General features: G+C 38.0%; 2 protein-coding genes across 2 annotated transcripts; one reads left to right on the forward strand and one right to left on the reverse strand.

The window, feature by feature from the left end:
* Positions 1-108: 108 nt before the first annotated feature.
* Positions 109-4,793, reverse strand: LOC140139500 (uncharacterized). Its single transcript, XM_072161230.1, has 2 exons — positions 4,601-4,793; positions 109-1,529 (listed from the first exon to the last, which is right to left on the reverse strand). The coding sequence occupies exons 1-2, from the start codon at positions 4,636-4,638 to the stop codon at positions 608-610; spliced, it is 960 nt and encodes a 319-aa protein (XP_072017331.1). The 5' UTR covers positions 4,639-4,793; the 3' UTR covers positions 109-607.
* A 26,584-nt stretch (positions 4,794-31,377) lies between these two features.
* Positions 31,378-59,046, forward strand: LOC140138778 (alkaline phosphatase-like). The gene is made up of 10 exons (XM_072160546.1): positions 31,378-31,480; positions 35,736-36,008; positions 44,764-44,990; positions 46,976-47,153; positions 49,182-49,348; positions 49,782-49,983; positions 50,587-50,727; positions 51,978-52,184; positions 52,851-52,982; positions 58,821-59,046. The coding sequence occupies exons 1-10, from the start codon at positions 31,402-31,404 to the stop codon at positions 59,042-59,044; spliced, it is 1,830 nt and encodes a 609-aa protein (XP_072016647.1). The 5' UTR covers positions 31,378-31,401; the 3' UTR covers positions 59,045-59,046.
* Positions 59,047-60,948: the final 1,902 nt, after the last annotated feature.

Raw genomic sequence — 60,948 nt, forward strand, 5'->3', positions numbered from 1 at the left:
ACCCATTTTTTATTTGGAATTTTTTTATTCCACCCTGTATAACTTCAAGGTCACCCTGTACAATGAGTTGAAATGTGTATATTTAAATTGCTTTCCTTCAGCTTTCCAAAATGTGTACTTTTGCTAGTTTAGGGTTGATAGTTGTGGAGATATTCTAATTTGAAACTTGATTGGTGTAAAAATTCATAATATTTGTGATGTAACGCTAAGGGTGGCGAGTTCAAAACACATGGCCATATGAGAAACTCTTTCCACAATATTTACATTGGTATTACTTCTGTTTGGTGTGAATCCTTTCATGTACAGTCCTGTTATTTGCCTGTGAGAAACTCTTTTCACAATATTTACATTGGTATGGTTTCACTTTGGTGTGAATCCTTTCATGTATAATCTTGCTACTTACATCTGAGAAACTCTTTTCACAATATTCACATTGGTATGGCTTCTCTTTGGTGTGAATCCTTTCATGTCGAGTCTTGCTACATCCATCTGAGAAACTCTTTTCACAATATTTACATTGGTATGGTTTGTGTTTGGTGTGAATCCTTTCATGTACAGTCCTGTTATTTGCCTGTGAGAAACTCTTTTCACAATATTTACATTGGTATTACTTCTGTTTGGTGTGAATCCTTTCATGTATAGTCCTGTTATTTGCCTGTGAGAAACTCTTTTCACAATATTTACATTGGTATGGTTTCACTTTGGTGTGAATCCTTTCATGTATAATCTTGCTACTTACATCTGAGAAACTCTTTTCACAATATTCACATTGGTATGGCTTCTCTTTGGTGTGAATCCTTTCATGTCGAGTCTTGCTACATCCATCTGAGAAACTCTTTTCACAATATTTACATTGGTATGGTTTGTGTTTGGTGTGAATCCTTTCATGTACAGTCCTGTTATTTGCCTGTGAGAAACTCTTTTCACAATATTTACATTGGTATGGCTTCTCTTTGGTGTGAATCCTTTCATGTCTAGTCTTGCTACATCCATCTGAGAAACTCTTTTCACAATATTCACATTGGTATCCGTATGGCTTCTCTTTGGTGTGAATCTTTTCATGTCTGATCTTGTTGCCTGAATGTGAGAAACTCTTTTCACAATATTTACATTGGTATGGTTTCTCTTTGGTGTGAATCCTTTCATGTCTAATCTTGTTACATGACCGTGAGAAACTTTTTCCACAATATTTACATTGGTATGGTTTCTCTTTGGTATGAATCCTTTCATGTGTATTCTGTGTACTAGGGCAGGAGAAACTCTTGGTGCAATATTTACATCTGTATGATTTCACTATACAAATCCCTTTATGAGGCTGTTTACATCTGTACCAGTACCTGTGTAATTTTGCTCTATGCCTTATCACATGTTTCACATAATACGACAAATTACTGTAAAATCGTCTGCAGTAGATACATCTGTATGGTTGAAAACTGTTTGCATAATTTGACTGAATTTGTACTTGATATGTCTTGGTGTCCTGTGTCTTGCCCCATAAATGCTGTATTTGGGGTCTAGTGTTCATGGTTCTGAAATGAGAAAGAAAAGATATGAATCGGTAAAATAAATTGTTGCATGGATCTGAAGCTACTTTTAAGCAGCTAGTAGCTAAATGTACGTACTAGGGCCTTTAAAAAGAGCCCTTGTACATTATGGTTACGGATATAACATTTTGGCATGTTAAATGGATCTTGTTATCACAAATACCTTTCAGACTCATGCTGGGTTTACAATCACAATTATACCTTTTTTGGCATTACAGACACAGCCAGTGAGTGACATTCACCAAGAGCGTCACAACTGATTCAGGTCAGAACAAAATTTGGACCACTTAAATTCCCATTTTTGGTCAAGGTCATAAAACTTTGACCCGCCATGCAATTAAAAAAAAGAGAGAAATTTCTAGACCCTGCATACAGAAATGTAGGGCCCCCTTAAGTAGTTCAGCTCTCGGCATCAAAAATTTAATTTCATAAAATTGGTTTTCTTCAAAAAGCTCAAAGTTTTGTGACGGTATATGACGTGAAATGCAGGACATTGTTGACATAAAGAGTGAACTATTTCAGGTTCCATGCTTTGAAAGATGTGTTACAATATTTTTTCCACAAGAGACAACAAATTATTGTTTTTTATGCTGCTGAATTTATCCACTAATAGATATCGGCATCTAAATTTACAATTTAATAACATACAATCAGGACATGAAGGGATTTTTTTTGGGGGGGAGGGAGGTCACATCATGACACACTGTAAAAGCAATTTACTCGGAAATAAGAACTTCTTCACAAAATTTTGAGTTTGGTGTTAAATGTCAATTTTCAACAACTGAGAACAGAACAAAAAACTGAAAGTCACAGGACTGGAAAAGCACATTTACCGAAGAACGACCCGGCCCTATACCATATTTCACACACTAATACCTGTATGTACAAAGAGATATTGGGCCTGTATGACATTGCTGAAGAAGTCTAGCCACGAATTTGCTCACCAATGAGCTTTACATTTGGGGCTAGACACTGTTGCATTCAAAATCTAGTTGGATTCACTGAAGCATGACACCATGTATTAAGCAATGGAAGTAAACACAGCTGATCACAACTGGCGATCGCATCAAAAATGTTGCTAAAGCCCAAAATGTATGGCTGTTTTCGAGTAGAATTTACATTGTTGACAATCGTCAAATTTCAAGACCCGATGTTGACAAGTTGTCGACAAAGCTACAGCAATAAAGTCAAAATAGTAAGGTCAGAAACCATATTGTGCGTCATTTATTTACACCAAAAATATTATCATATACCACATACTGGTACTAGTTTTTTGTCAACAAATGTTCCTAATGTCGACAATCAGAAAATTGCAAGTTCTATAACTTCTCATAACATTACAACAATGTTAGTCCGAGGTGCTCAACACTCCGATCGCCATGCAATCTACGTTGTATTAGGCCAGTGGGACAACGGAACCGCTACGTGAACGAGCTACAACAATGTCCACAATAGCGTGATTCACGTAACATGAATAGGGATTAAAAAGCTGTGCTTCCTTTGTCCAATTTGCCATCAAGATTTCAAACAGACCCAGAACACGATCATGCCAGAAATTAATATTTTTCTTCTGGGACTGATTATTCGGACTAAGTATACGTTATACTGTATTTATTTTAAGCATGTTTAACTTCAGACATAGACCGTAAGGTACTAATTTCGAGGAGTATATCAAACACCAAATTGGTGTCATAACAAACACCAAATTGGGAAATTGGTGTCGTGTGTCTTTCAATTTGTGCCGAGTGTCCTTGGCAGACTTGACTATGCTTCAGTGGTCATGAAAGGATTCAATAGATAACCTCTGCCCCACTAATCCCCAGCTATTGTCTGAAATTGCTCCTCGGAAAATATATTATAACAGCTCAGTCCTCAAATGATAGTCATATAACGACCAAAAGACAGGGGCGTAAATCCATTTTTGAAAGTGGGGGGGACACAATGAAAATTATTAGTCCTTGATACTTGGCGCCGACGTAGGGGGGTGTCTGAGGGGATGTGCCCCCTGAGAAGTAAGAAACTTTTGCAAAATGAAGACCTAATTGAAGCCATTTGGTGGACCATTTTGGCACTATTATTGTGTAAAATTTTAGCTTGAAACAGCTGAAAAATTGTGAAATGACGGCCTAAAAAGCCATTCGTGGACAAGTCTTCACTAAAACAAGCGAAAGCGACCACTTGTTTATGTTGCCTATACATGGGGGGTGTCTGAGGGGATGTTCCCCCCTCAGAAGTATTTAGCCTTTTGCAAAATGAAAACCTAATTGGAGCCATTTGGTGTACCATTTTGGCACTATTATTGTGTAAAATTGTAGCTTGAAACAGCTGAAAAATTGTGAAATGACGGCCTAACTTGTGGACAAGTCTTCACTAAACTAGCGACCACTTGTTTATGTATACGCAGGGGGGGGTGTTCTGCCCTCAGACGTTGCGGGAAAATTTTGCAAAATGAAGGTCCAATTGAAGTCATTTGGTGCATAATTTTTTAATACACTGTTATCATAAAAAAAAAAAAAAAGGGACTTAACTCAATTTGCAAAATTTTACTTGAGATTTGAGATTCGGAATTATTACTAAAGCATGCATGGATTGATGTTGAAGTCAGCATTGAGTCCGTCTTAAAACTGACTTTGGTGATAAAATGTGATGGGCCCTGCATATCGACGGGCCCGCAGTACAGGCTTCAAGCAATGCCCAATATAATCACAGGCCTATAATATATTATACTTACGATCGACCCAGCTGTGCGGATTTTTAGGTATGGGCCTACTCAATTACGTGCAATTTAACATTTTTTCTTCTATTTTTCTCCCTTTTCTCTTCACTTTTTCTCCCTTTCTCTTCTCTTTTTCTCCCTTTCTCTTCTCTCCTTTCCCTTTTTTTTGGGGGGTGAGGACCAAAATGTGGGGGGGACATTTGATATTATGTCCCCCCACTTTGAAAAGTGAGGGGGACGTGTCCCCCTGTCCCCCACCCGATTTACGCCCTTGCCAAAAGATAAATGACTGACTATCATTGAGGACTGAGTTCCGCAGTCTAGTTTAACTTAAGCTTACCTGTTTGGCCAACTGAGTGAGGTTGCAGCGCCAGCCATTTACGATTCTGAATTAGAAATATAATACGGTTTCTGAAAAATAAACACTCACACAAGGGGAACTAGAAATAGTACAAGGGCTGTGACTGAGTATGACAACGGTAGAATGTGTACTGAAATACATAAAATTGTGACAAATTCGACAATAATTTCTTTAATTGGGTTACGAGCTGTCTGTGCAGTTAGTTGAAATGAAGGGCGCATACCACCAAACAATTCAAACAATTCACGGTAATAATTAATTAGGGAGTGTTCATTATACTTTGGTGGGGGGGGGGAAACATTTGAACCTCCGAACTCATTTTTGTTTTAGATTCCCGTTGATAAAGGGTGGATTTTTTGATCCCCTTTTGTGGTCTAAAATGTTTTTGATCCACCCCTTCATGTCCTTAAAAAGAAACCAGGCCTATACCAGTAACTCATTAAAAATGACCATTTTGGAGTCTACTAATTGGACATAGGCCTATAGTGTTAGGCCTACATCCAAATTGTAAAGTGCGAAAGTTTAACAGTGTATTTTAAACCGTTGCGATTTGGTAGTTCATAGCATCTTGCGAATGGTAGTGAGCTTTGGCAAAAATTCCATTGATCATTTCATAGCGAGTGTGTAGGTGAATTCAAATATCACAGATATACTTTTGTAGTTCATGTGGTTCTTGAGTTATGTTACAAGTATTACTAGTGGCAAATGGTGGTCATAGACCACAAACCTAGCTGGGCCTGTTGGTGTTGTGGAGGTATCTGACCCCTGCAAAATGTTCCAGAAATGTTTTCCTGGTCATGAGGTTTGTTGTCACCGAGTTTGAGTCCCGTACTCCTTACAGATGTCCAGAAAATGCAATTTTAAGATTTGACCTAAGATGACCTTTGACCTGACCCCTGCAAAATGTTCCCTGGTCACAAGTTTGTTGTCACCGAGTTTGAGCCCTGTACCCCTTACATATGTCCAGAAAATATATATCTAAGATTTGACCTCTACATGACCTTTGACCTGACCCCTGCAAAATATTCCCCTGGTCATGAGATTTGTTGTCACTGAGTTTGAGCCACATACCCCTTACAGATGTCCAGATAATGCAATTGTAAGATTTTACCCCCTTAATGACCTTTGACCCCAATTCTGTATGCAAGTTATAGGCGTATGGTATAGCCGATGCATATATGCAAATGACACCATTGTACTATATAATATGTGGCAGAAGAAGCATTTTGAAGGTATTTGGTTAAATGCCGGAAATGCCCCCTTAATGACCATTGACCCCAATTCTGTTTAGACACCATTGTCACTGGATATAGCCGATACATATGTGCAAGTTACGTAATTGTAGGGTGTAACATGTAGGAGAAGCATTTAAAAGTTTGTTGACAGAAGAAGAAAGAAAGAAGAATCGGATAGAAAAACAGGACCTAGCTCGGGGGGTTGTAAACCCCCCAGCTAGGTAAAAAAGAGGGCAGAAACAACAACACTTTTGTAAAATAGAATTCAAATATCATAGATATGCTTTTGTAGGTCCTGTGGCTCATGAGTTACGTTGTAAAGGGGGCTGAAACAACAACACTTTTGTAAAACGTACATAACTCATTAATGGAGTGTTCATAAATACTTCGGTGGGTGGGGGGGGGTGGGTGGAAAATGGGTCCTTAAAAAGGGGGATAAACAAATTCATTCCTTAATGGGGGGGGGGGGGGGCAAAAAAATTTGAGGGTAACATTCCGGAGTAAAATGTACGAGAAGGCATATACATTCCAAAAATTTTGCGCGCATGAATGTTATTTATTCAATTTTGTAATCTCAAGCTACAAATCAACAAAATGTGCGCACTTAGCAATTTGGGCGTAACACTATGACTCCAATGAGTAATAACTCCAAACGGTAATTTTTAGCTAATGAGTTAATGATCATAGGGTAGATCCCGGGGGATGGGGGCGGGGGATAAATCCCCAATATATTGTTAGGGGGGATGATCTAATCATCCCCCCAATGTTGACACCTGTATATGGGTTTCTAACCAAAATTAACCCCATATTTGGTCATTTTAAAATAAAAAGTGCCAATTTTCAGTTTTGTACCGTACTATATTTCACCAGTTTAGCTTCAATATGGCAAATTGTATTGCGCGCTTCGCGCGCATTTGTACCATATACTTATTCTGTCAGCAAAAGGTGCTGGATTCTCTGGATTTTAAGAAATGTTCACCAACTCATATGTCAAAAAGAAATCTATGCCACTGTTAATGATGTATATTTTTGGTTTCTTTTTTAGGACATGAAGGGGGGATCAAAAAAATTTTAGACCATAAACACAGGGATTGATGTACATAGACCGCTCGATCACTTGTTCAAAAAAGTTCAAAAAAAAAAAGATAACTAAGTCGAAGCCAACCAATTTGCATGTACTATATGAACGATAATTGTACAAGGATTACTTGGCGACTTCAAAATTTGAAGAAAAAAATCACCTTCGGCTTAAAAATCCGGTAAAACTTGAAAATTTATGAAAATTCAGCTCAAAATCCAAGATAGCGGCCGTAAAGTGAAAATTGTTAGAAGAAGAAAACTAAATCGAAGCCAAGCCATTAACATGTCTCACATGATAGGTAATTGCATACAGATTAACTGGGGACTTTAAAAAATGAAGAAAAAATTGGTCTTTGGTTTCAAAATGCACAAAATGGCAAAAATCCAAAATGGCGGATACGAATAAATGATCAGGGCCAACACCTGTGTAAAAAGGGGGATCAAAAAACCCCACCCTTTTTAGGGGGATCAAAAAAAATGTTCCAACTTTTCCATCCCCCCACCAAAGTATTTATGAACACTCCCTAACAACAGTAAATCAAGCAAGTTTTCAAAGTATATGATTTGGAGAATTAGTTGGGTGATCTAGAGCAATTCCGTGACCGTGGAGAGCGAAGGTTCGTCTCTCAGTGGATTTGTCTTCTATGAAGGTTAATAAAAATATTTAGCGGGGGTGCCCCTCGCGAATATGTGGGCGGAATCCGTGAGAGCCCGAAATCCAAAATGGCCGCCGTCGGCCATTTAAAAAAATATTTTTTCAATGGTATGGCCTACAATGCTGTTCAGTATATGTTTTCTGAGGTTTTTTGGGTCGAGGAATTCATATCTGATGTCGATTTTATGATATGACCAACTTTTGACCTTCAAATCCAAGATGGCCGCCGATTTACAGCTCAGAAAGGTTAAATTGTCACATTTGTCCTATAGCCTTCATAATAGGATCTAATTAAAGTTCTCATCATGCCAACTCGAGTGATTGTCTCTAAAAACTACCAGTGATAATGATTTGACCTATTTTTGACCTTCAAATCCAAGATGGCCGCCGATTTTTAGCTCAGAAAGATCAATTTTCACATTTGTCGTAGAGCCTTCATAATAGGCTCTAATTCAAGCTCTCAAAATGCCGAGTTGAGTGATATGGACACTAAAAACTACAAGTAATAATGATTTGACCTGTTTTTGACCTTCAAATCCAAGATGGCCGCCGATTTTCAGCTGAGAAAGGTAAAAATTTCAAATTCGTCATATAGCCTTCATAATATACTCTAATTAGAGCTCTGAGTAGTCGTAGAGTCTTCATCATAGCCTCTAATGAATACCCCATTCTGGCACACACACACACACACCCCCATACATATATTCACATTATTTGAATGAGTTTAGTCTATATTGGTTTCCGGTCTATGTGTGTTTTGCTCTGCACCCTATCAATAATGAATGAATGCAGCATCAAAGATATTTATTAATATTTAGAAAGAAACATATTGTATGAGACTTGTGCATAGATCACCTACAACACTGCTTGCTTGTTACCTACAGCAAAATCATCCCCTAACAATGTCTACTGAAATGTGGCAAGGGCCTAAGTCGTCTGATACTATCGTCCAAGGTAAACATCGTAAATGGGAGAGTTTACAAACAAAAACGAAGAACTAGACAAATATGGTGATTTTTACAACATCTCTTCAAGGTAATATGGGTCTAGAAGTCATTACATGCATCACATGTTACATTATATCTCAATAGCATCTTCAGACAAGCTTGTAAACGCTCAGGGTTCAAGTAAACCACCAAGTTATGAAATTGATGATGAGACAGGGATTGGCACCCAAGCGCCCGCGTTCATCTGTGCGTGGAACTCTCCACGAAAAAACTAGATGTGTATGGTGCATGCAGGGTGTGGATCTGAAGCACCCGAATAGACCACGGGTAAGCTGTTCATAATCAACATACACTCAGCATGGCGCTCCTTTAAGAGCCACACAGTCCTCGTAAAAGATGGGGAGTTGAGGAATCGTTTCGCAGAGGTAAAGAATGTGTTCTTTCTGCAGCCCCTCTTTATAGCAGACTACAAACGCATGACTATGCTATGCATAGTGACTATGGCTATGCAGTGGGTGCTGTAAAATCGTCCAATCTCAAGGACCTACTCAATGCTTATTAATGAGTATCAAGAGACAAGAGAAGAACAACAAGAGTGAGTGGGTCTATGATATTGGGGGAAGAGGTGATGAAACTGAGGCTGCCATTTCATCACTTGGTATCAGTAATGAGCAGCTGTCACGGCGGCTGTCTCAGAAGATCAAAGACAGATCTACTGTCGCCTGGCCACTTCATATCGATCATCTTGAAGAAGACGAAGAGCTCTGTGAGTTGTGAGTAAAGCTGTCGACTTGGCTAAAACAGCCTAAGAGAAAACTGCCGATCTCAACCATTCATGATCACAGCACTGAATAGATCACCACCAGTGTTATCAACCTGGGCATCAATGTCCCTTGTATGACGAGGAGTAAAGATCTGTTGGAATTCTACACAAGAGTCGTGTCTGCATCAACTATGCTGACTTCAAGATCACTGGACTCTAATGATCTTTGAAGCATCAGCAACCTGCCCGCAGGAGATTGCAGACAGCAAGCCAGCCATTGTTATCGTCTACACTGACGACGTCAAGATCGATACTATGACAGGCAATGTAACAGGAGTAACAGAGGGAATAAGAGGGCCTCGTGAACGGATCTCGTGCTCGGTGAAGGATCGAATCCATCCACATGTCTAAAGAACAAATTTCTTGGCTCTGCGAGACACACATTCTGAAGATGCATTACACCATCTAACTAATCTAATCACAATTGTGTGTGATTTGACGTGCTTCAAGCAACAGGCTTGTTGGTACATGATATCATTTGCAAAAGGATCCGACAGTGCTGACTCGAGAGGCTGTGTAAGACGATCCCTTAGCTCCCCATCTTCTATGAGGAATGTGTGGCGCTTAAAGGAGCGTGTGTTGATTCTGAACAGCTTATACCCCGCGCTTTAGTCGGTTGCTTCGTGTCCACACCCTGAATGCGCCATACACATTTCGTTTTGTAGCGCAGTGCCCTGGAGCACTCTGTATATCTTATACAACGAGGCATCACAAAATGGTTCTCAGAGCGGAGGATATTCAGTATATATATAATTGTACGGAGTTAAAACAAACAAAAACCAAATACTAGTCAGGACTTAACAACTTTGGTTATGTTTACAACACTACTTCATGTGGGACTAGAAGTCATTGCATGCTTATCAGACATGTTATTCTTCAGACGAGCTTGAAAAGACCTGACAGTGCGCGCAAAATCAAAAAAAGTGATATTGCTCAGTGTCCAAGTCAACCACCAGGGGACAGAGGGACCATTGGCAACCAAGTACCTGCGTTCATCTGTGTGTGGGCCTCTCCACGACAAAACGAAATGTGTATGGCGCATTCAGGTCATGGTGTGGACGCGAAGCAGGCATGGTAGTACATGATATCAATTTGCGAAAGCATCTGACATGCAGTGCTGACGTGGACTCAACAAGCTGTAATATACGATCCTTCAGCTCCCCATCTTTTACGAGGACTGTGTGGCTCTTAAAAGAGCGCTATGCTGAGTGTGTGTTGATTATGAACAGCTTACTCCGTGGTCCACACCCTGCATGCGCCATACACATTTAGTTTTTTTTTTGTGGAGAGGTCCACGCACAGATGAACGCGGGCGCTTGGGTGCCAATGGCCCCTCTGTCTCATCATCACTTTCAGAACTTGGTGGTTTACTTGAACATTGAGCCTTTTCAAGCTTGTCTAAAGATGAGATTGAGATATAATGTAACATGTGATGCATGTAATGACTTCTAGACCCATATTACCTTGACGAAATGTTGTAAAAATCACCATATTATGTCAAGTCCTGACCAGTTTTTCGTTTTTGTTTGTAAAAGTCTCCTATTTACCATGTTTACCTTGGACGATAGTATCAGGCGACTTATAGATACGGCTTGCCCCACATCTCAGTAGACATTGTTAGGGGATGATTTTGCTGTAGGTAACAAGCAAGCAGTGTTATAGGTGATCTATGCACTAGTCTCATATGATAATGTTTCTTTCTAATATATATAAATATCTTTGATGCTGTATTCATTCATTGTTGATAGGGTGCAGAGCAAAACACACGTAGACCTGAAACCAATATAGACTAAACTCATTCAAATATGAATATATATGTATATGTAGGTGTTCAGGGGTGTATGTGTGTGCCAGAATGGGTATTCATTAGAGGCTATTATGAATACTCTACGACTACTCAGAGCCCTAATTAGAGTATAATTATTATGAAGGCTATACGACGAATTTGAAATTTTTACCTTTCTCAGCTGAAAATCGGCGGCCATCTTGGATAAAAAAGGTAAAAAACAGGTCAAGTCATTATTACTTGTAGTATTTAGTGTCCATCACTCAACTCGGCATGTTGAGAGCTTGAATTAGAGCCTATTATGAAGGCTCTACGACAAATGTGAAAATTTGACCTTTCTGAGCTGAAAATCGGCGGCCATCTTGGATTTGAAGGTCAAAAATAGGTCAAATCATTATTACTGGGAGTTATTAGAGTAAATCACTCAACTTGGCATGATGAGAACTTTAATTAAAGCCTATTATAAGGGCTATACGATTTCGATAGCTATTTCTGAGCTGTAAATCGGCGGCCATATTGGATTTGACGATCAAAAGTTAGTCAAATCATAAAATCGACATCAGATATGAATTCCTCGACCCAAAAAACCCCAGAAAACATATACTGAACAGCATTGTAGGCCAAACCATTGAAAAAATAATTTTTTAAATGGCCGACGGCGGCCATTTTGGATTTCGGGCTCTCACGGATTCCGCCCACACTTTCGCGAGGGGCACCCCCGCTAAATTTTTTTATTAACCTTCATAGAAGACAAATCCACTGAGAAACGAACCTTCGCTCTCCACGGTCACGGAATTGCTCTAGATCACCCAACTAAATGACCTTTTCCAAAACTTCAAAGTGTTATTTTGCGATAATATATTGATTTAGATAATGAAACTCGATTTCTTTTTGGCTGTTTCGACCAACAATGCCGAGTCTACCCTTAACAACGCCGACCAGATGGTTCATGATTCAATTCAATTCAGTCACTGACTTTTGCTACATAGACACGAAAGTGGCCCAAGCTGTTTTAGGGCTACTTTACACAATTGGCCATATCTTTGCTTGTCGACCACCGATTTTATTGAAACAAAGCTTATGTCAGTGAGAATTAATAGGTAAATTTTCACGGGAAAATTTTCTGGACACGTGACACCCATGGGTGCAGACATATTAGCATTATGGAATGTGACCCCGAGCACAGCGGGTGGTCTATACCAATGTATTTGAATAGGAAGAATTCCTCATTTGATGCAAAATAAGTAACTTGTCGCAAGTTAATAATGTTATGGTTAGAGTTTCCGTAGCTAATTATTTTTTTCCCAGATAGATATTTTTGAAATTACGTTTTGATGATATTGTGAAGAAATTAAGATTGCATGATATTCAATAAATTTGCAATACACGAATTTCTATCGAAATTGCAGCCAAGAATACTATTCTAATTCAAAATTACTAAGACATGAATAGCGAGGTCACCGCCAGGGGTCGAGGTCACACATTGATACGCATTGGTCACGTGTCCAGAAAATTTTCCCGTGAAAATATACCCATTAATGTTGACTGTATGTAGTAGTTTAAGAAATTACCTTGACGACATTCAATAAGTGACATGATTGCCTAATACCATTTTCTAAATTGTATAAGTTGTTTTGTTAGGGACCGTTCATAAATACTTTGGTGGGGGGCTGGGCACTGGGAAATTTTTGTAGTCAAACTTTTTTGACCCCCCTCCAGAGCACCTAAAACTTTTTTGACCCCCCTCTTTATACATACAAAACTTTGTTGACCCCCCCCCCCCATTTCCAAGAGGTTAAAATACAGTCTGGGTAGGGGGCTACTCCATTTGTGCAAACTCTTACAATCATAGTTACAATTATAGGCCTACATGTTTGTTCATACATTTAAAAAAAAAAATAGGCCTGTTTCCTAAAAACATGAGTTGAAGGTGTTTTTCACATGCTGTGACTTGTATGAAGTTTAATTTCAATTTATGCATTCTAATTTTTTGAAAATACATGTTTCATTCGTATAACCAATAAGCAAATCAATAAATAAAAGTAACACAAAAAAGGGAAATTGACAGTGGCATAGCTAGGGCTTGTGGCACCCAGGGCTAAGGATAGATGTCGTTCCTGATTCTTGAAAGAATTATTGCGCGCGGAGCACAAATAGGGCCTACCACTAATTGATTTTGGTTATAATGAAGCTGAATATCTGTCTTAAATTAATCTTTCAAATGATTTTTTCCTGAAATGCGCGCGAAGCGCGCAAAATTTTTTACTTTCATCCCTTAGAGGGGCGCAGAATCGATGCTGAATTGGTCAATTCGGCGCCCCCTAAGAGTGGCACCCAGGGCACATGTCCCCACCTTCCCCCTGTCGCTATGGCTATGCCACTGGAAATTGAGAGCAACATCTGGGCACATACTCAAGATTTTTAATAGTTAAGACTTGTTTATCAGGGGCGTAGCCAGCTTTCTTGGACAGGGGGGAAAAATATAAATTTCGGGGCAATGCGCAAAGACAAAAAAAATGCTGGTTGCATCATTTTGACCCGGTATTATCAGTGGGATACATACATATAGGCCTACCCTTTTCTTATAGCGACTGTAGAATACATGTAGTCTTTCAGATTCCAAAACGGCTTTAATGAGATACCGGTAATGAGCGCGCGTAACGCGGCAAAAATGTATTTTACATTATTTTTGGTCATAATTGGGGTAAAAAAGGGGTTTATTGGTACATATGCGCGCGTAGCGCGCAAAAATTTTGTATGCTCTTATTCTTTTGGTATTTTCTTGTTTAAACTTTTTGACCCCCCTCCTTTAGTAACCAAAACTTTTTGGTACCCCCCTTTGTGCAACTCAAAACTTTTTGTGTCCCCCCACACTTTGCCCAGTCCCCCCACCAAGTATTTATGAACGGTCCCTTAGGACCTGTGTTATGTTTTAATGTTCGAGTTGGCTATAAATGGGCTATTCCAGAAAATAAGTGCACACCCCCTATAGAGGAGTAACTTTTCAATCGAAGAAATGTCTGGATTTCCAGGTCTGCTTTCTGAAAACGACTGGAATTCCAGTTGCAAATGTTACTTGAAAAAGCCTGGAAATCCGATTAAATGAAGGAAAAATCACGGAAATGTCCAAAATGAGCTCTAAAATTGAGCATTTCTGATTTTGAACAATTTTTCTGCTGGATTTTTTCGTCTTTGAACACTTTAAAAGTCTGGATTTCCAACAGTCACGACTGGACAAAAAGTTTGGAAATCCGAACTCCTCTATAGCGGGTGTGCATCTATTTTCTGAAATAGTCCAATGCCTTAGTCAACAATGGTGGTCACGCGTGCGTGCGGACCTTTAACCAAAGTTAACATACCTGTTTATTATGTGAAAAAAAAACTCATGTGAAATATCTGGAAAAAAAATCAAGTTTATTTTTAAAAATGGAAATAAATATAAGCTTAGTGCAGTCGACATTGTTCTTTCATACATTGAAACAAAATAAAGTATTTCTTCTATTATGCACCAGAAATATAAATACACCGACTTGACTAACTAGGCCCTACTCCCCATTCCAGAAAAATGAATACAGCACTAAAATTTTTGGATTAATCCTTTAGTTTGTCCTAACTGGCAATGATAGTAAAATTTTAATATTTGGTAAATTTTGGGAAATAAGGGCTAAATTCATGCATTTTTAGAGCTATGACAATCAAGCCCAAAGACTTGAACAAAGACTAATTTCAAAATATGAATTCTAATTTTTGGAAAACACATTTTCCAATCTTTCTCATTACCAGTTAGCAAAAAAAACCTCTTACCCTATACTCAAGATGCTTAGACTTGTGCCAAGTCTTACAATTTTGTGACTACAATACAATTGTCATGCAAAATTGCATGTTTTTGGACCATATTCCTCAAATTGAAAAAATATTAAAATTTTATTGCCAGGTAGAACTAAAAATAAGGTTAGGATTTAGCTATGTTTCCTTTGGCAAAACAGGATAATATTTTTTAATCAGAAAAAAAAACCCAAAAAACCCCCGAAAACTAGTGCTGTATTTTTCTGGAATGAGGAGTAATTAAAATAGGTATAAATACATTTCTAAAATATGATTCACTATATGCAGTTGCCATCTTGTTATTTTTGGTTTGAGTTTGTTTTTCTCACATTTCCTCCTAAATACCTGCCAGGTCACCAAGGTGTTTTGTCATGATAATAATATAGTTAATAACGATCTATAGGCAAGAAGAAATGGTATTTTGCACTTACCCAGGAAGGATAATTGAAAGAATGTAGGTTGTGACACCAAAGACTTTAAAAAACATACAGAATTGGTATTTTCAAATCAGATCACGGTCAATAAAGCCCTATAGGTCCGATTTCTCAAAACTTGGCTAGTGGCCAGGCTTCCTATAGACCAGCAGGCTAGCCCTACCAATGTGGATCCATTTTATTGATTGTAAGCACTGGTACAGTATATAGGACTAATTACTGGGATGGCTATTAGGAAGCCTGACCACTAGTCATGCTTCGAGAAACCAGCCCATACATGCTAAATGCCCCGATATCTTCATGGCAGAAATCGCCATGGTACGTTGAATCCACCGCCACGCATGGCCAGTTTAATAGTTTCGAAACGCATAATGGGCCGAAGGACATCTGACTAAGGCTACTGACATTTGCCAGGTGACTGACCTCGCTGTGTGTCATTCGAGCATGGTACGACATAGGTCATATGCATGCTTTTAGGCTACCCACGTAGGCCTATGGCCTATACACTGCGCTATATAATTCGGCACATATAAAATCAGAATTATTGTCAGTTTTTGAGTTCAAGACGCAAGCTAACGACTATCATATCTGTTCAACACATATATTCAAGTGCAAGGAACCACATCTGGTTTCTTTAGACGAAATCATTTACGGGAGACATTCATCATTTTCTACCCCGGTATCCAAAGATTTTCGTCTGAATATCAAAATCGTGCATAGCACACTCACGTGTAGGCCTATCGATCCCGGGTATTGATTTTAGTATATCTGGTGTACCAAGTAATTATTAGCCAGGCGATATCGGTGTGCGGCATTGAGCAGCACCTTTTGTTAAAAGCATGTGTGAGAGCTTGCAATATAAACGAGCCCGTAAAATCGTTCACTTAGCGAAGAAGTCACGCAAAATACAACTTTTCCAAGAAATAATCGTGTTTTGTATCTTAAAAGTGAGGTACAGACTTGATAATTTTTGTCAGACAAGTAGAACAAAAGTAAACTTTATTATTATATTTTTCTATAATTTGTCGCTTAATTGTTGATCATCAATGAATCATGATCATCAATGAATTTCTCAATATTTTATGATTTAGGTAGAATTATTTATTTATAGGTACCGTAATCATGCATATAAAACGAATTATTTAATAAAATATTTAATCATGGACCCTGGAAGAATCCCAGGGTCTGTGATTTAATTAGATCACAGAGTTGACTAGGTTGACAAGAGAACGACCTAACATTCCTGAAATATCTGTCTCAAAGGTGTTTATGACACACGTTTATGACACCTGACTGACCGAACCAAATTGAAGAAAAAAAAGCATAGAAATTGAACTTATTTGTACTTAAGATTTTTTTTAAATCTTAAAAAGCATGATACAATAATATACCGTAAACGTTCGCCTAATGGCGCTATGGAGTTCATGGAAATAAGAGAGCGCCATCCCTGTAGAAGCCGACTATTATCACTGATCATTAAGGGTACGTGTAGTAGTTAAAGGGTGAAACCTATCGACACATACAATTATGAACAAGATCGAACAAACTTGTTCATGATAATGCGGTAATCATTCACCTGATACGTTGTGGCCCAATGAGCAGAGCATTAGACTATAGTGCGAGGATAAAGAGAACTTGTGGAGAAGATTGATGGTTCGAATCTCATGCAGTAATTTCTGACAGATTATGATGTCTGTCAATGTTTTTTCTGATTTGAGGAAATTTTATTCTCTATTTTCTTGATTTTATCTTTAACATTGTTTATATAATTTTATTATTTTATCTTGTATGTGTCTTTTTTCATGATTCTTTGTTTTTATCGTTTCATTTTAGAGTAACTCAATCCATTCAATCAAATGTTGTAATGAACCTATTTGATTGTATAGGCATTTGTTATGTGTGTGAGACGAACTGTCGCGTGCGACAAGTCTTTCAATTCGCGCGAGTGTCCTTGCCTATGCATCAGTGGTCATAAGAGGTATATCATTTTATTCGAAAGGGGGTCATAAAGTCTTGGAAAGAATAATAGGAGGGGGTCATAAAATGTTTTATGACCAAAATGTAGGGATGACCACAGAAAGTGTGTTATTTTATTCAAAAAGACTGATTTCAATACAATTTTGGGGTTTGGGATCATAAATTTTTTGTTGCCGAAATAGGGGGTGCGCAATTTTATTCACGCAGACTTTTTGTAAATTTGGGACCCCCCTTCCGAAAAAAATGATAGCCCTCTAGAGGATTCAAAAGATAACCTCTGCCCCAATAATCCCTAGCTATATTTGTTTGAAACTGTTCCACGGAGGATGTATCATAATAGTAGGGATGACCAATGAACCATCAACTTGATTAGAACACTCCCATAGACATGCAGGGAGCTCAACTGTGCACTGCTTGCACAGACATTTCTAAATTGAGCTCATTCTTTTATTTTTCATAATTTTTCTGTAAAAATTGGGGATGTTAATGCCAATTATGTTTTGTAACTATCTTGCAAATTACAGCAACAATACTTATTTCATTTTCCTGTAAGTGCGAGTCAAAATTGGTCCATCGCCACAGTGCGCGTAATTGCCAGTGGCTGAGTTCAGCACTGCTCAAGAATGGCACAAAATATTCATGTCAATAAGATCAGGTGAACAACGTGGCCTACTGAGCTGTAATTTGGCCGAGTTGCCAGTAATACCTCTATCATACCCTCTGTAAAAAAGAAAAAAAATTGAACAAGTAGATCTCGAGTTACAAATTAAATCACCAGCTTCCCTTGGGAATTTCCATACTCCTTTCGAATCATGCTAAGAAGACACCTTTCTAAACATAAATGTGAAGTTTCGTGCTCATTCGATGTATTGTTCACCTGATTTCAACCCTAAACGTTTTCTTATATTTAGGCCTATAACATCTACAACTTGCTGCTGGCTATACCTTGTTTAGAACTTTCAAAAGAAGTACCTGAATGTGCAACCATAATTCAAAATAGCCCGCGAAAGTCATGCAGCTAACTTCGAGGTCATGATTGTGGATAACCTCTATTCAAAGTATGCTCTATTGTTGTGAATGAGTCAATGACCTTCAATGACACTTAAGATTTTCTTTGCATACACCTACTAATTGGTCATATTAAACCCAATAACATTGACATTTTTGGTTGTGAAAAAAAGTTCACCTGTACTTAGTGCAATTTTGATTTTGTGCCATATCGGCCATCTTGGATGATTTTTGCCAAATGTTCTCTAAATGCATGATTTCAATGCCTCGGTTTGAAAAAATAATTTATGCCATTGACTAGTAAAGTGCCATTTCATAAGAAACCCCTTTGATGCTTTCACAATATGTTGTTTCATGTTTGCATATATGTTAAAATAAAGAAATATATAAAGGTAAATATATGCTTATGCCAATTTTGCTCCCAATTGCTATTTTTGGACCTTGTCATTTCATTTCGTTCCAATGACCGGTCAGAATGGGAAAATTCATAATGCGAAAAGTTTTTGACCGATTTTGACCATTTAACCACCAAAATACTTCTATTGATGAGTTCTATCCAGAAAACGATCTTTTGTAGCAATAGGGGCATTATGAAATTTTGATGGTTATCCCTAATAATAGGCTCAGTCTTCAAATGATATAAATAAAATTTGAATGAGTGAACGAACAAAATCATACAACGACCAACTGAATAGAGGCTGTGCATATGACGTATTATCCCATAACTATATGGCGGACTACTCAAATGCATTCAACAAAAGCATGATTGCATCTACCGCGACAGTTCGTCTCACACACATAACAAAATGCACTACGATCAAATAGGTTGATGACAACATTTGATAGAATGGATGCACTGCGCCATGATTACGGGGAAGAAACCGGTTCAAATCCTTTGTTTGGAGCCAATCGATAAACGCAAGGCCTCTATAGCTATCATTGAATACTGGATAGGATTCCACAACACAATGAGAACATGTTATAAGGCGCTTTGGAAGGCACACAATACCCCAATGGCTTTCCATATTATGTGCACTCAACAACTATTCAGTATCGAAGCCCGGTGTCGAAGTTACGTAATGTTACTATGTCAACGGGATCACGCGCTTAAGTAATGAACCACGATCGAAACAATCAGTACACAAAAAAGGCATACCAAAATAGCGTGATCGTAATGATCGCCATACAAACAGTGCTTGGTTCCGATACCATCACGGAGTTACGTAACTACTTCGTGGTCTGATAGTTATATGATCAATGGTCTGATCTACTTGGGTTCGATCCTTTTAAGAAAAGAAAAAATAGCTGATCATTTATAATGCATAAATGAATAAAGTAATGTAGTTACACAATTTGAAACATTGAGGCCGTTCTATTTTTCAAAGGTCATTTAACTGTTAAATGTAGTGGAATATATCACGCATTGATAGGTAGCAGGTGGAGCCAATTTTGGCAGCGGTGTTTGTTGCCGTTTGTTCGCAGTGCCTATTTATCTAAAAAAAAATAAGAAAATTAAAATTAAATTTAAAAAAATTCACAGGGGACAAATGGGGACAAAATCCAAAAACATTTCTTGACCCTTCTTCACATAAAAGTGGGTGCAGAAATCAAGATTCGAACAAGTACCATTCACCATTCAAGGCGCACCCTCTACCGACTGAGCTAACGGGACAGACAATAGAAGGGTGTAATTTTGAACTGAAGAATATTAAAAAATATGAAGAAATTATAATGTTATAAAAAGATTTATCAAAATGAGTTAGGTATAACCAGAGAAGATGATAAAAGAGGAGGTCGCTCGCTGCCCACATCAAATAAATAATGTGTGCATCCGCCTATTGATGGAAACAATGATCTAATCCGATTGATCAACTAATACGATAAGTGGCTTTGCGAGTCACGACTGTCTAGCTCTAAACGACGCATGCCCGGATATCAATTTGTTACGTCAGTTGACCGCGAAATATAATTTCTGTATTGTTTGGCATGACTGGCTGCTAAGTTTGACCCGAGATCCCTGTGAAAAAGACCCGCATTTTGGATCCAAATAGCATTTTTCGACATGTTTGGACACAAAACGGGAGTATATGGAGAAACTGACACGAGTTTGAATTACTGATTACACTAGTTTTAAGTTTCCGTAAACTGCCGCAAATATTCAAATAGTTATCATTTAAATTTCTTTTCCTTTGACCTTATATTAATTTGACTGGAAAATTAATTATGCTTGACTTTCCATAACTTAAAAATTTTTTGATTTTTTTTAAATGGGAGTTGCGATTATATATAATGCTTTTTCACTCGTTTAAAAATCATGGTCACCCTGGTTAGTATTATTTTTTTAAAGAAAAAAAATCATGATTTGACTGCAAAATTAGGACTTTAACGATGTACTTCCGTGTGTGGAATATTTTCTCCACTGGAGAGAACTACCAAATCAGACGAGCGTGTGGCGGATGAACAGATTACCACAAAGAAAGTTTCAAGTGGTGTTTTAAGTACCCCAAACAAAGAAAAGTGAATAGAGGTTAACTGTGGGTAATCGGATTATATGTTCGAGCGATCTCCTCTTTTCTCATCTTCTCTGGTATAACGTATGAATCGATTTACAAATTGAGTCCAATGGCACTTTGAGAAAGAATACCTGAAGAAACCCCAAAACATTTGCTGCTCTAGCAACTGACCTAGTGACCTAAAGTATTGGGTCATGTCACGATATTTTTTCTGAGGCATTATATCCAGGTTGCTTAGTTTCACATACACGTATCCTTAATGCTGTTGAGATTTTACAAGGATGGCGCTCTCACATTTCTAAGAATCCAAAAGCGCCATTAGGCGAACGTTTACGGTAGTAACAATTTATTTAAGGTTAGCAACTAGGCCTATATATTTTAAACGGTTACGATTTGGTAGTTCATATAGCATCTTGTGAATGGTACTGACCTTTGGCAAGTGCATTGATAATTTCATAGCGAATGTGTAGAAGAAATCAAATATCACAGATATAGGCTACTTTTGTAGGCCCTGTGGTTCTTGAGTTATGTTGTAAAGAGGGCTGAAACAACAACACTTTTGTGAAACGTACATAACTCATTAACAACAATAAATCAACCAAGTTTTCAAAGTATATGATTTGTCAATAAACTTTTTGCAAAACATCAAGCAAAGTGTTATTTTTCAATAATATATTGATTTAGACAATGAAAATCGACCGACAACTATAATACCTCACGTACCCTTAAAGGGCAGGTCTATTGCAAAACCAAGTTCATCTCTATTCGAAGAGAATAATTATTACATTACAAGTTGACACTCGTTGCAATTTTTTATGCGTATTTCTCCTGAAAAAAGAGAAATTGTGTGGGCAAAGTTCGGGCTCGTACGGGTTCTTTCCCTGTTTTCAAGGCAGCGGGCTGATGACGTAAGTAAATGAAGCGGACACTATATCATGCTCTCATTTACTTGTGTGACACAATCACAATCACTTTGACAAGTTTGACATTATCAGCAATGAGTTGTACTATTATTTACCATAACAATGCTGCATAACAATATGCAGACTATGCAGTTGTCATTTCGGAAACAAAGCCTCACACAGTATTGTTACGATGCGTTTGCTTTGTAATATTTCATCCAACTGAAACTATAATAAATATAGCATTGCAAAATACTTTTGACTTCCTTATGGAGGGGGGGGGGGCTGTTATCTCGGTGTCCCCATGAGCTAAGGAGAGCTTTACCATTAACCAAGACAGTGTGAATTAAATCATCAGTAGGAAATTGTGCTTTTTTTAGTATGAGCTTGGAACGGTCCATGGATTAGCATGTGTCCCTCACGGACCAACCTGGGTAAACAAACAAACAAACAAACAAACTTAAGTGACCGTACAAAATTTACAATTAACAGTAAGATTGTGATATTACAACTACAATTCTGAAGGGAAGAAGATGTTCAAATGCAAGAAGCATTGTCAATATGATTATAATACGTTCAAAATGACAATCACATAATGATATGATGATCCCTGCGAACGACTTAGAAAATGTCAACTTTTAACTTAAATTATAATTTGCAACAAATGGTTCTGGTACAATTATGTAAATTACTTGGTACTCTATCGGTAAACATGGGTATAAGGTTTGATCTTTCTCTATAGAGAAGTCCTTTTCAGAAGGCTGAGCTTTCGGAACTCTAGCGAGTGCCATCTTCAAAAAAGAGTGGGTTGCACAAAATCTGGATCAGCTAAAAAGAGAAAAGAACGCCTTTTGGAAATTTTACCCACCGGGCTCATAATAATTATTGCTCATAATAATTGCACAGTCCCTTTTAGTTCGTCCATTCAACACTGGAATACCGGTATATACCACGAAGACCGTCGAATGTGACAGTCTGTTTGCACCAAGGCAGTTAAGGGCACACACCACTAAATAATCGTCCCATTGAAATACACGGGAAAATGCAAGAAAGTAAGTTTGTTTTTCTACCCCATGTAACAACATTTTGAATATTTTGATCAAACCAACGTCTTAAATAAAGATTAAACTTTTATTTAAATTTGATTTTTTGGGACAAGTTGAGACTAACTTAAAAGATACGAACTCCTGAACAGCGCCATCCCGAATTTCAGCCGATACTCTCGCCTCCTTACCAGTTCCGGCCATGATATTGTTCCGAGGGCCTATTACCCATGCACATTCGATTCGGAACATTTTCTGAACAGATTTGTAATCTTGAGCTCCTATTCTATCGTTTTTATCAAAACAACCAAGAGTCACTCAAATTTGGTTCCCTTGGGACGCCGATATATTTCGCATAGGCGCTATTTTTTACCGGAACTATGAAGGGTTACACCAAATGCGGAAGGATTTAGTGTAGTGCACCCTTCTAAGCGAATGCCCTGGTGCCGTGTGTCATTACCGCTCATACACTGATCAACCACACAATAACAAGTATCAAAGGGCGAACTGTTGTTACGAAAATCAAAACGACTGGGAAACAGATCTACTAAATGACCTCAAAAGGTCAAATCTTCTTATTTCGTCTGTGAAAAATAAAATGACGAAATTGCAACAGTGACTGTCACCCTTACGAGTGAAAATATACAGCTTATTTAGCCAGTGTCAACATGGGGTCATCGGTTTGAATATTTTCCTAACATATTGGACTAACTCCACAGCTATATGGTTTTTCACAATATAACAGTAATGGAAAGAAAACTGAAATTGTTCGTCATTTTTCGGCACAAAAATTGTTGGCAAAAAATGACGTCACGGACATAAACAACAATCTCCTAATTAGCATAATGGTCGCCATTCCTCCAGCTAGCTCGTCCTGTGATTGGTCTTTTTATCTAGTTTTTATTCTATATCGCTGGTTTGCACCATTTGCTTGAGCCCGTTTTGATATTGACCCAGCAAACGCAAAACGTTTGACAAAAAACGTTAAAGGTCGGGTTATCTAACATGTGAAAAGTCTTTTTTGCAAACAATATTATTTCAGTATGCGAGTATAATCGACACATTATTCCCTACATTATTTCTTTTAGGTAACAGCTATAAACACATGTCTCATCATCATCAACAAACAACAACAACAACAAAAATAAAAAGGTACTCATATTTTCTCCATATTCACAGTATTCCAGGAAAAATATTTTAATATTCCAGGGGTAGTTTATAATTTTAATATTCCAGGGGTAGTTTATAATTTTAATATTCCAGGGGTAGTTTATATAGTTTAGCAAGGACATCCGGTAAAAGGAAAGTCTTCATTAGAATGTGTTATAATCATCATGCATTGAACTATTACAAAGCAGTAGATATTAGCAGTAGATAGTTGATGAAGTAGTTTGCTATCAGCATTAGATAGCAGATGAAGTAGTGTGTAATCAGCAGTAAATAGCCCATAAAACATGCTATCAGCAGTAGAAAGCAGATGTATTCTTTGAATAGTCATTTTACGTATAAATAGCACGAACGTTTAGAAAAGACAACAATGATGGTGGCATTGCATAAGACGGGAAATCTCTGCGTCGTCATGTTTTGTGGACATAATGCTGGTTTCATGCTTTCCTGCCGCTTGCCGCTTTACCGCTCTGACGACGATTTTGCTTCACTGCGCGGTCGCACCAGAAACGCTAGCGGTGACCAGCGGCAAGCCGATATATGGATCACTCCACCGCTTTGTCCATCGGCAGATCGCTAGGAGTTGAATTCAGAGCTCTGGTGTATGAGACCAGAAACGATTTTTGGCCGTGCTGAGTGGCAACATTGAAACAGTAACATTAACATAATTAACAGATAAAGTAGAGTAATTAGCTATGCAGTTGAATGGTGCTCCAACTTTGTCAATGCTGCTATTTTCCTCGGGGTTTGTTCAACATTTTCCATTTCAAAAATACCCAATGACAATTTTAATGACTTATCCTTTCTTTTAGGCAATTTATAAATAATTATATATACGTATATTTGATTTTTTACACTTTTGCTGGGATCACTGAATATGCCTTTAAGGGTACTTGCCCATCAATTTCATTCAGGGGGTGTTTGAAAAACGGCACAGCGCATTAGTAAAAAGAATAAAAAATACTAAAATTTTCACCAGGGTTCGAACCACTGCCAAGGCACTATGAATGCTAAAGATGCCTATTGTGCCACGGTGATTGTGCTTAACATTCGGCGATTTTCAAAGATATACATATCAACACGTTTCTAGTGTATTGAAAATCAGATTTTGGTAGGAATACAGTCATAGAAAGACACGTGCATGCGCGTATTTTGGGGTGGGGTTTGGGGGCGCCAGCCCCCCGGGGTAAAAGCAAGGGGCGGCAAAAATGAAGGGGCGGCGGAAGACGAAGGGGCGGCAAAAACGAAGGGGGCGGCAAAAAGAATTAGTAAATAAAAAAGGGCGGAAAAATTTGATAAAGCATAAAAAATTTTGAAAAAAATTGTACTATAGGCCTACATCAAAATGTGCTGCTTTTAGGGCGCTAGCGCCTGAAACCCTTTTGTTTGTTTTTTGTTTTTTTGCTCTTCACTTTTTCAAACGACCGAGAAAAGAATTGGGTCAACCTTTTCGGGCTGTTGAGGAAGGGGCGGCAAAATTGAATTTTCTTCAGCCCCCCGGGGTTGGGGCGGCCACGGTACGCCACTGATATGACTCTACTTGTCTATTTGTTTTTCATTTAATACAAATTAATTTTGATGCATTGAACTGGTATGACTCTTAGGACTCGTGATAAACGACGATTAATTTTGTAATAATAAAATAAAAACGCTGGGTCATTCACGACGTCATTTGTAATTCATGTCAAAACCTGGAGAGGACCACACACATGGATCCGTGTATACGTGCGCAATCGATACTCAATGATCCAGACAATACAGTTTGAATATACCGCCCTTATGTATGCACCTGCTTGACACATCTTGTCACTTGCGGGAAGATAATATAGGCCTTCCAGTAATAGCTTACAATAGATACCCCACCGTAAATAGCTCTCTTCATTACCTCGCTGTGCCAGAATATACGCGCAGTGTACGTACTTTTGAACCATAGTTTGTTCAAAAATGATAGGAAGGGACTGTTTTCAGCTAAAATGTTGGCTATCAGCAGAAGCCTCATGATACCGGGAAGTGTTGCAGAAAGGTATGCGTACTCTTTATTTATTTATTCAAAATATCACATATCAATGAATTTAAATCGGAAATCCAAAAAGGAAATGTCAGGTCAAAATTCTCACCTTAGAATTATTGCGAAATAAAATCAACCCAAATTTAGGCTCCGCAAACAACGTCCAATTATTCCCATTGGTGTTTGCTACACGTGCATATAATAAATTATGATTAGGGGCTAATTTGAGAAAAGTTTCGAGTTTCAAAATACACCGAGTGATGTTTTTTAATCAAAAACATCGACAATTCAAGACTGTAAAAACAAATCAAGAATTATCTGGGATAATTTGCAACTAAGTATAATGAAAGTTATGATCTAAGCTACCAGATGCATCATTAATTTCCTGACTATGATATTTAGTTGTGGGAAAAGATTACTTTAATGTTTTGGCGGGATTATTTCCCGCCAAAAATTTCAACCAAACGAGCATGTAGCCTTAAGTGTATGGCAAGCCAAGGGGTCCAAAAGCGTAGAACTGCTACGCGTAGCTTCTTTCTCGTTACGAGCAGCTGTTTGACCAATCAAAATAGTCAAATTTAATCACGTGGTTGGGTCGTTAGCTGCGCGTAGTATAGTGCTAGGTATCCTCTTTCACAATTATTATCTTGTAATTAATTTACGGAATTAGCATAGATAACGAGCGGGTAAGGAGGCCAAATCACAGCACGTGTCAAGAGAACATGTTGCTAATGCCTGGCTAAAATGACACAAAGCATATTTATTTAGTGTTTCCAAGTTTACACCGTGTTTAATAGCAAGTAACTTTATACTCGGGCTGTATTAGCGGTGCAGGGGATATGAAGGTCAAACAACAACTACTACTGATGTAAAGCGCTGTGTAAAGATATTGCAGGGAAAGCGATATCACATGCACTGTGTAAATATGGAGAGAGTAAAATGGGTCATCATTTTTTTCGGAACGGGGGGGCTTCCTAAATTGACAAAAAGTCGGCGTCAATAAAATTGCGGCCTTCACTATTTCGGCATCAAACATGTTATGACCCACGACTCCCACCACCGATACACCTTACCCCCTAGACAGGCTAAAATTGTATTGAAATCAGTCTTTTTAAACACACTATCTGTACTATCTTGTGACTCCCTGCATTTTGTCATTATCAATTTATGACCCCTCCCCTTATTTTTCTTTCCAAAAAGTATGACCCCTATATTTGGGATCCCCTTCCGAAGAAAATGATAGCCCCTAAATATAGAACAATCATCATTCTGTTCAGATATTACTTTAATAGCACCTATACCATTTTTTGCTGATATACTACAGATATTTTCATTTACAAAAATTAACAACGTAATATTTGTGAGAGAGGATGTTTACATCAGCTCCACGTGTTTAAAACCGCGAATCTGATATGTTAAAGGAGTGTTTCGTGATCCTAGCATCCTCTTTTTATGACATTTTTCAGTACATATCCACGAAAAAAGCCTATTCCCAACATTTCAGTTGATTCCGATTTTGCGTTTGCGAGTTATGCATGATTATGTGTATTACACTGCTCCATAGACAATGCGTTGTAATTTCGTTCTGGTGCACCAGAACGAAATTCAAATTTCACGATATCTTTGCAAAACGAATTAATCTGCAAGAAATATTTTGTACATAAACATTATGTAGCCAGAGGTTTCCAGTGATATAAAAATCTCAACTTTTTTGAGAAAAGTGGGGGATGAGGCTGTGGATCACGAAATGCCCTTTAAGGGTGCATGCCACTAAATCCGCGTGTGAAGCGGTTTCCGGTAAAAGTTTATCACGACTATAGTCCCAACTTTGCATAAAAAATGTGCAAAATCGGTACAATATTAACAATTTTAGTGTTGCAAATCGTGTTTTGCTAGAACTTGTGAATGTGATCTCTACTAATTTGAACAGAAAACGCGAAAATTTGAGTGATGTTTACGATGATGAGCGCATGAACACACGAGGTCAAAACGCGGTTAGCAGTCGGACGTAAACACGGGAAAATCGGGTCTTTTATATAGCGCTATTTTTCTCAAAAAGTAGACCTAAAATATGGTGTCATTTTCAGATATGTTATGCAGAATTTTGTTCTGATTAAGATGATATCAAATATATATTTCAAAGTAAGACGTAACTCGACTTATAGCCTAAAACGTGACCCCTATTTTGCACGTAAAGTCTATGGAAAGCTATTTTGTGGCATGTACCCTTTAAGGAGCAATTCCATGCGTTTTCCGCGCGTCTTTATCTATTTAAAATGCACGCGAAGAAAAGAGGAGGGACATCAACAAGCGCGTTCATGGACGCCGCCAGGTTTTCGCTGTATGTGCGTTTGCCGCGAATAGGCCTGCTTTTATTTCCAATTTAATAAAAGTTCCGATTTTGGTAGAAGTTTGAAACCTTTTGATATGAATAAAGAAGAGTTTCAAAATATTGAAAACATTTTTTATTGGTGTTTAAATTACAAAGAAGTTTTTCAATTTCATTGTTATTTTTTAACCAATTTTTTTGTCATTTAAACTCAAGTTTTGGCCTTCAATTTTAATTAAATTACATAAATATTAGATTTAAGATATTTAAGTTTCTAGTTTGCTTTATTTATACCACTGTCCAGTATTTTAAATTGTTATAACATTCAAAGTTTAATTTATATTAATAGGCCCTATTTAATTTCAAATAGCCATTCATTACATTTGCTTTTTGGACAAAACGGGTTAAAAGTGACGCTGAAGGGGGGTAGGCCTACTTGATTGACATTTCTTGTCTTTTTAAATATTCTGCAGGTACTGAGAATGTTTTAATTTTGAAGTTATGCACTTGTAAAAGATGTTTAAAGAACGTTTACTCTTAACATCAATTAATATCTTCATGAAAATAGCAAATCAGCAACCATTGTGCATTCATGTGCATCAAAATGACGAAAAATGGCAATTGTCGGCTATCATGCTTGTGCTTGAAATCGACATCCTGTCTAAAGTATGAAAGAAAATAACCCAAAATTTCTTACAATTAATTCAAAATGTAGTGAAAAAGATAACAAAATCATTTTCAAGGCCTAAAAACGATGTTTTAGCCTCTTCAAGGGTGCATGCCACTAAATCCGCGTGTGAAGCGGTTTCCGGTAAAAGTTTATCACGACTATAGTCCCAACTTTGCATAAAAATGTGCAAAATCGGTACAATATTAACAATTTTAGTGTTGCAAATCGTGTTTTGCTAGAACTTGTGAATGTGATCTCTACTAATTTGAACAGAAAACGCGAAAATTTGAGTGATGTTTACGATGATGAGCGCATGAACACACGAGGTCAAAACGCGGTTAGCAGTCGGACGTAAACACGGGAAAATCGGGTCTTTTTATATAGCGCTATTTTTCTCAAAAAGTAGACCTAAAATATGGTGTCATTTTCAGATATGTTATGCAGAATTTTGTTCTGATTAAGATGATATCAAATATATATTTCAAAGTAAGACGTAACTCGACTTATAGCCTAAAACGTGACCCCTATTTTGCACGTAAAGTCTATGGAAAGCTATTTTGTGGCATGTACCCTTAATAAGCTGCACGTAACGAGAAAGAAGCTACGCGTAGCAGTTCCACGCTTTTGAACCCCTTGGCTTGCCATATAAGTGACGACAAAGGCCCGCGTAGGTGGATGATGGACACCGAAAATAAGGTGATCTGATATGACGGTGGACCTGGATAGAGAAAGTCGCAATATAAACAAAGGCCCGTGTAGGTGGATGATGGACACCGAAAATAAGGTGACCTGACATGACCATGGACCTGGATGGAGAAAATCACAATAATAATAACAATAATATTGACCATTTGCATTTTCACGTTTTATTCCATTGTCTGCTTGCGTGTTATCCAATTTTGGAACTCTGCATTTTTCCCCCGGGGACCCCTCCTTTTTTTTTTTTAGTAGGGCGTCCTACCAGTGTGCATACAAATGGTCGATGGTAAAATCTTGGGCATTTTTTGTTTGTATTTTATCGGGACGAAATTGTCATTTGGGAGGGTTGAAATATTAAAACAAAGAACTTGATGGTCGTGTTAGGGAGTAACACTTACACTTACACTTAAGGTATGATGGGAATAATTTAGGCATTAGCCTTTTTGAGCCCATATCCATTTTCGCAGGCTCTTATACCAAGACTTATCAAGCTGAATCTTGAACTGGTTTGTTGTCTTAGCTTCTACGACTGTTTTTAAGAGGTTGTTTTACTCTGAAATTGCTCGGACTGAGAAGAAATTCTTCCTGCAGTTGACATGCGCGTATTTGGGGGGGGCTTTGGGGGCGCCAGCCCCCGGGGGTACAGGCGGGGGGCGCCAAAAACGAAGGGGCGGCGGAAGACGAAGGGGCGGCAAACGAAGGGGCGGCGGAAGATGAAGATGAAGGGGCGGCAAAAAAGAATTAGTAAAGAAAAAAGGGCGGAAAAAATTGGAAAATTATACATCAAAATGTGTTGCTTTTAGGGCGCTATCGCTGATAATCCTTTTTTTTTTTTTTTTTTTCTCTTCACTTTTTCAAACCACCGAAAATTTTTTGGGTCAACCTTTTTGGGCTGTTGAGGAAGGGCGGCAAAATTGAATTTTCTTCAGCCCCTCCGGGCTAGGGGCGGCCACGGTACGCCACTGGTTGAGGCCCTTCTTCAGTGCTGACTTGTACAACTTGTAGTTGTGTCCTCTTCCTCTATGCGTCTGGGTATTCAAAGTGAAGAGCTTCGTTGATGTAATCCCTTCTGCTAGTCCTTTCATGATCTTGAATGTTTCAATCAGATCTCCTCTTAATCTCCTTTGCTCCAAACTGTACAGCTTCATCTCTTGTAGTCTTTCTGGGTAGCTCAGATATCTATAATGCTACGGATGAGTTCTGTGGCTCTAGTCTTCTATCATCATAATGATATCTTTCTTGAGGTATGGACACCTTGCTTGGACTGAGTACTCCAGGTGAGGACGGATGTAGGTTTTGTATAACATTGTGAAGCTTTTCTTGTCGAAGTGCTTGAAGCTGCGCTTTATTACTCGTAAGCTGTTCATCGCCTTTCCATCTTCTGTAATTATCACTCCAAGATCTTTCTCTTCTGTGCCATGTGGGATTACCTCATCACCAAGCTTAGGCCTATATTAAGTGCCTTGGTTTGTACTTCCCATGTGCATTATTTTGCACTTACTCGCATTGAATCTGAGTAACCATGTATCAGACCATGTTTGAAGAGCCTTTTGTAGGATTATGCTATTATGAGTGGGTACCCCGGTGGGTACCCCAGGATTTTTGTCGTTGATTTTTTCAAATACATCAGCCCTTGGCTAGCCCCAAATCATTTGGACGGAACGAGTTCAGTTGGCAAGATGATGTCTATCTGTTGGATCGTATGTGGAGTATTGGCGATTTTTGGAGTGGGCGACGCCCAGGAAGCTGGGACATCAGGTAAGAAGAGAAACGAATGCTTCGCCTCGTTGTTTTACTTAAAATAATGATGTCGCCCGTGTTATATGAGACGATATAGGGCCTATGCACGAGCGGCTAAAAACAATACCTTATTTGGTTTGGTCTGGGCATTTCTTTTTGTTTGGCGAAGTTTATCATTATCATTATCAAAAAGATACTGGTTGACTTATCATAGCGATCAGGAATTACTTCAACAGAGAGTAGTTTTGGGTCTAACATCCATGGGTCAGACTTCAGATTTTTTTAGCCTGGCCTGGGATACTTGATAGAAATTTTGCACGCCCATCAAACACAAAACGTTTGACAGAAAACGTATAAATGTCGAGTTATATAAAGTGTTTGCCTATAAAACGGTTTAAATAATAACATTCAAAAACATTTTTTAAAACTTGTTACAAAACATTCTGACATTACTTTATTTAAGTCTTGACAATATATTTTGCAAAAATGCTGTTGTGTTTTCATATAAAACGTTTTGATGAACGACATTAAATGTTTTTAACAGAAATTTGATCAAAGCCAAAAGACGCTTAATACCGTATAGCACGTTATAACGTTTTTAAAAACACGTTTATATTTACTAAGATGTAAAGCTAGCTATAGCAAGAATGTATTTAAAGAGCGTTTAATTTTGAGAGCGTATTTTGTTCTTTCACAAACACAAAGCGCCGAATGGAAAGCACAGTGTATTTTTGACTATGGGTGTTATTGTAGCCCGGGTATTGTAGTTATTATTGTAAGATTCCATTGGACCATGGCATGATAACTGGTGGTGTGATAAATTTGCCCTTAAATTTGCTTTTGTGAAATTTGGCTGGCTATTATTTTCATTAAGTACAGAGATTAAACATGTCCATTTTGTTATATTCTTCTGCCCTTCGTATATTCAGGAAACTTAATTTAACCAATCATGCATGGTAAGGCCAGATATAAATAGGGTCAGTCTTTTGTTAACTTTATAATGATCAAAGGCCAAATCTGAATTTATAATCGATCAACCATTGCTATCTCTGGTTAACTTTATAATTGATCAAAGGCTAAAGCTGAGTTATACTCGAACTCCATTGCTATCAATAATTATTGAATTAAAGTCCCATTCAATGATCCCACCGAAAGTATAAAAAAGTTGAAATTGTGAATAAATCCCTTAAAAGTGATGGATAAGTCGTTTAAATTGTTCTAAGGTATTTCTGAAATGAAAAATTTGGGTAGAAAAGCAAGGAAACAGTATTACTGACAAAGTTGAAACCCCATAAAAATACATGTAGCTAATTGTCAGTATATAAATTATTGATTCATGTAAAATGACCGATTTTGTCTTTCATACACGGCTTTCGGCTGAACTATACTAGCAGGCTATGTTAGCACATCTATGACAATGCCTCATTTCAAATATTGAGTTTTAGCTTTGGTTTTGGTCACGTGGTTTCCTATTATCCTGCCTAAGCTCTGGACTGACGTGATTATTGATATATTTGTTTCTATCCTTTGTTAGAAACTTAAAATCTGTATCAAGGAGATTCGGTTTTCATTTCAGTTTCTTATATAATGGTGTGAAGAAGGAAATCACTTGGTTTGAAGTTACCTGATAGTATACAAAAGAAATGTTTAAAAATCGCAGTGCAATATTCACGAGGAGAGAAATCGAGCATGTCAGTCTACATTGAAAAAGTGCTTTAGAAAATCCAATAAGCTATGGCTATTTTAGCTGTGAAAAAAAAAGACCATCAAAATATTTGCATTCGACATAACAAAAGGGAGACTCAGGTGATATAAACAAAATCGATCCATGTCCTTAATAGCATGTACGAGAATCGATGGAAGGCAACAAATCAGGGACTTTGCTGCTACAAGAGCACACACCCAGGGCATGGCATCCTAGTATTACGTAACAAACCGGAAGATGTAGTTTAAGTCTAGACAATAGGCGGATTAGCGACCATTTTGTCTTCTACATGATTTTATTCACGTGTCCTTATACTTTAGTACACAAGTATATAAGTTAACAGGTTTACAATTTTAAAATTATATTTTGTGTATGCAATATATTCTGTAGTAAATCGATCAAATGACGGTGATTGTTCAGGTATTATATGCTTGATAGAATTAAATTGTCTGACCAGCTAGTATTCTCCTCCGCTGTCATTGTGATTCCAGTCACTCCACGTACCGTGTTGCGAAGGTGGAGGAGACTAAAGCTGTATTAACGGAAACGGAAGGGGTTAAAAATGATGTAGTTTAAGTCGAACAATAGCGTGACGTAGTTTCCGGCATTGTTCCTATGCACTTTCACCCTCCTGACACACCCTAGACATTCCACAAATAACCCTCGCAATCAGGATCAGCTGCCCGAGTTTGGTACGGGTTACAACGAGACAATTAGCAATAAGTTCCTTGTCCAGGGGAATTCAAACTAACTTGAATTTACACGAGAGCATACTAGGTACCGCCAGGGTTCGAACCCGCAACCGCTCGCACCATAGTTGAACGCCTTAACGATTGAGCTAACTCGACTGCTATAATATAAGCTAGTGACTTTTATTGAAGCAATTTTACTGGAAAAAAAAGAAGATAGAGGGGGAAATTCGTCAGCAAAGTAGTTACGTAACTCCCCGGTAACTGGATCACGCAACTTTGGAATTGATAGTACATGCCATAGACTTTGTGTTGCGATCATTTAGATCGTGGTGTAGAACTCACAGGCGTGATCCTGTTGACACGGTGATAAGGGGGAGGAGAGCTCGAGATAGAGGAGATACTAGTATCGAATGTAGGGGAGGCGATGAAGGGGGGGAGGGAAGAAGAGGGCATATAGGGCCTAGGTGGGGGAGAGGGGAGCCTAGGTAAGAGATATGGTTGTGCTTAACGGGAATAATAAACTACTTCATAATCAAATCATCTCCTTGCATCGTTTGTGTTTCATAAAACAAACAAAGCCCCCACCACCCCTTCGCGCAAGATTTTTAGGCCTAGAACTCGAGGTGTAATTATACGGTGGTATGAAAGCATGCCACCTACGACAGAGAGCATCAGTTGTCGCCCGCGGGGATAGGTATTCGATAATAACTATGTTAGCACCATAGGCTATAATATACTTATGGTTATATACCCTATGTGGCCGTACACTACAAATGAGCCTACGAAAGTCGGCAAATTGTACTGTGAGTTACAGGTACAGTTAAATGTGCGTGAAGGTCGTATTCATTGGTACCTCAATTTGGTGAGACACGTTTCTCATTTTGATAGCGCGAGTCAAGCACCGTTTAAGCCAATCAATAATCCTATTGCTATAGAGGATAATAGTTTTCTATCCATTTCTATAGAATCCTTAAATAGCTCTAGTCTTTGTTTGCTTTGGCTGAATCCTGTTCAAGTGGTGTGTCTAGGTATGTATAACCAACAATTAACAATGAGAGGACATTCCTGAACCTCGTTGACTTGGGGATGATTTGAAATGACCGCCAATTATGACTGCTTGATATTTATTACCAGCAATAGAATCACATGTAGAACCGAAAAACGGTACCATTTTGTTGAAGGATCAAAGTTCAACAAACCATGACTCCGTTTTGGATATCGTGTGAAGTCAAATGATATACTATTTTAAAGCTTATGATATATAATGTAGGCCTATATATTTTCTAAACACGAAATAAAATTGAATTGTCCGGGTCGAATTTACGGCTCATTCGCAGTGTACGGCCACATATAACGTGAACCAGTTGCTCGCACAGCTACAGGTGAACTAGTAATTATATAAAATAAATCTAATCGGATTAACTACCATAGCAATAGGTCAAAACAATTTTGAACATATCGCGCTGCACTACAAGCAGGTTGAACTAATCCCATGTGTATGTCTGCAATCATAGATTGAATACAATACTTGTCTTTTCAAAGATACTAATCTTACAGGTGCAAGTCAAGTGATCAGCATGATATGGTTCAATGCAGAGGTACCGCGTGAACGTATCAGTGCAGCGTGGTATATTCAAAAATTGTTTTGACCTATTGCTATGGTAGTTAATACGATTATTACGTAACTTCGCCAGCGTATGAGCATGAAATATAATATCAAATGAAAGCTTATAACATAACAAGGGCTTCAACATGATGGTCACCTAGTTTTTGTTTGTGCCTTTGTGGGCAGGGGTCACGGATATAGATATTCATGTTTTCTCAAACACAGCTGTGCCATCTAGTTTGATTTGTTGTTGTTGCTTTTTGCTCACAGATCCAGAATGCTACACGTATCCAGGCGGGAAAGACTACCGTGGTAACTCGAACATCACAATTTGGGGCGGGGAATGTCAATCGTGGACAGCACAAGAACCCCATCAACACGACCGGACACCAGAAAACTTTCCAGGCTACGATCTTGGCGACCACAACTATTGTCGGAATCCGGATGGGGAACCCAATGGGCCCTGGTGTTACACTACAGATCCGAATACTCGATGGGCTTATTGTCTTGTACGTCCTGCCGCTAAACGGGCCTGCGATACTGGTAAGTATGTGTTCGATAAATTAAGCTATGATACAAGGTTTGTTTTACCGCGCAGTATTATAGCTTACAGCGCAATAGGCTACTTGGCGCAGTTTCATAGGGCCTGCACTTTGGCTCGACATTTGAAAGGGGTGTGAATTCATTTTTGGATACGCCCCTATTATAATTAGGTAATACTCGAACACATTCCCTATATGTATATACATGTACCACATGTAGTAAATCTGTCTGCTTTATCTGTATTGTGCCTTTCTTAAGCAAATAGTTAAACACGATTTCATCAAACATTATAACAATAGCTCTTTTACAGTGTGCAATCATCCCGGGCAATAATTGGGCAATAATAGAGGATGTGCGTGAAATTATTGATTAGCTCCATACAAAGGATTTGAACCGGTGTCCTTCACCGTAATCATGGCGCAATGCAGTGCATTCAATCAAACGTTGTCGTCAACCTATTTGATCCTATAGTGCATTTGTTATGTGTGTGAGACGAGCTGTCGCGGTAGATTGCAATTCAGCATCGAAGTGGTTACGTAATTCTCTTGGTTACCGGATCACGCTACTTTGGTATGCCTTCGAGTGCCATATACTTTATGTGGTGATCATTTCGATCGTGGTTCATTACTCTAGCGCGTGATCCCGTTGACATAGTAACATTACGTAACTTCGATACTGAATAGCTTGTAATCATGCTTTTGTTGAATGAATTTGAGTACTCCGCCATATTTACGGTATGAATGTCATAATCTATGAGCGTGTTTATAGTGAGCCAGATTATGCGGTATTTATGCGTGGCAGTCTATATTTGTTTATGTTTTACTAACCATTGCAAATCTAGACTACGCGGTAGTTTAGCTAAATAACGGAAAGATTGTCTCACTATAAACACGCTCTAGGTGATTATTTGCATTGGATGTCTTGAATACGCTGGCGAAGTTGTGTAATAATCGGATTAATGCTATAAAAGTAGGTGAATACAAGTTTTGAATATATCGCGTTGCAAAGCCCCATTCAGTGATCCCAGCGAAAGTGAAAAAAAAAATCAAATTGTTACTTTTATAAATTTTTTAATGAAAAAATGGCAAAAACCCAAGAAAACGGCAGTATCGACGAAGTTGAAGCCCCATTCAAATAGGCCTACATGTAGCTAATTTATATATACTGTCAGTATATAAATTAAATCAGTTCAATTCACGCCGAGTGTCCTTGACAGGTTTGACTCTGCTTCAGCGGTCATGAAAGAATTCAAAAGATAACCTCTGCCCCAACAATCCCAAGCAATTGTCTGAAACTGCTCTTCGGATGATGATAGTCATATAATGATCAAAAGATTATTACTGACTATATCATTGTACAAAATCTGAATTTTGATGATTTTTACGATCGTCCAGATGAAAAAATCACTGAATGGGCCGTTAGTTCCTCCACTCCTTACCCTGGCAATATGAATCAAAGAAAAATTAAGAAAAAAATTAAATAAAACAAGAAAAAGAAAAGAAAAAGAAAAAGAAACAATAAAAGAAAAACAAATATGAAAAGTTGGAACAATATTTGGTTTATAAAATTAATGTGACCGTGATGAGGCTCGAACTCACCACCTTCCGATTTAAAGTTCGAAGCGCTCGTGTACCAAATTCTGACGCCTTACCAAGTGAGCTGTGCTCCTGAGATACGAAATAAAAATAAGTATACCTGCTTGTGTCGGTAATTTATTTGCTCAAATTCCATAATGGTACAGTGCAACAGAGCAAAAATGCCCAAAATTTAAAAGCTATATAATTTATGAACAATATACACTACACATAAAAATACTAATACAAGGGAATTTCAACATAAGAATCCAAACAATTAAGTACCAACATGCACAGCTTTGTCCTTATATCACATTTGGGTTTTTAACAAAATGTTATCAAACCTCTACTGTGATTGGCAGCTGCACAAGGCATCTCTTTGATAGCTGATAATGGCCATCCATTCAGCAAGTGGCTACTAACTGACCTTGACAGGCTTGAATGAGCACTGTCATCTGCTACAAAACCATCACACTCTAGGACTACACCACATTTCGCCATAATTCATTCTAGAAACGCTTGCTGTTAGAATAAGAAAAATTTTAATGCTAAATTATTGCACATTCTAGGGAAGCGTGGTTACTGTTTTGAAATAACCGAGTGAGAGGGTTTTCAAGAAAATATTTTTCCTGTCAAAACTGAAGCATCCTCTGCATAAAAGAAAATATGAATATTAACTGCACATCATATATAACTATTCATGATACCCAATTGTGGCATATTTGAGGTCGTTTATGAAGCAGAGAATTTTATTTAAATTTTATATACGCCAAAATATTTTTTTAATTGAGCAAGAATAAGGATAGAAAAAACGTAAAAAAATCTATGTATAAATAACATTAGACCCGGCAAAAGATTACTGTTTCGTTTTTATGGTATTCTAATCTTTTATTTCCCGAAGAAACATTTGGGGTCTAAAATGGATTTTTATGTAATTGATAAAAACATCGAACGTGTATACAAGAAAAATGGTAGGTTTTTCTCTATAGTATTTTACTGACCATGGAAATGTACTGAGACACAAGCACGTGTCAAAATCGATATAATGTATTGTCCAGAAAGACGCCCAGTTATCATGCTTATCGTTGATTTTTTTTGTATAAAACACGCAGTTAACCACAATTGAGCGCTAATAATACACATAAATGTTTTTATTTGAAATATAATTCCAAAATATGGTACGTTTTCTGCCTTTGCTTGTCACGTGGTAGGCCTATGTTGAAGTTGCGATTATATCTTCGAATAAGTTCCAAATGAATTCCAACAAGACAAGTAGCCGAGTGGTCTAAGGCGCTGATGGGTTTATAGTGTGTCCAAAGCAGTCCGCCGCCGTGAGTTCGAACCCCGCCTCCGCCAAACTTTAATGAAGTAAAATTAAAATTGAAATTTTACTTTAAAAAAATTCCATATTGGGGAAATGTGACTGGCAGAATTTATGTATGGCGTGGAGTGGTGTGCTCTAGGACCTGGTCGCCTATATTAATTACTAGTCAACATTTGCATAGGAACCGCATAGTCGGAGGCAAGGTTCATTATTGATTGGAGATTATATACGTATTTATTACTAATAGTAGGGATGACCATCATAATTTCATGTTGCCCCTTTTGCTACAAAAGATTGTTTTCTGGAAAGAACTCATCAACAGAAGTATTTTGGTGGTTAAATGGTCAAAATCGGTCAAAAACTTTTCGAATTATGAATTTTCAAAGTTTACCATTCTGACCGGTCATTGGAACGAAATAAATTGACAAAGTCTAAATATAGCAATGTGAGCAAAATTGGTATAAGCATATATTTACCTTTTATATTTCTTTATTTTAATATATATGCAAACATGAAACAAGCATATTGTGAAAGTATCAAAGGGTTTCTTATGAAATGGCACTTTACTAGTCAATAGCATGAAGTATTTCTTCAAACCGAGGCACTGAAATCATGCTTTTAGAAAACATTTGCCAAAAATCATCCATAATGGCCAAAGTGGCACAAAATCAAAAGTCCAGGTGAACTTTTTTCCACAACAATATACACTACACATAAGAAAAATACTAATGTACTACAAGGGATTTTCAACATAGGAATCCAAACAATCAAGTACCAACATGCACAGCTTCATCCTGATATCACTTCTGGGGTTTTAACAAAATGTTTAACCTCTATTGTGATTGGCAGCAGCATAAGGTATCTCTTTGATAGCTGATAATGCCCAGCCATTCAGCAAGTGGCTAATAACAGACCTTGATAGGCTTGAATGAATACTGTCATGTGCTACAAAACCATCACATCCAGGGCCTGGTCATTCCATATGCTACAGAGAGCACAGTACTTTAACAATGGAGTGAAAGACTCATTATTGATTAGGCGCGTATTTTAAAAGTACAGCTCCTGTGCGTGTATAGCAACAAGTCAGTGCAGATGGTATAAATATAAGAAAATGTTTAGGGTTGAGATCAGGTGAATAATACAACAAATGAGCATGAAACTTCACATTTATGTTCAGAAAGGTGTCTATTTAACATGATTCGAAAGGTGTTTGGAAATTCCAAAGGGAAGCTGGTGATTTAATTTTTAACTCGAGATCTACTTGTCCGTTTTTTTTCCTTTTTACAGAGGGTATGATAGAGGTAATAACAACAACTCTGCCAAATTACAGCTCAGTAGGTCAAGGTGTTCACCTGATCTTTTTCATCTGAATATTTTGTGCCATTCTGAGCAGTGCTGCACTGGGCCACTGGCAATTAAGCGCACTGTGGCGATTGACCAATTTTAACTCACACTTACAGAAAAACCAAATACGTTATGATGCTGTAATTTGCAGGATAGTTACAAAACATAATTGGCATTAACATCTCCAATTTTTACAGAAAAATTATGAAAAATAAAAGAATGAGCTCAATTTAGAAATGTCTGTGCAAGCAGTGCACAGTTGAGCTCCCTGCATGTCTATGGGAGTGTTCTAATCAAGTTGATGGTTCATTGGTCATCCCTACTAATAGACAAGTAATATATATATATCGTGTGTTTGCGATTTATTCCGTAATCAATAAGTATGATGAACAAACGCATTTCTGGCAGAAGCGCTCACAGCGTAGTGGTATTCGATCTCGACTGTTAAATAAAAGGTTGTGGGTTCGAACCCTGGTAGAATTTTAATTGGAATAAATTTGTTTTTCTTTTGTTAAGTAAGAGGTAATAATTATGGCAATAAATCCGCCGTATAAAACTGAACACAGCTCAATCCAGCCGCATAGGCCTATATCATGTAAATGTATTATGTGATGCAAATGTTGACTAGGAAAAAAATATCGCGACCTGGTCACTATAATGCTACAGGGAGCACAGTACTTTGACAATGGAGTGAAAGACTATTATTATTGATTAGGCGCGGATTCTAAAAGTACAGCTCCTATGCGTGTGTAGTAAAAAATTGGAATAGAATGTTTGGAATCATGTAACTAAAATACTAAATGCATTCTGCAAGCATTTCATTAGCTTTAATTTGACATATTGTTTGACATGTTTGGAATTATGGTAAATCATTAAATAAAATATTTATTAATTAATCAATTATGTCAATTAATAAAAATTTAATGCAAATATGCATATTTTCTCTGACAGAATTGTAGGATTTGACAAGAGCCATCTTTATTGTAAGTTTGATTCTTATAACATACCGGTATCGTATTGCGTCCCGTTATAGTTGCAGAAAAATACGCGTGCAGGACACACATACGCACCCCCCCCCCCTCCACACACACACACCCAGAGGATCGTACCGCTTTACAATCGTATAACATTCATTGGCGCTAGTAGTAGTAAATTCCAATTTTCTTTGCTTTACCTCACTTGTTCTGCGCAAAATTAAAAGGGGACATATCTGACAGTAAAAGCTTACATTTTATGGAAATTATGTTTAAATTTGCTTAAACAGCACAAAACAGATAAAGCAGACTAATGTACTATACATAGGCCTATACATGTATGGTATGCCAGGGACTGTTTAAGAATATATCATTAGATTTATGATATTTACTTCGAGGACTGTTATATATCAAAAATGTGAAAAATATCAAATTTTAATAATTTGTCATAAAATTTGTATTATATCGTGAATTCCAAACAATAAAATTTATTTGATATCAGAAAGACATTCTTCGTATTCAGAATGCGTTTTCTTTGTCTTTTTTTTTTCTTTTCTTGTTTTATTTATTTTTTTCTTTATTTTTCTTTGATTTTTATTGCCAGGGTAAGGAGAGTAGGGAACTAAAGGCCCATTCAGTGATTTTTTGATTTTTTTTCATCCCGACGATCGTAAAATCATCAAAATTCAGATTTTGGATACTAGACTGCGGAACTCAGTCTCCAATGATAGTCAGTAATTTTTATATTTTGGACATTGTTTATGACTATCATTTGAGGACTGAGTTCTAATTATCCGAGGAGCAGTTTCAGATAATTGCCTGGGATTATTGGGGCAGAGGTTATCTTTTGAATTCTTTCATGACCACTGAAGCATAGTCGAACCTGTCAAGGACACTCGGCGTGAATTGAAAGACCATGTCACTCGCCACAAAAAAGAATGTCAAAGGTCATAAAAGGCCTATGGCTGATTTTGTACGTTTCGTCATTGTCATAGATGTGCTAACATAGCTTTCTAGTGTAGTGGTTCAGCCGAAAGCCGTGTGTCTAAGAAAAAAAAATAATGGATTTACGTGAGTCTGTAATTTATATACCGGTACTGACAGTATATAAATTAGCTACATGTATTTGAATGGGGCTTCAACTTCGTCAATACTGTCGTTTTCCTGTTTTGTTTTTTTGCCATTTGTTTTTCATTAAAAATTTATACACGTAACAATTTGATTTTTTTTTCACTTTCGCTGGGATCACTGAATGGGACTTTGTAGCGCGGATTATTCAAAACTTGTTTTTACCTACTGCTATATAATATTAATCCGATTATTACATAACTTTGCCAGCGTATTCAAGACATAGGTTATGTAAGGGATAAACTGTACATGGGTATAGGGTATAGAGGCCCTGCATGCTTTTATCGATTGGCTCCAAACAAAGGATTTGAACCGGTGTCCTTCACCGTAATCACGGCGCAGTCCATTCAATCAAATGTCGTCAGTGTGCGAGACGAACGATGTATAAATCTGGAGGTCACATCATCACTTATCATGCTTATTGCAAAAAGTTTGTCCAATGCATATACTGTTTGTATTGTTCCCGGGTATTGTCAATGCAGTCAAGCAAACAGGTATTATATTTTGAAAAGGCCACTATAGTATATTCACAGGGGTGTCTTGAATGGCCAATCATATGGGACATAATCAAATTGCAGTGACTGCTTCCTTTGTTACCACATGTCAGTCATCTTGTGATTATTGGACCATGTAAACCTGCAAAAAACGAGCCAAAGTGCAGGCCCTATGATGGCGTATACGCAAGTGGGGCTCTGAATCACGCCATCATCACATCGCGGCACCTCATACGCAGCGCAGGTCAAGTTAAGTAGCATCGCGCACAGTGTCATCGCCCCGATATCTTCATGGCAGAAATCGCCATGGTAGGTTGAATCCACAGCCACGCATGGACATTTTGTTCAGACCTTTGAGACGCATAATGAGCCGTGGGACATCCGACTAAGGCTACTGACAATAGCCTGGTAATTGACCTCTCTCTGTGTGAGTGAGCATGTATACGCCATTATGAGGTCAATGGTCATATGCTTTTAGACTGCTTGCACGAGTGAGTGCAGCTAGCCTACGCTGCACTATAGTTCGGCACATATAAAATCAGAATATTTTTGTCAGTTTTTGAGTTCAAGACGCAATGGTTCTTTAATATGACTATCATATCCGTTGAACACATATATTCAAGTGCAAGGAAAAAAATCTGGCTTCTTTAGACTGAATCAATTACGGGAGATATTCATCATTTTCTACCCCGGTATCCAAAGATTTATCGTCTGAATATCAAATCGTGCATAGCACATTCACGTGTATCGATCCCAGGTATTCATTTTAGTGTCTCTGCTGTATAATGTAATTATTAACCGGGCAATGTTCTATTTTTCTTTTTACGCGAGCACACGGACACCGCGGAATTTAAGTAATTTGCTGAATAGTACAACATTTCAAATCTTTTGGAATCTATTGTATTATACTAGTCATAAATCGTACCTTTGTTTCCCAACTATTGACAATAAAATAGGTTTATACCACTTCACCCATGCGTAACTTCTAACAAAAGGCGCTTGTTGCCGTAGTAATCCTCATTCAAAACAATTCAATACACGACCTCGGAGTTACCTGCATTACTTTGGCGGGCTATTTTGAAACAGTCATGGTTGCACATGCAGGTACTTCTTTTTAAAGTCCTAAACAACATGAACAAGGTATAGCAGTCGCTGATAGGATATGCAGCTTATAGAACACGGATAACCGCTATACTCTTATTATTAGTAGTGATGTCCACTGTCAACACATTTGCTGCTAGAACAGTTTCCAACTCATTATGTGTGTACACTCACCCATGTATTATCTATGCAAACACAGCTTCATGCACTAAGTCCCAGACCTGTTAAATGGTGTACAGTATTTGATGTGGTCCAAATTTACGCCAAAAATGGGATGTTTCAAGAAATCCCTTATTCCACTACAAAACTTCAACCAAACTCTTTCCTGATTGGTCAGTAAATAGAGAGGACCTTCCTTCATCAAGGGATCAACCTGTTTTTAAAAGGAAAAAAAATCAAAGATATGAGAACTATAACAGGTTGCGGGGGACGGGGGATAAATCCCCCCAATATTTTGCCAGGGGGGATGGTCCATACAATCACCCCCCCCCCCCATGTTGACGCCTGTATGTGGGTTTCTGACCAAATTAAGCTAATATTTGGCCATTTTAGCCCCCAAATTTTAGCCCAATTTATTCCACTTTTGCACAATATTTCAGCACTTTAGCTTCAAAATGGCAAAAATTTTCACGCGCTTCGCGCGCATTTGTACCATAAACTTATTATGTCACCAAAAGGTGCCGGAATCACTATATTTCAAGAATTTTTTTCCAACCCCATTCCCCCGATGTCAAGAAGAAATCTACGCCACTGACTAGTACTAGTAAAGTTGCTCCATAATCATGATAATTCATACTTCTTAACCTTTGCCATTAGGTGAAATACCTGAAGACGCTGCATATTGGAATGAACAAGGACAAGACGCAATTCAAGAGGCTCTTCGAGCTAACGACCGTTACATGAACACCAACATTGCCAAGAATGTAGTGATAATGGTTGGCGATGGATTGGACACGACTACTGCTACTGCAGCAAGGATCTTGAAAGCAGGTGCAGATGGCCAACTGACCTTAGATCGTTTTCCATTTCTTGGAATGCTCAAGGTAAACATTAGGATGCTCAGTGGCGGCACCAGGAATTTTTTTTGGGGGGGGGGGGGCAAAGTGAATTTTAGGGGGACAAAATCGACAAATCTTGCGCAAAATTGCCGCAAAAAAGTTGATATTTACGTTATTTTGTGATTTTTGGTTCATAAGTGGGGGGGGGGGGCAAGACAAATATTTGGGGGCCCCTTGCCTCCCCCGTAGCGCCGCCACTGAACATGCTCATCTATCAGGGGAACAGTTCTTAACCCCCAATACATTTGTACATTCATTGAATGACTTTTTATAAGATTTGGGTACAAAAACGCATACTCTTCAACTTGAGGTCAAATTTTGCACTATGATTATGTAATTGAGGTTATTGGACTATGACATTTGGACGTGGCTCTTGTGGTCCATAGTGAAATAAATGGGATAATCCAGTTGAAATCCACACTATAATTAAAGACAGAGATAAAAAGAATTTATCGCGTCTGACGTCATCTGTCAATCAAACTCGAGCACGGTTTGTTTACAAGTGTCGTGATGATGACTTGCTAAACGCGGCAGTATAACCGGTCGCCTTATTGTTAATTTTGCACTTTCAAACATGCAAACCATCTCAAAAGTTAGGTCTTTACAGTAGGAAACTTTCTTTGGCGAAGGCACCATGTCAACAATGCCTAGAAAAGCTGCTTTTTGCCTTGTAAAAGTTCCTACTGTTCCTTTTCTCCGATCAGCACCAGATTGATAGGTCTTCCTTTTACGCGCTATTAACCTATGTTAACCAATTAAGGATCGTAATTGACAGTGACATCAGATGCGATAAATTCTTTTTATCTCTGTCTTTAACCCCTGTGGAAGATTTTGGATATATGTTCCATGGGGGAGTATATTTTTCAAATGTAATTGGTAGATCGTTTTCCATTTCTTGGAATGCTCAAGTGATAATCTAGTTGAAATCCACACTACCCATGTGGAAGATTTTGGAAATATGCCCCATATGGGGAGTATGTTTTTCAAATGTTATTGGTCAGGGTGAATCATTTTGAAACCCATACTCCCCTGTATATGGCTTTACTTTTATCTTCCACAACTGGAGCGAGTATTTCAAATGGAAGCTACTCAATTGTCTATTCTATTCGAAACTCATACTCCTTCTGTGAAAAGACTTGAGCTAAATCTTCCACTGGGGTAGTATGGATTTTAAATGGAATAGCTCAATGCAGGACACCTTATAATTACAAAGAATCGGGAACATAATTAATTGCATATCAACTGAGTCCAGTCTCTTTATGATGCTACCCTATGGTCATAGATTATCAAAAATAATAATTATGCATGGTAAATTATGCTCGCAATATTGGTGTAATTGTCCAGAATGATCTTCTTCTCCAGAATGTCCAGAATGTCGCTCAGCTTCTTTTGTTCTATTGGCAGGATAAGGAAATATCTTGATAAAGATTGCACTGAAATGCCTGTTTATGCTCTTATTACATGTCGCCTTGACCAATGCAACAGTCTATTGTATGGCCTACTGGACTCCCAGATCACCAAACTCCGACGAATTCAAAATTCTGCTGCCAATTTCTCTTAACTCTCTTCACGCGGGTGTCGACTGCAGACGACAAGTTTAAAAAAAAAATTAAAATTAAAAAAATTCAGAAATGTAAATTTTCATGACCATATTTGAAATCAGCATGGAAAATGCATTAAAATTAGTACAAACAAGCCTAGTATTGATTCAGTAGTCCTTAAGATAGCTCTTGATATTTTGAGAAAATATTTCAAAACTTCAACTTTTTCCATTGAAGCGCATGGATAGCACGCAGAGCATTAAGAAACGGATAGTGTTGTATGGACTTTGTTGATACTGCAATGCCATTTTTCACCAATGTGCGATTTCCGACTCGCATGCATGCTTATTAAAACACGTTCTCACAGCAAGTATTATTTTGTTCAGTCCTTTGAATAATACTTTCGTTTTCCTCGTTTGTATTGAATAGACATATAACGTCGACAACCAAGTACCCGACTCAGGTTCAGCAGCAACTGCTCTATTTAGTGGTGTCAAGACTGTTTCCAACGCTGTTGGTCTTGATAGCACTGTTGATTTAGAAGATTGTAGCACAATGGAGGGGGAAGCGCAGGCCCATTCCATTTTAGACGATTTCATGCAAGCAGGTGAGTTTCAAAGATCAAGTTTCACTAGGATCCACAACATGCTCATCTATTCATTTATTTATTTCCACAATTCACATAAAAATACAAAATACGCATTAAAATACCATCAAAGAATCATGGGCAGGGCACAGTTCTTTAAGCCCAATACATTTGCACATTCATTGAATGACCTTTGAAAATTTGGGTACAAAAACTCATACTCTGCAACTTGAGGTCAGATTTTACACTATGATTATTTAATTGAGATTATTGGACTATGCCTTTGGGATTTGGCCATGGTGGTCCATAGTGTTTGGCGCAGTTTGAGTAAAATACAATGCGGCGATCAAGTATTTAACTTCTTTCCATTACATACATGCATACATACATTTGAGGCATTTATATATATAGCGTTACATACATACAGAGCGCAGCGCATATGACAAAAATGACAAAATAACATGGCAAAAGATGAAACCAGAATAATCAAATACAAAGAACATAAAAATTGTGACCACTGTGGAACAAACTATTCATAAGCAGCAAATAAGTAAGTTTTTAGACCCTTTTTGAAACCAGACAATGTATTTGATTCCCTGATGGTAGTGGGCAGATTGTTCCAAATATGTGGTGCTGAATGAACAAAAGACCTGTTTGTAGCAGTTTTCAGCAATTTGACGCTGTTGATCTCAGAAAGACGTGTTGTATCAGAGGCGGATCTGAGGCCAGATCTGGCTGGACAATACAGAGAGAGCAGATCAGTCATATAAGAGGGGGCTGATCCATTAAGGCATATTTGAAAATAATCATCATGATCTTGAAAATGATCCTCTCTCTGATCCGAAGCCAATGTAATTCTTGTAAACAAGGCGTAGCATGGTCCTGTTTTGTTCTGCATCAAATGAGTTTGGATGCCCAGTTCTGGATTCTTTGCAACCTTTGAATGTCAGATGTATTACTACCCAGAAGGAGCCCACTTCCATAGTCAATGCGAGACAGTATAAGACTTCTAACAACAAGGTGGCACGTGTCAACATCCAAGAAGCGTCTAACACGGGATATATTACGAAGCTGGTAATTCAAACTTGAACAAAGTGAGCTGATGTGTGATGTCATTGTCATTTGACGATCAAAAATAACACTTAAGTTCCGAACATTTTCAGTCGGCAGAATCTCCATGTCACCAATCCGAAGAGAAACAGGCGGCATATTTTGCTTTTGGTAATCAGATACCGGACCGCAACAAAGAATTCAGTTTTCTCGTCATTCAGGCGCAGCTAGTTCCTGGTCATCCATATTTTGATCTCACTGCTACAAGCTGTGAGGCGAGCAAGCGCATCAGTGATGGATGATAGATTTCGGGGATCAAAGTTGATGTATAATTGTATGTCATCAGCGTAGATGTGATATGAAAGACCGAATCGGTTGATGATATGGCGAATTGGAGAGGTGTACATTGAAAAACCCAGCAGTCCAACTAGAGATCCCTGTAATCCAAAGCCCAGAGGTTGAGGTTCAGACAGTGTACCGTCTACACTAACACGAGATGATCTGCATGTAAGGTAACATTGGAACCTTTTCCACACCACTCCACCAATGCAGAAGTCACTGGTAAGTCTGTTTAGGAGAGCACTATGATTCACAGTATCAAAGGCTGCGCTAAGGTCCAGAAGGACCAAAAACACGCCTTCACGCTTGGCAAGATGTTGCATGATGTCACTCTTCACTTTCAATAGCGCTGTCTCCGTACTGTGGAGAGGGCTGTACGCTGACTGTAAAGGATCACAAAGTTCATTGCTCTCCATATAAGCAGAGATTTCCATTGACATTTTTTTTGCTCTGGGAAAGAGTTACGTCAAATGTTGTCTTTTACATCTTGATGAGTAAATAATTGGTCTATTTTTTAATCAACATACTTTAATCGGTAGCACTTTACTCCTTGGGTTTTGCTGCGTACCCGTGTAGAACTCTTGACCGTTAACCAAATAGCCCCCCTGAAAATCAAATGATGCGTCCCTTATGTTTTTACGTTTTTCATTACCAATGCAGGAAGATCCACTGGTATTGTGACTACATCTCATATTACCGATGCTACACCGGCTGCTTTGTATGCACATAATAATCGAGATTGGAAAAATGATGCTGACCTACCAGAAGATGCAGACGGGTGTGAGGACATAGCATCGCAGTTCTTGAAATATGCTGGTGATGTCCAGGTATAAAGTGTCTTTTTGCGGTTGCGCTGCAAGCGTGTCGATAAAATTACGCGAGCGATAAAATACTGTAACCACCGAAATACGCACCTACGTCACTACCGAACTTGAGGCGAACAAATGTATATAGTTTCATTCTGATAATTCTGAATCCCTTGCGACGCGATGCATGATACGCTGGTATTACTGTCAAAATTCACCGTCTTTTAACCCCCTGAACACTACTGGTCATTTAACAGCATTTCTGATTGGTTGATAACTTAAAATGCTCATTTCAATTGCCAAGTATGACTAGGCTTTAAACTATATATGGCAAAACTTCCATTTTCAGATGATTGATTGGTTCAAAATTGGACACAATATTCATTTTGGCCAATCGGCAGGTAGTTCTCATGGGGTTAAACAATACCATCTGTATTGATTATCATAAAATTAGGTTGTATTAGCTGGTGGACGGGAAGACCTCTTACCAGAAGACACTGCTGATCCAGAGTACCCTGATATGAATGGCAAGAGGACTGATGGTCGCAACATTATAAGGGAGTGGGTGAGATCGCATCGCAATGATAACGCAGAGTACATCTGGAATTTACCTGAGCTTCGCGAAGTTGATACCGAGGAAACAGATTATCTACTTGGCAAGTGATTTAGTTTAAGTCATTCTCTTCCTTATAAACCTGACAGAAACTATATTTTCACCTACCGCGATAGCTCTAGTTTAGAGCCATGGCAAAATCCCAACCAGTCATCCCTGATATTACATGGCCTCGACCTTAAATGGTCGGCTTTTCATCCCAGCTACATATACTTTAAGTACATATCATTAGATTTATAAAGTTTATCAATTGCCAGTAGTGACCCGCCTCAGCCACACAGAGCACAGTCATCGCGCTACGCGTTCGATGCCCAGCATACTACATTAAGGTACTAGTTATGTTCACCTCCTGTATGTCATAAACAAAGACAAATATTATGTCAAAATTAAAACCAGCAGCCAATACAAGGGTGAAAATAACTGGAACCTCAAAATATTTTGCTGTCTGTATTTCATCACGTGACGCCGATAATTTTAACATTCCAAGTGAGACTCACAAGGTTCAAGTTTAATTTTCGACTTTGTTGGTTTTTATTGGGTGGGGGGGGGGGAACTCGTGCAAGATCTCTGACTGAGGGTATCCCCCATTCACCCTCCACCGTGACGCCGACTGTAAAAAGAAACTATGTTAAATTTGTTGCAACAGGTCTGTTTGAGCCAGGAGATATGCGCTATGAAACTGACCGTGGTAGGGATGGTGCACTGGAACCTACTCTATCGACGATGGCAAGAAAAGCTCTGGAAATACTGCAAAAGAACGACGAGGGATACTTCCTGATGGTTGAAGGTATTTATAATGAAAGACAAGATAAAAATTACGATCCTTGGTTGGTTTACACAGGTTAATAGCGCGTAAAAGGAGGCCGATTTATCTGGTGCCGATCGGAGAAAAGGAATAGCATAAAATGGTGAAAAATTACGTACTTTTACAAGGCAAAAAGCAACTTTTCTAGGCATTGTTGACATGGTGCCTTCGCGAAAGAAAGTTTCCTATTATAAAGACCTAACTTTTGAGATGGTTTGTATGTTTGAAGGTGCAAAATTAACAATTAGGCGCCCGGTTATACCGACGCGTTCAGCAAGTCATCATCACGACACTTGTAAACAAACCGTGCTCGAGTTTGATTGGCAGATGACGTCAGACGCGATAAATTCTATGTCTTTAATTATAATATTCGTATTTTTGATGAGTTGGTACGAATAATGAATGTATGCTAATGCTATTTAGTTAGTATACAAATATTGAATGTTTATGAGTACAATGGTAAGAATATTTACCCAGATAGCAAGACAACGTTGGCCCAACGTTGGCAATGGTCGGCATGGTCGCGGTCGGTAAGCCGACGCCAAGCCAACGTTGGACCAACATTGACATGCCAACCTTTAGTCATGGTTGGTATGGGAACGTCAGGCCAACGTTGGGCCAACGTTGTTTTGCCAACCTAAAATGATGGTCGCTATGCCAACGTCGAGCCAACGTAGCTAGCCAACCTTAAAATGACGGTCGGTATGCCAACGTTGTTGTGCCAACCTTAAATGCTGCATGTTGCGAGGTAAATGAGAAATATGTGAAAACAAAGAAACAGTTACACCTCAACAAACAGGCAAATTGAAATAAACAAAACAAACAAAAGACTCGTGGATTTTAATATAATCATTACGTTTTGTTACCTGGAGAGATTTGATCATGTCTCACCTCCTTTTTAACCAAATGGAAGGTAATAACTCTTGTAGTGATGGATCAACATTTAACCACAAATTTCCTCAGGCAAAACTCACTTCCTGGGAACCAAATACCACACAAGGTCATTTTTACGTAACTCATTGACCCATTTGCATTATACTGCCTCTAGCTATAATGACATCCTTGTGATCTGGTCAACTCATTGACAGATACGAACCTCAGGGGGAAATTACATTTTTGATCAATTCTCTCCAGGCCTGAAACGTAATGATAATACCTACAATTTTTATCGGAATCGATATCAAACTCGTGGCAAATATATCTATTGGTTCAATTTTTATTTTGTGCTTCAGGTGGCCAAATTGACGACGCTCACCATGAAGGTACCGCAGTGAAGGCTTTGTACGATACTGTAGCTTTTGACGCCGCCGTGCAGGCGGTAGTGGAGATGGTCGATCTGAGAGATACTCTGGTCATCGTGACTTCTGATCATGCGCAAGCTTTAAGCTTTACTGGATACAGTTCTAGGGCAGCATTTTGGCAAGGGAACACCATATTGGGTAATTTATCTCGCGTGTTCGAATTATTTGCTCCTTCAAAAAAATGGTACCTGATTTCGGTTCAACATGTGTCTCTGTTTCCACATTGCTGGTAATAATTATCAAACAGTCATAATTGGCGGTCATTTCAAATCAACGAGGTTCAGGAATGTCATCTGTTGGTTATACAAAATGCCATGCTTTGTAACCCACCATTTGAACAGGATTTAGCCAAAGCAAGCAAAGACTAGAGCTATTTAAGAATTCTATAGACATAGGTAAAAGCTTATAATCCTCTTCAACAATAAGATTATTGATTGGTTTAAAAGGTGCATGACTGGCACTACCAAAGTGAGATACAAGTAGCACTAACTTGAGGTACCTATGAATACGATCTTCATTCACATTTTACACTGTAGCTCAGAATAAAATTTGCCGACTTTACGGCTCATTTGTGGTGTGCGTTCACATATTATGAAAGCCGTATCAGATTTGCTACGAACAAAAGGCATATTGATCAGTGTACTTTGCTATGTTCCATTAATCTGTTTAAAACATGCTCGAAGCATTTCCCAATTTCCAGAAATTGCCTCATATACCACCTTAATCTGTTTAAAACATTCTCAGAGCATTTCCTAATTTCCAGAAATGTCCTCATATTCCACCTTAAAAATTTATTTCATATAGGTTTTACTGACGGATTAGACGAAGACGAATTACCATTTACAAGCCTGCAATATAGCACAGGACCTGGTGGAATTCAGGAGGCAGAAAGTTTAGCTGAGAATGGCACCAGAAGGAATCTATTTGAAGAAGAAGGTTTGTTACATACTCAATATCCATGGGGGTACACTCTTCGAAATAAGGGATCTAAATAGAACTCTCAGGAAACCCCTCCCTCTTGGAACTTCTTTGAAAGGTTGTTTAATTTTGAAGAACCCTTAAAGGATCTGGAATGAGCGTTTCGACAGTATTTTTTGTGGGACATGAGAGCACATCAGACATATCGAATTGCATTCTGAATACGAAGAATGTCTTTCTCATATCAAATAATTTTCATTTTTTGAAATTCACGATATAATACAAATTTTTATGACAATTTATTAAAATTTTATATTTGTCAAATTTTTGATATATAACAGTCTTCGAAGTAAATTTTATAAATCTAATGATATATTCTTAAAGTGTATGTAGCTGGGAGGAACAGCCGACGATCAATTGAAAATTTTGACCTTTCATATTGAAGATATGGATTTTTTTCCCCCAAAAGACCTAATTTGTTTGTGTTTTGGGAAAAAAATCCATATCTTCAATGCGAAAGGTCAAAATTTTCAATTGATCGTCGGCTTTTCATCCCACCTACATACACTTTAAGTATAAATCATCAGATTTATAAAGTTTACTTTGAGTACTGTTAAATATGAAAAATATCAATTTTTAAAGATTTGCCATAAAATGTGTATTACATTGCGAATTTCAAAAAATCAAAATTATTTGATATCAGAAGGACATTCTTCGTATTCAGAATGCAATTCCATATGTCTGATGTGCTCTAATGTCCCACAATAAATACTGTCCAAACGTTCATACCCCATCCCTTAAGGCCAGAGTTATGGAAGACACATTCGTTCACGCCCGAATTTGAGATTTCTTGATATTTATCAACACCAAGATGTATTCTTTCACTTCAAACTGAGAAAATACAACTTGCTAATATTTACTCGTATTTCACTCTTTTCAACTCTAAAAAGTCAGATGGCTCAAGACATCTTAGTAAATTGGCGGGAAATAATGAGTCAGAAATGCGCGAGTGCGAAATATTTTGATTACGCGAGCGATTCGCGGCGCGTGACGCGGCGCAACTCTGCGCGTATGTCCAGGCGCATTCGGTATGTTGTTAACGCCAGCAAATGTGGTGTAAACAAAACAAAAATTTGCAGTCAAAATGCCACTTAGATTTGTTAATTATTTTGAATTTTAGCGCACTGAAAGCAGACATTATAGATTCATTGGTGCAAAAAGATGCATATTTAGACTATCCACCAGATACAGCTTTTACAAATGTGAAAGTTTTACCGTTTTAAAATATAAGGACGTTTTGTGTATAATTTTGACATTTTTTTTACTAAAACGTCGATTTTTCAGAGTTCACTTTTGACAATATTACACGATTTTTGTGACAAAACAACTCGAAATATATGCAAGCAAAAGGTAAACTTTTTGCGCTATTGTTTAGAGTACATCAAAGTCTAGGGAAGGTTTTCCCATTTTTTCAAAATATTTGTTTTAAACAAAAATAGACACCATTATGTGCAATTGTTTGCTTAATAGAGTGACAAAATTGCTTCTTTCACATGTTTTTTTCAATATTTCGAAAAAAGAGACGAATTTAAAAAAAATAAAAAACCCTTCACCAAGTTCATGTCTCTTCTTCATGAAAAGCTAACTGAATTTTTTTTACTCCGAACGGATTTTTGTTGTCACAAAAAAATTGGGGTAAAAAAGTGAATTTTTGTGATTTTTTCAAAAACTCGAGATTTTTGAACAATTCTGACGTCACCATGGAATTCCTTGACTCATTTCTTTTCCAAAATGTATAGTTTTATATACTTTGGACATACAATTCAGAAATAATGATGCTCGAAAAGGTCCATGTTCTCTCCCATTACTCTGGCCTTAAAGGTTCTCTAAAGAACCCCCGGAAAGAACCGAAAACGGTTCTGTATCACATTTTTGGGGCCATTTTCGATGGTTTAGGTCACCATTTCTAGTTATTTAGAGATCATCTTATGATTCTCCTGAGAGGACAACCTTTTTAAAAACTTTATTTCTGAGAATGTATATTCCATCAACTCAAAAGTATAAAATAAATAGACATCGGAAACTGAAGGTATGAGAATTATTATTTCAGTGCAATGCTTGTGTAAATGCTTCTTTGGCGCGCCAACTGCTGCGCGATTTGTACTTGCCGAGCGCACCACGGTGTTTATGGGTCGTGTTTTTTAACACGGAAGTGCGTGTGACGCAAAGCATTGACCCCCGATGCCACAGATTTGATTTGTACTTCTAGGTTGAAGCAGTATAATTAGTAGTTTGCATAGGCAACATTGCTGCTACGTGTGATATTTATGTGTCCCACAATGCACCATTCCTAAGAACTTCAGGCACTGTGTTCAAACTCGTGCGAGGTGAGAATTGTACACGACCATAGAGCTGTAGGCCTATATTTTACTATATGTGACCAGCTCCAGCAAAATCCGGAACAAGTCGCCAGACATGTTTTTGAGTTATAGCCTTTAAAGATGACATTCCCATTAAAAAAAATCAAATTTTGTATTTTTTGATTTCATGGCATTTGACTGCATGTGGGACTAAATGGACCTCTAATTACTTGAAAGATGATTGGTTGTTTTGGGATTTCTGGCCCTGTGATTCGTTGCTTTTAGTCTACCACGAAATTCTTAGACGTCTAAGATTGCTTAGACGTCTAAGATTGCTTAGACGTCTAAGACTGCTTAGGCGTCTAAGATTGCATCTTAGACGTTCTAGTTCTATTTCTACTGGATTTATGGGTAGAGAACTTACGTTGTATCGCGCCCATTTTGTCCTCTTGAACCTAGAGGGTTGAGTGCAAATATCAGAACTGGGGATGGTTCCCCTTCTCTTTTCGAATAGCTCTGACACTTTAACGTATACAGGGATGAATCCTCCTGAACACGGGACCAACGGCTTTACGTGACTTCCGAATATACGTCTAGCCCTCTTCTTTTGTTCCATTATCTATTGTATTTCTTTTCAAAGTCTGGTCAAATGTCGATTATATCAGGACAGGTCAAGATAATCTTGGACAGGTCAAGATAATCTTGGACAGGTCAAGATAATCTTGGTCAGGTCAAGATAATCTTGGTCAGGTCAAGATAATCTTGGTCAGGTCAATAAACTTTGAACAAGAGAAGTACATGTTCATATTTAGAAACACTGGCCACATTATTTGACTTTTTGGACATTTCAACAAACTTAAAATGCATCAAAGTTTAATATATTTTACACGATCAGCATGAATTATTATGCAAGTTTATGCATATTACATTTAAATGAAGATGGTAAACAATACTTGTGTGTATTGAATGACACCAAGAACACCTTTATTGAATAATGCAAATTAGTTTGTATGATGTCTTAAGGCCTGTATAATTAGGACGAGGATGTCAATCTACCTTTGTCCCCCCTCTCCCAACTAACGCAGATTCCGACAAAGTAGGTAACAAAACAAGAGCCATGAGGTCTTACAAATTAAGTTCAACCAAGGATATTTTGCACCTAAAATGCAGTACATTACAGGCCACAAGACTATAGTACGTTTAAGGGACCCTTGGACTATGTTTGCCAGAAGAGAGGTAGAAGGTTAGATTTGAGGTGCATGTGCTTGGTTAGAATGTTAAATGAAAGTTTATACATGGCCTAGCACCTACGGACATGCGCAGACGTGTGACAATGTTAACCTTGCGTGCATGCTTCATACCTAATTCGTTTATTTACACACACCACACGAGAAGCATATTCGAAAGGCTAGCTTCGGGCGACGTCGCAATAGATGCTAGTAGATGCAAGTATGAATACAATATCATCCAAGAGGATAATCTCTTATAATCTTTAGGTCCGAGAAGTACTAAAGTTTGTTAATGATGTTCTATACACGTCAGTGGGGAATTATGCTATGCCACCGCATCCGCAGTAGGCATATATGGTACAATGTCATTAAATACTCGGACAAGTATTCAGAATCAAAGGTCTTTTGACAGCAACGGTTGAGTACGCAATCTCTAAACGCTGCATAAATAGACAGATTTGCACTACAGACCTTTAGTTCAGGCCACGCACACAGAATATTTTGTTTACTCCCCAACAGGCATTAGGCCTACAAATGCAGGCGTGTATTAAACATGTTTAACGCCAATTGGAAAAATCACACAAGTACTAACCAATACTTTGTAATTCAGAACATGTTCAGAAGCACATACTGCATTAACTCTAACTTGTTCCCACAAAGTATTCTTCACACAATTGATATATTTCCCATGCTATTATAGTTGATATCAGAGCCTTCATTAACCATCACACAGGTATTTCGTATCTTTAAACATGACAGCAAAAATATCTGTGACATTATTTCCCGCTTGAAAACTTTCTTTGATAAAGAAAAGGTGGAGGGAAACCCCATTTTGTTTTAGACTATAATTTCACTAATACAAGTTATAGGCCTATGATGTAAGGTATTAAAAGAAAAGAAATAAGTATAATATTGATCAAATCAAGAAGAATATCAGAGATTTTTTTCCTACTCGCACATTACACACGAGGCAGGCCTGTGTTATATGATTATAAGGCCTACGGTAAAAAAGATAATATGCTAGTTACGCTAAACAAGAGACTTTTCGTGCTTGGCTGATCCTCACTTGATGAAGGTCATATTGATTTATCGTCTACAAAGATGCCTCCTCTCCAGGCCAATGGTACGTTCAAATCGATCGGTTGGACGTCCAAAGGTCCCATGAACGTATTATAGATGTAGAAAAACTACAACAATCTGCGGCCTAACCCCAACCAAAAAAGGTCGAGGAAGGTACCCAGGAATATGCGTTGATTTGGTTCAGGACATTTGTTCTATAAGTATATTAAAGATAATATAAATTCTATGGTGTTAAATGAGTTACCGCCATGTCTAGGTAAAACACACCCACTTTGAGCTTTGAACTATTTACATATTCATTATTAATATTACGAATATGTATAATCGAGTGGGACATGACCACAAGTGAATTGAATAGAATCTCTGGTTAAAATCAATGCTGTATTGATTTGATTAAATCACTTTCAATTGACACTAGATAAGACTCGTAGACTCAAACGCTGGACACACGGGAAGAATATTACACTGTCTCGGTGTGTTTTTATTTTTGGAAAACCCTAAACTTACACAAGATAATCATATCAGCTTTTCCAGTTTGTCTTTTGGAAAATGAATAAACCATAACAACAAATTCGTTTATTTTGGCTCACCGTATATGTAAGATAAACGGTTCAAAACAGACCATTACCATAGATAATCGGTGTCTTGTTGAGGTATGGTTCGCAACTTCGCATGTTAGTCGCTCGGAAGGCTCGACCCCTTCCGAGGGACTAACACGCGAACCATACCTCAACAAGACACCGATTATCTATGGTAATGGTCTGTTTCTCACCCTTTATCTACTACATAACGGACGTCGCACATACACTATATCTGCATGTGCTAAGCAGCTGTATGGGGGCGAGAAGAAATTCTACAATTAAATTCTGTGATGAAAGTAGACTTAACTGAAGGATTCCCGACCATATAGGAACTTTTTGGGAGGAAAGAGAATTTTTACCTAAGGCATGCCCAATGCTTGAACCCTCGCCGATCGTATCTCCCGGCCGACAGCGCAGAACCTTAACCGCTCGGCCATCTCGCCCTCTGAGACGTATAAGGTTAAGCGTATTATCTTAGGTGTCTTTAGAAGGTATCCGCCATCTATAGGTATCCCCTATCCCATACACTCAGCGGTACATCATGTGTAATACATTTAGGCATACATCATCTATCAAAATTATCATTTTTCTTCCTGTCTTCAACAGGTGGTCCAGACTTCGTCTACTCTGCAGGTGTGCCAAAGTCATCTAGCAATCACGCTGGCCAAGACGTACCAGTCTACGCTGCCGGTCCTATGTCTTTCATGTTCCACCGTACTCATGAGCAGAATTACGTGGCTCATGTTGCTCGTATGGCTGCATGTCTAGGAGAGTACGAAGGTGACTGCAATCGCAATCCACGCGGGAAGAAATTCCGAAAACAGGAATAACATCCACTGAGCAGGATTAATAACGTCCTATGCGTAGTTCGGGTGGGAGGGGAGGGGGTTAATCATTTTATATTTCACGTGGGGGTCAATGGTACGTGCATCGATCATGCTCCCCATTGTTACGCAATGCGTGTTTTTTAAACCAAACAAACCTCATATTCGACCATTGTAACTTTAAAATTTGTACGTGCTTCGCGCACATGTGTTCCACTTACATATTTTACCGCTTCAGCTTCAAAATGGGACATTTGTGATCGCTTCGCGCGCATTTGTTACAGGAAAATTATTCTTGAAGCGAAAGACGCTCCATTTTCGGATATTACACCAACCCCCACCCCCTATATATAATGTCAATAAGAGATCTACGGATGACGTCAATTTTGATAATAATAAATAGAATGTATAATCGATAAGACCATTTTTCATAAATAAATGGCGCCCGTAGATTTGTTTTTGTTTCGTTTTGTAGTGCCAATATGATAAATAAGTAAAAGTTTCAGAAGTGAAATAATTGTCATCAGGTGGCACGTATTGGACACCGTAGATATCGAAATGATAATTTTTATAGCTGGTACAATTTGATCAGTGCCATTATTAAATAAATAGATAAATCTAATTATAATTATTTACTTCTTTACACTTAAAGAATTCCGATCGGAAACTGCAATATTTTCTGATATTATTCTTCAACGTTGATTTAATAAAAGAATTGGCAATGACTTTGTACAGATAAGATTTTTCTGAAATGAAGAGCTTGTTTCCAAACCATGGTAAGTCCACAACCAATTGTTTCTCATTTACTTGTGTGATACAATCACAATTCCTTTGACAAGTGTGACATTATAGCAACAGCGAGTTGTACCATCAACAAGCCATTATTTACCATAACAATGCTGCTTAACAATATGCAGACTATTGTTCTCATTTGGGAACCACAGTATTGTTACTGTGCATCCATCCACTGCTTGCTTTTAATGGTGCATACAACTGAAATTACATTAGACAAATCCGACGAGCCACATTCCTACACCTCATTGGCGGCCATAGCTGGGGGCCATCCATCCATTTTACGCGACGCCAGTATCACAGGCGTGCAGCCTTTACCGCTCCCGTGACACGGCGCAAGTGCTATGCGCTCCGATGCGCTCGCGATAGTGGGCGTCTTGGATCACAATCCAAACGAACAAAGCTAGTTTGGCGCGGATGGCCCCAGCTATGGCCGACTAGTTAATCCTGACCATCACTTGGCTCGTCGGATTCGTCTATACCTATAGCATCACAACCCATTGCAATATCGCACAGGTAAATCAGAAACATGTGTTTGTGGACTTAACATGGTTTTGAAGCAAGCTCTTCAAATACGTTTCAGATCACGCAATCTGTTATATATGTTTCACGTACTAAAGAATTGCAACCAACACAATATTCAATTACATTGTACATCAAGTGTTTCATGGTTGATCATTATAAAGGCTGTCAACATTTGTGTGTCATTTTAATTAAAGAATTTCTCTCTATAGAACTTGAATTATTGTTGCAGTTATTGTTGTTGTTAACTTATTGTTTATGCCCAAAAGAAGGATGGTACGATTTATCGTTCATTCACACCAAAATAGAGATCATTGAAAAATAACATATACACAGGAAAAAATATTTTAAAAACTAATATTGTTTAAAACTCGGCTTGTTTGAATGGCAAGTTGCATTCTGAATACGAGGAATGTCCTGATGATATCAAATAATTTATATTTTTGGAATTGGCGATCGATATAATGCAAATTTTATGGCAAATTATTAAACACTTAAACAATCCCCGAAGTAAACTTTATAAATCTAATGATATGTACTTAAAGTGTATGTAGCTGGGATGAAAAGCCGATCATCAATTGAAATTGTATTTTTCG

The sequence above is a fragment of the Amphiura filiformis genome, chromosome 18, assembly GCF_039555335.1.
Source record: "Amphiura filiformis chromosome 18, Afil_fr2py, whole genome shotgun sequence".
Lineage (NCBI taxonomy): Eukaryota > Metazoa > Echinodermata > Ophiuroidea > Amphilepidida > Amphiuridae > Amphiura > Amphiura filiformis.

Excerpts from the sequence above, each read along its gene's own strand:
- LOC140138778 (XM_072160546.1), top strand. The coding sequence starts at position 31,402 with ATGATGTCTATCTGTTGGATCGTATGTGGAGTATTGGCGATTTTTGGA. Across the intron at positions 49,984-50,586 it reads GGAAACAGATTATCTACTTG|GTCTGTTTGAGCCAGGAGAT; the intron begins GCAAGTGATTTA and ends TTGTTGCAACAG. Across the intron at positions 50,728-51,977 it reads ATACTTCCTGATGGTTGAAG|GTGGCCAAATTGACGACGCT; the intron begins GTATTTATAATG and ends TTTGTGCTTCAG.
- LOC140139500 (XM_072161230.1), bottom strand. The coding sequence starts at position 4,638 with ATGGCTGGCGCTGCAACCTCACTCAGTTGGCCAAACAG. Across the intron at positions 1,530-4,600 it reads TCACTCAGTTGGCCAAACAG|AACCATGAACACTAGACCCC; the intron begins GTAAGCTTAAGT and ends TTCTCATTTCAG.